The sequence below is a fragment of the Grampus griseus genome (genome assembly GCF_964374135.1).
Source record: "Grampus griseus genome assembly, chromosome: 15".
NCBI classification, from domain to species: domain Eukaryota; kingdom Metazoa; phylum Chordata; class Mammalia; order Artiodactyla; family Delphinidae; genus Grampus; species Grampus griseus.
The window spans coordinates 23,364,098-23,436,186 of record NC_139009.1 but is presented as its reverse complement, the minus strand read 5'-3'; the positions used below and the strand labels follow the sequence as shown (position 1 = coordinate 23,436,186).

Here is a 72,089-nt window from a genome sequence, read left to right as displayed (position 1 = left end):
TGGCACATGGGCTCGGGCAGAGCTGGGGACAGTACTGCTCACCAGCTACTGAGGACAGTGGGGCAGCTGGCCCCCACGTCCTCCACCCCCGACCCTGACATCAAAGCCTGAACTGCAGGACCCTTGCCTTGCATCCCCACCTGCCTTCTGAGAGAGCACCTGGCCGTCTCTTTCCTCATCACCCTGGCATCCTCTTTTTTTTTTTTTTTTTTTTTTGCGGTACGCGGGCCTCTCACCACCGTGGCCTCTCCCGTTGCAGAGCACAGGCTCCGGACGCGCAGGCTCAGTGGCCACGGCTCATGGGCCCAGCCGCTCTGCGGCATGTGGGATCTTCCCGGACCGGGGCACGAACCCGTGTCCCCTGCATCGGCAGGCGGACTCTCAACCACTGCGCCACCAGGGAAGCCCTGGCATCCTCTTAAGAAAGGAAAATCAGGGCTTCCCTGGTGGCGCAATGGTTAAGAATCCACCTGCCAATGCAGGAGACACAGGTTCGAGCCCTGGTTCAGGAACATCCCACATGCTGCGGAGCAACTAAGCCCGTGCGCCACAACTACTGAGCCTGCGCTCTAGACCCGCAAGCCACAACTACTGAGCCCGCGTGCCACAGCTACTGAAGCCCGCGCACCTAGACCCTGTGCTCCATAACAAAAGAAGCCACCACAATGAGAAGCCCGCGCACCGCAACAAAGAGTAGACTCTACTCGCCACAACTAGAGAAAGCCTGCACACAGCAACCAGGACCCAATGTAGCCAAAAATAAATAAATTAAATAAATAAATTAAAAAAAAAAAAAGAAAAAGAAAGGAAAACCAGAAATAGGGAAGGAGACCCTCCTGAGGCTGTTTTCTAACTTCACTCTTTAATGCCCTGATGTTACTATTGAAAAAAGCTAGAGCATTCCAGTCTTTCAGGAGGCTGGGGGCGGGCGGCCCCCGCCCCTAGCCACAGGCTTTTTTTTATTTAGGGGTAGTTGGAGAACCCAACTGAAAGCCCTGACCCACTTCACTTCCTGTTCCTCACTGGAGGAGGTCTCCTCCACACATGTTCCCCAGGGTTATTCTCCTGTTATTGCCTCCACCTCCAGGACCCTAATGTTCCCCAGTTCTTACTAATTTCCTCATTTAAAAAGAAGAATATATAAAGACTAATGAATTACACACCATATATGATGTTGTCTGACATTCTTAATAAGAGAATGAACAGGTCTCTTTACTTGTCTGGCCTCAGTTTGCTCCTCTGTAAAATGGACCTTATATTCCCTGCCCTCAGCTCGTCACACATAAGGGTGCAGTCGGGGCAGACACTCGGCTTCCTTGGCAGAAAGGTACAGTGTTAAATTATTCTCTACTGGATCTGCTTGAAGATGAACAGTAAAAAGAAAGGATAGTGAAACCCACATCAATTATTTCATTTTGTTGCTTAACAGGAAAACATAGCAAAGGTAGCAACCCTTTCTTGTTTTCTGAGAGAGGCCAAGCCAGTTCTCTTAGAAGAGGATGATGCCAAATATAATGGTTGATAACCCATCTCTCCCTCTTCCCAGCACATTTCTCAGAGTATTTGCACTAGTCTTGCACTTGCCAATGCCTTGGCTAGAAGCACACGGTGTGTGAACTGCTGCATTTCCATCAAAGCCCAGGGAGGTTCCACCAGCCTTAATTGGCAGGCAGACGGTGTCCCGCCTTCACAGCCTGCCCTTCTGCACATGGGGACACGGGCAGATGAAAGCTATTTGTTCAACAAGGAACATTAAGAAATACCCTGGTATTGAATGCCAGCAAGTCACCCAGCTCTTTTTTTGTTCTTGGGACCTCCACATGTCCACACAGGCACATACACTTACATGACAGGGGCACCTCTACAGTTGAACAAGTGCTCTGTTTTCTGGGTCTAAGGTAGGGAAATCATGCTGACCTCAATCCAAATAGAAACAGAAACTTATCCAACTCATGTTGTTTTACCACTTTGTGTATGAGTGTTCGTCACAAGCAGCAACAAATACCTCCCAGTGACTACAGGGGAAACAGGTGTGAAGGACTGGTGTGATTCCAGTATCTCTGACATTCTCTTCCTTCCATAGAGCGATGACGGGGGGCAGTGGGGGCCATCACCGTGACAGGAGCCCGCACAGGTATAACCATCTGACGGTAAGTAAGAAGGGGCGAGCTGGAGCAAGGGAGGTCAGAAGGGGACCTGCTGTGATGGCCCAAGAGAGAGGTTGTGTCCACGGGAGGTGCAGATGACAAGGTGAGAGGCCATGCAGAGACGGAGGCTTTAGAACTCGGTAATTGTTTGGATGTGAGAGCATAAGGGAGAAGGAATTGGAAAAGTCTTGGAGTTCTTGAGCTTGGGTGACTGGAAAACTGCCACCATCCGCTGGGAAAACAAAGCCCAGAAGGGACTGATTTGGGGAGAAGAGGATCATGTCAGTTTTAGATGGGTGGGGCGTCCACGTGATGACTGCCTGTTGAGTTGCGGCTGTGGCTATAAGTGTTGTCACACCATCCACACTAGTTGTTTCTCTCACTCTGGGATCCCTGGTGGCTAAGGCTTCTGTTCTGAAGGTCAGGTCTGGCAAGTCTCTGTGCCGTGGGTGCTTTGAAGCTGTTGCAGACTAGGTTCTTCAGAGGCAGCTGTGGAGACAGGGTTTGGGGCCAACACTGATGAAAGGAAGGGGAAGAAGCAGGCTTGGGCCGAGAAGGAAGTCTAATGCAGGCTCAACAAATCTCAGCCAATCCTATGGGGAGCTATGGGGGAAATATTACCTGTAAGAGTGTCCCGCATTGGGACAAAATGCCTGGGCCTTTGTTCTCCTGCATCTGCAGTGTGGGCTGTCCTGGGGAAGGCCTGATCTTGGCAGAGGAGGCCCTCTTCAGCCGAGGCTGACCTTGAAGGAGCTGGGAGCTGGATGCAGTCTGCTGACCCCACTCCCAGCAGCTGGGCAGCAGGTGCTCCCCTGAAGCGGATCCAGGTGGCACATTTCCATTTCTATCACAGACCCCAAAGCTTGCAACTCTGCTTTCTTGCCTCTCTTCCATTTGCCGTGCATCACGGAGGACCACAGCTTGGGGAATCCTCCTGGAACGGACAGATTAGATGCCAGCCCATCTTCTCCCTTTTGCAGGCAACAGAAGTAAGGCCCAGAGAGAGGAGTTGACTTTCCTCAGTTCTGACAGTCAGTGAGCGTGAACTCAGGACCAGCACTGGTCCTCTGGCTCCTCAGCCTGTGCTTTCCCAGGAAAAGAGACTGCTCTGTGCCCAGCAAGTCATGGCGGGCAGACCGTTGCTCCCAGCTCGGGGATGGGCTACAGGTTGTGCCCCGTCTTCACCTTCATTGTCTGCAGATTTGCTGGGAGTGCTCAGGACGCACACCCCAAAATTAAGTGAGGTGGGCACAAGACCTGGAGAGCAGACTAAATTCAGATTCGCAGAGAGGCAGGCGTGAGGAGTGCTTAGAAATCAGACTGTCAGATTACCAGAGCAGTTCCTTGCCTCTGATTTTTATCCTGGGACGAAGCCAGCTCCGCAGGGGTCATTCTGGAATCTTTCACAATTGCTCTCGATGGACTAGGCATTGGCACGGCCGTCAGCCTGCACTGGGCGCATTAGAGGAAACATCCCCATGAAACAACCCGTGGGACTTCCCATAGAGCTAGCGTTGAGGACACTCTTGATGACATTCCACTGTGTCTTCTGGTTCTCCCTCATGAAGCCCCATGGGGAGCCTCAGCACCAGGAATAGCTGTGCTTCTCTGAAGCAGCTGCTTCATTTTTATAGCATAGGTGTAGTGAATGCTGTCCATGCTTTTCTTTTTTGCTTTGTAGGTTAGGAAGTTAGAGCTCGATTTAAGATAACTTAGTCCAAGTGCGTGGGACCTTAAAATATTTGATAAGGTATTGACCACACCAGGCTTAATCCTCTTCTTTTATTTTCCCTTCCTCCCATATTCCCTCTCCTTATTTTTTTTTTAAACTTTGCTCTCTTTCATGTGGTTTCCGTAAACTCCCTCAAATACTTTGTAGGATGATGTAATATGTAAATAACAAAATCAAATGTGACTTTTTGGAGGCCTTCAATTTGTCTTGGGACTTGCTGCTCTGAGTATTTTCTTCTGTGTAACAAGGATGGAGTTGTAATGGCTTCCAGGAGGACCTGAACCTGGCCTTCCCCACCCTGCAGTACAAATCATGGTCGCATCTCGGAACCACTATGGATGAGGTTCAAATGCTAATGGAGTCCTAGAGCAGTCCGACTTCCTAAGTGGTCACCAGAATTCAGGTCTTCCAAGGGTCTGGGGGAGAGTATCATATTTTTCCCACTTTGCCCTGTGTGTGGCCAGGACCAGCTAGTTGAATTGCCTTGCTGGTTGAGATGCAGATGTGATGCAAGTTCATACCCGGAAGTTGTCTGGGTTTTGCAAGGGCACATCACAGTTCTTGGAGGTAATTAAATATCTCCAGGTGGGTCAGTCAATTACAACTGCCTTCACGCTGGAGTTTACACAAGCTGGGACATTTTTTTTCCCTCCTGCAGTCCTAAATGGCCCTTAAGAGGCATTCTTTCCAAGCTGACACATCAAAGCATCTCCTCCTGGTATTTAGAATCTTAAACCGCATTTCCTAGGGGTGAACACATCAGTACAATAGGGATTTGAAAACCAGACGTGTCCACCTTTCTGAGTGACTATCTCTACTGTGGCCAGGGCTTACTGGGCCAAACCTTCACTCCAGGATTCCTGAAGTCCTGTGCTTGGCCCTGATGATTCTGTACAAAAGGAATTATTCATTCTCGGATGTCAAGTGGGCCGATCACCACAAGCAGACAACGCCCAGCCCTACACAGGGTGTGTATTATCCTTTGTCTTTGGGTTATTTCAGATCGCGGGGAAGGGGAAGGAAGATAGCAATGAAAGCTTTTGGAAATGACACTTACAGAGCAGGAATTAACCTCTCTTAGCCTCAAGTTCCTTGTTTGCCAAGGAAGGGGCAGGGATAATAATGCCTACCTTGCAGAGCTGGTATGAAGAGTAAAAGAGCTCAGTGACAGAAGACACCTGGTACAGCACCTGTCACAGAGTCAGACGGGGCTCCTTAAATGGTAACTATTTCGACCGTGTAAAATGCACACGGTCATCTCAACATTGAGGCTTTGCCAGCTCACAGTGTGCTCCATAGACCAGCACCATCAGTATCACCCGGCAGCTTGTTAGAAATGCAATTTCTCAGCCCTGCCCCAACCTGCTGAATCAGAAGCTGCATTTTAAGGAGATCCCCAGGTGACCATATGCACATTACAGTTTGAGAAACATCAAATTAAGGGACGTCTGTTTTACCTTTGAATCCGGTGGATTTGATGGCATTTCTTTTGGCAGCCACAGTCAGTAAATGAGTCTGTCAGTCAAATCTAGGCAATATTTACCTAACACAGCCTGCTTGGGGCCAGGCTGGCTCTGCGGTAGCTCTGGCCAGCCCGTGGCTTGCCCTGCTCACCTGCCTGCCGCGGTCACCTGCTCAGTGGCCAAGGCTCCGGGGAGATGGAGGGCCCCTTGTTTACAGGGCAAGCACAGATAAGGTTTCTCACAGCCCCACCTGAGCTCCTGAGCCAAGGTAAACTTGCTCTCCAGAATCGCTCCCTGACTGGAAAATGTGTCAGTCTATTTATTTCTCACTCCCACTGGAAAAAAGGTGGGGTGGGGGGGAGTGGTTGGTCATGATGTCATTCTTTCCACGGAACTTCTCAAAGGCATCAAATTTCACGGTGACTTCCAGGCACTGCTTGTGTTTCGCTCCACAGTACAGAACAGAACTGGCCAGAAGCACAAGTTTCTCTTCCTTCTCCCAGCTCTCTGCCCCCTTCCTCCTTCTCTTTCTGGGGTTTTCACTCCCTGAGGGTTCTGCAGGCAGCCCTGCAAAAGGAACCTGGGAGCCACGAGGTGTGGAAAGTTTTCTTAGCATTTCTCTCACAGGTGACCTGCATCTGGGGAAACAGTTGCTGGTTGGTGGGGATGGAGGGCAGGTGCTGGCTCTAAGTGGGTAGGGAAGGAACTCTCTGGGGGCAAGGTTAGCACTTTCCAACACATCAGAGAATTAGGAACAAAGGGTGAAATGATTTTTCTAAAACCATACAAAGAGTCAGCAACAATTGGGACCATTGCATTCATCACAATTCTTGTTTACATTTCTCTGGAGAAGAGCTGAGACTTTCTGATTGGAAAGTCTGGCTCCCACAATCTGACCAGAGAGCACTGGAGGAAATCTGGACTCGTGCTAGGAGTGCGAGCCCATCATTCATTCCCTTTGTCAATACATCAAGATGTCCTGTCATTCAACATTGCTTCCATCTCAAGTCTGAGGTACTTACTAAGAAAATGAGAATTAATAGAATAAGAGAAGGGCATTATGCAGACCAATAAAGACAATGTGCCGTGAACTGAGAAATATGATTAATCCAGTCCAATTTAAAAACTTTAAAAAATGTATTTGTAATATTTCAACATGTAGATAAAATCAGAGACTAACACAGTGAACACCTATGGACACACTTCACAGCTATATCAGTCAGGACAGAGTTGGTTGTGCTGTGGTAACAAACATCCCCAAATTTCAGTGGCCAAGAGCAATAAAGGTTCATCTCTCACTCATTCACCTGTACTCCACAGGTTATCTGGAAATATCATGTCTGCTTAGGGCCTGGGGAGGAGAGAAACTTTGTCTCTGGGCTGCCATGTTGGCCAACACTTTTGTGCACTGACACCAGAAATGTAAGTCACTTCCACTTCAGTTCATTGGCCAAAGTCTCCAGGCTACCCCTAACTTCAAAGTGAATGGAAAATGCAATCTTACCATGGGCCTGGAAAGCAGAGAGCCAGAAATATTTGGTGGACAGCATTAATGATGGCCACATCAGCTTTAGAAAATATTAGCATATTGTCTTATTTGCTTCAGGTCTTTTTACTTCAAAGAAAGTAAATATTAGAGACACAGCTGAGTTTCCCTCTGTCCTCTTCCCCACTCCATTCTCCTCTCTCATTTCCCAGAGTGAAGCACTGTTTTGAATTCAACATCCTCGTGCATGTTTTTATATTTTTTATTATATTTATTGCATTTTTATGTATCCATAAACATTGTAAAGTAGTATTATGCTTTTAAACTATATATGTATATGTGTGTGTATACATAATCATAATCTTCTGCAATGTGCATTTCTCCCCTAGCATTACAATTATGAGATTTTCATCTATGCTGACACACACTGTACTGTATTCCATTGTATAACTATAATACAATTTAGTCATCCAGTCTCATGGACTTTTAGGTTGTTTCCATGTGGCAGCATACATCTTAATACATGTCTCCTTGTGCATATATACAAGACTGTACGCCTAGGAGTGGGATTTCTGGACACGACCACCTACAACTTTACTAGTAACAGCCAAATTGCTCTCCAGAATACTTGTATCAATTTACAATCCCACCAGCAGTGAATGAGGCTCCATGACATAACAGATCTTTGCCAGCACTTGGCATTGTCTAACATAAATTTTTGCTGAGCTGGTGGGTGTGTATGGTATAACATTACTGTTTTAATTGGTATTTCTTTGATTAATAGTGAAAGCAAGCATCTCTCTGTATTTTTATTGACCTCCCGGGGTTCCTCTTCTGCAAATCGATAGTTTATATTCTTTGCCCATTTCCCCCCATGTGTTGTTTATCTTTTTCTAATTAATTTTAGAGATTTCTTTACATGTTATAGTCACTGAAAATATCTTCTCCCAGGCTATGGCTTGTTTTTCACTTTGTTATAGTGGCCTTTTGTTGTGTAGAAGTTAATTTTAATGTAGTCAAAATTATCCATTTTTTCTGGTTTCTATTTGTGTGTGTGCATTTCTTAGAGAAATCCTTCTTTATCTTAAAGTCATGAAGAATTTTTCTATAGTTTCCTCTTGTATCTTAAACTTTTGCTTTTTGTTTTTATTGAAGAATTCTTTAATCTACCTGGGGTTGATTTAGGGTAGAAATCTACTTTTGTATTTTCCATATGAAAACAGTTGCTCCTTAGACTCGTTTACTAAATAGATCCACACTGATTTGTGACATCTCTGCCTTATATTCTTTCCAAGTACAGGTGGGCCAGTGGCTGGGCTCTCTATTCTGCTCCATTGGTCTATCCTTTTGCCCAAATGATATTGTCTTCATTACTAAATATTTTGATGATAAGTCTTGATATCTGGTAGGGTAAGCTCTTCTACCTTGTACTTTTTCAAAATTGCTTCTCAGTTATTCTTGGCCCTTTCCTCTTCCAAATCACTTTTGGGATCAGATTGTCTAGTTCCAAACAAAACAAAACACCCTGTTGGACTTTGATTAAAATTCCATAGATGAATTTGACATCTTTATGATTTTGAATGTTCCTATTTATTCATTTCATTTTGTATGACATGTGATTATGATTTCCAAACCCTCCATAAGACTCCTCATTTCCTCCTCTGCTCCCCTCTCCAACCCTTCTCACTTTTACTCAAGCATTGCTTACTTCCTATTTCTTATTGCAGCTTCAGTATTTTTACTTGTATTTCTTTTTTAAAAAATTTATTTACTTATTTTAATTTTTGGCTGCGTTGGGTCTTCGTTGCTGCACACGGGCTTTCTCTAGTTGCAGTGAGTGGGGGCTACTCTTGGTTGCGGTGCATGGGCTTCTCATTGCGGTGGCTTCTCTTGTGGAGTACGGGCTCTAGGCACACAGGCTCAGCAGTTGTGGCTCTCAGGCTCTAGAGCACAGGCTCAGTAGTTGTGGCACACAGGTTTAGTTGCTCCGCGGCATGTGGGACATTCCCGGACCAGGGCTCAAACCTGTGTCCCCTGCATTGGCAGGCGATTCTTAACCACTGCGCCACCATGGAAGCCCTTTACTTCTATTTCTTATCTGCTTCAAAGATCTCCTAATTCTTCCAACTTTTCCCAGTGTGCAAAAGGTAAAACCTAGACACATATCATAACGACAAAGGGTAAAGAAAAGGGTTCCAATAGTCTCCTATGAGCAGATATGACAGCATAATTACATATAGGGGGGTGCACAATAATCTTTTCTGATCTTCAGGAGGTAGTATGGGAAAGAGGCCATTCTGCTGAGTTTGAATCCCAGCTCTATCATTTACCAACTCCAATTTTGGGCAAATTACTTAACCTTACTCTGCCTCAGTTTTCCCTTCTGTAATGTACGGATGAAAATATTAATTATCTCACAGCATTAGTATGAGAAATAAATAAGTTAATGTATGTAAAGTGCCTGGTATATTGTGTGTTATCTATTATTGTCATTACTAAGATAGGATTACCATGGCATACCAGGAATGTGGCTAGTTTGAATGTTCAAACTAGATAATGTCAGAGTAACTCAGTAATCTTAACACCAGACAGAGAACTTACTGGTTAGTGTTGTATCCTCTCATTAGGTAGAAGGGCACCAGCCACATTATTGCAGGTTTAATCATTAGTGGTCCTCAGTGGTGCTAGTTTAGTGTTAACCATGTTGCAAATTTCACAGAATCTTTGAGTTCAGGGTTGGATGGTGCCCAAGAAAATCAAATCTAATTTCTTACCTCATGCTTGAAACCTCTTAAAATAAAGCTATAGAAGAGGAAGACTTTTATGAAAGAAGATCAGAAAAGCAAGAATATTGAAAGGGTATCAGATCTACTTAAAAAATAAAACTGAGGAGATGGTAGAAAATAGTATGAATCAATAAAGTTTCAAAGATTGCTGGGAGTGGCCATTAAGAGAAGCTGAGGGCTTCCCTGGTGGCGCAGTGGTTGAGAGTCTGCCTGCCGATGCAGGGGACACGGGTTCGTGCCCTGGTCCGGGAAGATCCCACATGCCGCGGAGCGGCTGGGCCCGTGAACCACGGCCGCTGAGCCTGCACGTCCGGAGCCTGTGCTCCACAACGAGAGAGGCCACAACAGTGAGAGGCCGGGCGTACCGCAAAAAAAAAAAAAAAGAGAAGCTGAAAGTAAGGGGGGTGGTTCTAAAGAGCTGATAGCCTGGGTCCAAAAGAGAGAATTTCATTCAGAAAAATGTCTGTGCCTTGGACACCAAGGGCATATTCTCAAGAGTCCACATTACTGCCTAAATGGGTTATTTGAAGGTCTTGGAACAACCCCTCCCCTCTTCCTGCCACCAGGCTGCCAAGAGACCTGGTACTTCTACTTTTGTGTTAAGACCTTGGGCGCCCTACTGAAAGAATATATATATATATAATTTATGAGGAGTAAGCCCATATCATCCAAGGAACACTTAGATTGAATTCCTCAGGTTAGGCCTAGCTAAGAGCAGGACATAAGTTATATACATAGCAAAAGAAGTTCTGCTGGGCAGAGGGGAAGGGAAATGCTCTGGGTGTTGGGACCCTCTTACAAGCAGGGAAGGTCAGAATGGAGCCTCAATGAAACCAGAGCAGGGAATGGTGGGGGGATGGAGTGAGGTAATACAGTATAGGGTTGTGAGTGAGGGTGTGGGAGGGGAGGGTGAAGGGTGGATGGAATCACCCACCTGGAGTTGGCTCTAGCTCCCAGAGGTTTCTTTCAAATGATCTGAAGAGCCACAGACCTGTGGGGAGTCTTGACCCCCTCCAAGGAAGCAGGGTTAGATCAAGGCCCACATGTCCCCATGTGGGATCTCCCTTCTGAACGCAGACTCCAGGGTCAGAGAGTTTTACATGCACTGTGGTTTGTCCCTGATGAGAGCAGCACCCTGTTTACAAGCACTTAAATATTTTTTTGCTGCCCCTTACACCCCTGGAAGCTGGAAAGGACAGTAACATTCTCCCCAAGATATGGAAGAGAACACTGAGGGTCAAAGAGGAGGGCAACTTGCCATTGGTTCCACAGCTGGACAGGAAGGAGTCAGACAGGCCTCACATCGGGAGCCCCACAGCTGCCAGAAGGGAGCTTTGAGCCAAATGGAGAGCTGGTCAAAGCTATGGCAGGCACTCACCTCAGGTCATTATCTTAGAACATGACTGGGCTGGGCTGGCTGCCCTAGGTGTTTCCTCCCACAGGGAGGGGTCTGCTAAGGAGCTGCCACCCTGTAGAGGTCATACACCTGGGTGTGGGCACACAGTACTGTCATGAGGCTTGGTTGCTGCCCTGGCTGCAACAGCACCTCCTGCTCTAGCCCTGTGGTCACCGCCACTCCTCCATTCTCTTCATTCATTCATTCAACACACAGTGAGCACTGACACACTAAGAATACAGAGGCAAAATAGGCCCCTATCACGGCCTTTTAGCGTGGGGGAAGGAGGCAGTGGCTAAGCAGACGAGGGCAACGAAATCTTGACTCTCTTTTCAAGAGCGGGAGGATAGTGAAGTGATTAGTATCACAGACTTTGGAGCCAGAATGGGAAAATGAATTAAGGCAGGAGGATATATTTGAAGGTATCGTAATTGAGAATGTTGTAGAAATAAAGAAAATATAAAACTTCTGTTGAAAGGATTCAGTGTTAAACAAGATAGATAAAAAAAGGAACTCACACCTAGAAATATTGTAGTAAAAGTTAAGAACATTAACAACAAGGAAAATTCTCAAAATATTTATAAAGAAAAAGTAGATCAATGAAAAAGGAAAAAGAATCAGAATTATATGAAACCTCAATAACAAAAATGCATACAAGAAAGCAATGAAGTAATATTTTTAGTGTTGGTGGAAAAGGACTTCAAACCTAGAATTTTATATCCAGCCAAAACATCATTTAAATGCAAGTAAAATAAAAGTAGTATCAAGTATATAAGGCTTCAGAGGGCTTACTCCAAACCCCTTTTGAAACATTCTTAGAGCCAATTTTTCAATGCAGGAAATTAGAAAAAAGCTCCAGAATAAACCTAGAAGGAGGAAGAGGAGAAGGATGAGGGAGGAGGAGGAGGAGGAGGAGAAGGAAGAGGAGCAGAAGGAGGGGAGGAAAGGAAAACATAACATAATGTCAGAAATCAGAGAGACAGAGTGCAGAAACAACAAGACATTAAGCTGGTTTCTTGAAAAGGTTGTAAAATATACAAATAGTATATGACAAAGTTAGAAGAAGAAAAAAGATATGTAAACATGCAATTAATATTGAAAGAAGCACCAGCACAAAAAGTTTTAGACTAACAATATTATGAAAAATTGAAATTTGGAGACATTAAAATTGATACAATTCTGGAAAAATATGAAATTCCAAAGTTGCAACAGTAATAAACAGCAAACTGAATTGTCAAGTATTCAATAAAGAATTACAGTGTAATCAAAGACCTCCCCTCTTCCTGAAAAGCCCTAGGCTCAGATGGTTTTACAGATAAGTTCCACCTAATCATAAGGATGAGATAATACCCTGACATATACAAACTGTTCCAGAAAATAGAAATCAGTTTCGCCTTTGTTATAAGACTGGTCTAACCTTCATTACAAAGTCAGATAAGGATGGTAAAAAAAAAGAAACAAAAAACTATAAGGCTATTTCATGTTTGAATATTGATATGAAATTCTACATAAAATATTACCTAACTGTATCCAACAGTGTATTTAAAAAGTTATGACCAAGTAAGGTTTATTTTTAGAATACACGAAAGTTTAATGTGAGAAAAAACTATTAATGTAATTTTTACCATTAATGAACAGAAGAAGAAAAATTTCATGATTATCTCAAGAAATGTTTTAAAAAACATTTGAACTTTTATTGTGAAAACCATTTGTATCAAATAAACACTTTTGAATTTTTTTAAAAAGTCTCCAAAAAAACTAGAATAAATGTTTATTTTCTCAACTTGATGAAGGCTATATATTAAGTGTCTACAACATATATATTACATGGAGAAAGTTTAGATTCATCCCCACAATCAAGGGTGCCTGTTATCACTGCTATGGCTCAGCATAGTACTAGAGACTTAGCTAAAGCAATAAAAATCAGAAAAATAAATAACAGCTATAGGAAGGAAAGAGAGAGAACTCTGACCGACCACACTGACAACTCAACATAATAAAAAAATTATTAGCACTAATAAGAAAGCTCAGCATTTGCTCAATGAAGATATCACAAATATCTTTCTTCTATTGATATATCACCTATAGAAAGTATATTAAAATAGAAAATATATGAAAAACATACAGTTTTTTTCAAAATAGCAAAAACAAAACAAGCCATGATGTATTTGAGTATCATTCTTACAAAAGACGCATAATACCTTTAAAGAGAAAAAAATTAAACAAAAAAATCAAACCTACAGAATGGGAGAAAATATTTGCAAATCATATATCTGATAAGGGGTTAAAATCCAAAAAATATAAAGAGCTCATATAACTCAATAGCAAACAAACAAATGCTCTGATTTTTTTTTAAAGAGACATCTTTCTAGAGAAGACATACAAATGGCCAACAGGTAAAAAGGCACTCAGCATCACTAATCATCAGGGAAATTCAAATCGAAAGCACAATGATATATTACCTCACACCTGTTAGAATGACTGTCCTCCAAAAGGCAAGAGATAACAAATGCTGGCAAGGATGTAAAGAAAAGGGAACCCTTCTGCACTGTGGGTGGGAATGTTAACTGGTGCAGCCACTATGGAAAACAGTATGGAAGTTCCTCAAAAAAATTAAAAATAGAACTACCATATGGTCCAGCAACCCCACTTCTAGATATATATCCAAAGGAAATGGAAACAGGATTTCTAAAAGAAATCTGGACTCCCATGTTCTTTGCAGCATTTTATTCAGGATAGCCAAGATTGAAAACAACCTAAGTGTCTGCCAGTGGATGAATGGGTAAAGAAGATGTGAGATACAGATATAGATATAGACATAATCTCACATCTTCTCTATCCATTCATATGTTTTATATATATATGAATGTTATTCAGCCATGAGAAAGAGGGACATCCTGCCATTTGTGACAACGTGGATGGACCTTGAGGGCATTATGCTAAGTGAAGCAAGTCAGACAGAGAAAGACAAATACTGTATGATATGACTTATATGTGAAATCTAAAAAGCTGAACTCATGGAAATAGACTATAATGGTGATTGCCAGGGGCCGGAGGTGGGGGAAATGGGGAAATATTTGTCAAAGGGTACAGAATTCCAGTTATAAGATGAAATAGTTCTGGGAATCTAATATACAGTATGGTGATTATAGTTAATAATACTGTATTTATACTTGAAAGTTGCCGAGAGTAGAACTTCAATGTTCTCACCACAGAAAAAGAGATGGTAATTATGTGATGTGATGCAGGTGTTAGCTAGCACTATGATGGTAATCATTTCACAATATACAAGTATATCAAATCAACATCATTGTACACCTTAAACTTACACGATTATATGTCAATTATATCTCAGTAAATCTGGGGAGGAGGGCAGAAACTTCAGTGTGCATAGAAATCATATGGGGAATCTTGTTAAAATGCAGATCTAATTCAGTAGAAGTTGGTGTACCTGAAATTCTGCATCTCTAACAAGCTCCCAGCTTCCAGATGGCAATGCTGCTGGTCTAGGGACTACATTTTGAGTAGTAATGCAATAGATCTGTGCTTTCCAATAGGTAGCCATATGAAGCTATTTAAATTTTAATTTAAATTAATTAAAATTAAATTTTAGCTCCTCAGTCACACAAGCCACATTGCAGCTGCTCAAATAGCCACACGTCGCTAGCGGCTACCATACTGGACAGTACAAAAGTATAGAACATTTCCATTATCGTGGAAAGTTCTATTGGACACCACTGCTTCAGCATCCAACTATTAAAGAGTACGTAAAACTTGTAAAAGAATCAAGATCAAAGCAAGAGTTCAGTGATTTACTGTCAGCCTTACAAGGAGCTTACTCGGACTTTAGGTGACGGTGAGGACTGACTAATGTGTTGATTGTGGACATCACTGTCACCAACCTGGATGAAGGACTCCGAAGCATGTACAGTAAATAAACAAATAATACAAAACGAGGAGGGAAACACTTCCAAGATGATAAAAAGTCTAGAATAATATAAAACAAATCAGAAGCCAATAAGAATAAAACAAATTAAGTAGGCACAAGTAGCAGGTAATATACTTAGGGATGCAGGAGTAGGGGATGAGTAAAGCATATAAATATAAATGGGAAATGACTAGAAGTGTAGAAAAAAAGGAATCAAAATTAGGGTCCATGAGTTGTGAACGACAATAACAAAAAAATGCTTGTTAATAGCATCATAAACACATTATTGGTCAGAAATGTATCTGGCTCAAGCCTACAAATGAATGAATGAATCAATCAATCAATCAGTGAAAGAACCAACCAACCAAATCAGAGGGGGTGCCCATTTAGGGGGTAAGAAGAGGTGTTGAGTGGGAACACAAATTGGGGATGATAGGAAAAGGAAATAAAATTAAATCAAACAAAACAAAAGAAGGTCTTCGCTTAGCTTGATGATGATAATGTACATAAGTTGAGAATGATGACCTTATATGTCTATACCGGGAGTTTAAAAAGAGAGAAAGCAGATGGAGAGAGATAGATCTCTCTTGATAGAAACATTAGTACAAGGTGGTGTCTTTAAGGCCATAAGACCAGGTTCTGAATTGGTTGGGGTTTTGTCATTGTTGTTCTTGTTGTTTTTTAACTACTGCTTGACTTTGGACAAATTGTTAAGCTGGCTGAGAGTCTCTTTCTCTTAAAAAATTGGAGTTAAAACTGTATCTGTCCTACCTCCCTCTCAGGACTGTTGGCCTGGTGAACAAAATCACAAATGAGATAGGAAGTTGCGCTCCTGGGAAGAACTGTAAAGTGTTGTTACTGTGACGAGTGCCGGGTTGGGGGTGAGCAGCAACGGGGTCCTTGGTCTCTCGCACTTAGCCTCACCAGCAGCATTTCAGTTCTGAGCTGTCTGGCTGGGAAGGGACTCTGCCCACCATCCCTGGGGCTGAGGGAGCTGGGCCACATCACTGAAACTCAGGCCTCTCAGGTGCTGCCGGGGAGGTTTGGGGCTCTCCTCTGAGGACACAGGACCCCGGAGGACAGGCAGCCCATGTGAAGCATGTCAACTGGAGTGGAGTGTCCTGAGGTCAGAGTGACCCTGATCAGAGAATGGGGGCAGTGGCATCTCCTCCTCTGCCTACCACCTCCACATCCCCAGCTCCACACCCCCTCCCCTGGCCTCCCAGCACAGGTGTCAACCTGGCCTCCTTGTCAACAGCTCACGTGCTAGTGAGAGACACTAGAGCAGCCTTCATTCAAACCCAGCTCCACTAACCTGCCAGCACATTTTATAATTTGCAAAGTACTTTAGCTGATCATCCTACGAGGCAGTTGTTATTACCTTCTTTTCATGGATGCAGACGCAGGCACAAACAGGGAGAGTGACAGAAGATAGACACTGGGGGATTCAGGACCCAAATCTTGGATTGTTTGTATTCGAATCCGTGCATGTTTCAGTGTCTTGTGCTGCTGTGGGCCTCTTGCCTTCTGGGTGCAGGGGACCCAGAAGAGGAGAATGCTTTTCTTTCCATACCCCTGGCTCCCAGATGCATGCCACCTGAAACCACAGCGGTCCACACCGGCGCTTTCCTACTCTTTCTTTGGGTTCCCTCTCGGTGAAAAATTCTTACTCCCAGACCTCCGTGGGCTTTAAAGGATGTAAGCACCTATATAGAATGGCAGGCTTCTGCCCTCTGCTGGCAACTCACGAGATTGCCCTGAGCTAACCCATCCATTCAATTCCACCAAATCCATTTCTTCTTCTTTGAGATCACTTTCTTTCTTGAATAAATACTCTGGGATTTTTCCAGCTCTTACTGTGTCTGAACAGAATACAAATCATAATATCATACAATGAGCATCAGACTAAAAGTTAGGAAACCTCGGCTCGAAACTGCTTGTTTTTTGTGGGATATTGGGCAAATCTTTCAGCTTCTTTGAGCCTCAGTTTCCTTATTTGTAAAATGGGTATAATATCTACCCCTTGGAATGACCGCGAGGATTGAATGATAGGAAATACTTGAGGGTCACAGAGTGGGGTCTGAGGAGAGTCCCAGTTAATATTTGTTCATACTCATGGCTTTGCAGGATTTCCAGGACTCCTCCACTTGCAGGAGACCTCCTAAATTCAGTTCAAATATTTCAAAGAATCATAGAGCTGGAAGGCAGCTAAAGGCAGGTCACAAAGTAGTTTTTAGAGGCTCCCTGTAACGCACATTAAAAGTAGCCAACACCCTATTCATTGTTCAAATAGTCCTGCCCCCAAACCTCACCCCATATCCTCACAAAATGCGGAAGCTGAGCGTCTTGAGAAGCAGCCTATTTCCCCTTTGGCCAACTTGGCCTGGGAGCAAGTTCTCTCTCCCTTGTGGGAGAGCATCTCACTTGACCGAGAAGTGAGGACCAGAAGTAAGGTCAAAGGGAATGCTTGGGGCATACGGTACTTTCTGCCAAAATCCATTTGCTCTGCTCTTCGGTGGATTAGTGTAAGCTGGGGGCTGCCTGGTTCTGCCTTTACTAAAACATCTCATTCTTGAATTTTCCCACGTTGGAGTGACATTTGGAAGAAGAGAGTCCCTACCTTACAATGCAAGTGTTTTTGAGTGGGTCTTTTGGCCATTCATAGCTCCATGTGGAAGCCAGCCCCACTCACTGATGCCTGCAGCACAGGGGTCAGAACTACCATTGGTGAGAGGTTATTTGGGGACAGGTAAGCCTGGATGGGGTGAGGGACCTAGAGCAGTGAGGGGACCAGGGAAGGCCATCTGGGGAGAAGAGCACCCAAACCGGGAGGCTGGGGACATGTTCAGAAAAGGAGGTGGAGAAGGCAACTTGAATTTCTTGACAGTTTTGGCAGAGGAGCTGCTGAGAATCATCTCATACTCTTTGCCACTTGCGGGCAGGTTTTGCATTCCTGCATTAAGAAATCACCCAGTCTGGGGACTTCCCTGGTGGCGCAGTGGTTAAGAATCCACCTGCCAATGCAGGGGACATGGGTTCGAGCCCTGGTCCGGGAAGATCCCACATGCCTCAGAGCAACCAAGCCTGTGCGCCACAACTACTGAGCCTGCGCTCTAGAGCCCGCGAGCCACAACTACTGAGCCGCATGCCACAACTACTGAAGCCAGTGTACCTAAAGCCCGTGCTCCTCAACAAGAGAAGCCACCGCAATGAGAAGCCCACGCACCACAACAAAGAGTAGCCCCTGCTCGCCGCAACTAGAGAAAGCCCACGCGCAGCAACGAACACCCATGCAGCCAAAAAATTAAAAAAAAAAAAAAAAAGAAATCACTCAGTCTGGATGGCTACACACCTCAGCCTCCCAGAGCCCTCCCATTCTCCCCAGAACCCAAATCTGATTGCCAAGCATCTGCCCTGCAGCTCATTGTTCTCCTACTTAATCCATCTTCTATTCCCTTTGGAGGGAAGGGAGAGGGATAGTGATGATGTGGAGGAGATACAGGCAGGTTTGCCCATTCCTTCCTTGCCTTTTATTTGTACATTACAGACACGGTTTCCCTGACTCACTATTTGTGGGGTCTCCAATTAATTCTGAATGCTTCATCTCCCCTGCTAGTCTGTGGGAGCCTTGAATGTAGGAACCAGGACTTCATGTGTCTGAAGCCTCACATAGTGCCTGGCACACGACAGGTGTACAAAAATGTGTGTTGAATTTAAATGAACAGCAAGTCACCTGAACAGTTTAAAGTTGGAAGCTTGACATCATTTAGTCTAGTAGCTCTCAAACTTGGATGTGCATTAGAATCACCCTGGGAGCTTTAAAAAAAAAATTAGAGCCCTAGTCCCTCCTTAGACCACTTAAATCAGAATCTCTGAGAGCAAGATTTTCATAGTTAAATGACCAGAAAAGAGCTCATCACCTGAAGGCATGCTGCAGTGAATCCTTTTATGAAACTGAGGTCACTTTCTAATGCACCCTAATTATCCACTGCATTATGTTTCAGTCATATAATACATTTTCTTAAAGTTGAGCCTATGTGCTCTAAATACATAGAACATGAATTTTTAAATAAGTAACTAGCAAATATAGAAGGAAAAAGGTAATTTTCACTGGGTATTCAGAGACTTGCCCATTGGTGGAGTGGCAAAATGTTCAGCATGATATCATAATGGTTGAGCTGAATTTCATTTGAAAAAATGACAAATAACCCAAAGGATGGAAAGGAGTGAGAGAAGGAAGACCCCCACCCCCAATAAGAGTCTTTGTGTGACCTATTGGGACAGATTCTGGTCCAAAGACACCTTCTTTGGGGACTTCCCTGGCGGTCCAGTGGTTAGGACTCCGCACTTCCACTGCAGGGGGCAAAGGTTTGATCCCTGGTCGGGGAACTAAGATCCCATATGTCTCACGGTGTGGCAAAAAAAAAAAAAACCCAAAAAACAAAGACACCGCTGGAAATGTGTATATATCTGAATATCCTCCGTTTAAACAGAACAGAAGTGATAAGAATCTAGTGTGGGTTTTAATTATATTAAAGTGTCTGCTGAGAGAAGCTTGGCCAGCACTACCTACACAGCCCCAGCTGCATGGAGATGGCAGGGAGGGTTTTATAGATCACAGCACTTCAGGACTGGAGCAGGATAGAGACAGGCAGAACCTCAACGTCTTTCTCTGAGTGTGGTCCGGAACCAGCAGTGTGGACCTCCCTCATCCAGGAGCTCGTTAGACCTACTGAATCTGAATCTGCACCATAACAAGATCCCTGGATGGTGTACAAATACACGGAAGGTTAAAAACATTGCCTTTAAAGGTGCCCCACTCAGCCCCCTTCTGATGATTGCCACTGGCTTTACATGGAGAGGGCTAGATCTTTTCTTTCTCACCCCAGTAGCCAGTGTGTAATAAACTCTTACAATATTTTAACAGCCTTTCTGAGCCCTCATGACATTTTCTCTTTATAGGGAAAAGAAAAAAAAATGAAAAAGAAATGAAACAGTTGTCATTACTGATTTGAGGCCCAGAGGGAGAGAGGAAGAGATCAAAAGTCAACATCTGTGATTCTGCAAATAGAAAATGAAATGTTTCCCAGGCGGGCTGGGAAGCAGCCATCGAGTGCTCGGCTGGTCCTTCGTGGTCCTGTCGGAGGTGGCTGAGTTCAGCCCAGAGCCTTTAAAGGGCTGAGGTGGGAGCGCTTAGCCAAACCCCCAGGAAAACTTGAGGTGGGTCTGCAAAGGCCTAGGCACCAAGAGCGCAGGCCACTAACAGTCCTCTGCTCACTGGAGACCCTCACAAGGAGCAGGATAAAATATCACCTGGACGTTGGACACTTCGTACAGGTAATGCTCCAGTTACCTCCTCCCCACCCCCACCCCCAGCTCTGAGCCTTGTCCTTCCTCTGTCTGGGGACCAGGTCTATCTGGGGAGCATGAAAGTGATGTAGAGTCCGGAGCCTTCTTTCTGCTCTGAGAGAAAAGCCAGAGTGTTGCAAAGTAATCAAGCTACCAGCGTTCTGCGCTGCGGTCGAACATGATGGGGGCTGGTGGGGTGGTCAGGGAGTGAGGGGATTCGTTCCAGAGACTTAAGTCTCCCAGAAATTCCTGTGATCCATCCATACCTGGATGGGCTTCCCCATCAGGGCTCCCAGAAGAGGTGGGACAGAAGCAAAAGTAGTGAATGTTACAACTGGCTTTAGTGAGCTCCTCCTGTGGGCCAAGCATGACACCAGGTCCTTTTCAAGCATCATCCCTGTTACTCTGAACAGGAACCCTACAAAGCAAGCAGTCCCCCATTTTACAGAAGAGGAAAGCTCAAGCTCAGAAGGCATGAGTACCATCCCTATGTTCAAAGAATTAATACACAGCAGAGCTTGGATGAGTACCCAAGCTCAGTGGTCTTCTCCCTACTGTACCTGCCTCTGTACCCAGGGCTTGAGAAGCACCCAGTTCTGGCCCTAGCCCTTAATTAATTGGCCCCATAACCTTAAGCAAGGCCTTTTGTTTCTCTTGGCCTTGGTGTGCTCATTTGTAGCAATGGGGATTAATAGGCCTCCCTTGTGTTTTAAAGTGCCTGGCACTCAGCAAATCCCCAGTGAGTACTAGTTTTCTTCCTTCTTCCTTTTAAAATGAAGGGATGGCCTTGGCACTAAGATGTAAGTCGTGGAGGTTTAAGACTGTGTGGCTGACCACCCGCAGGGAGGGCTACTATCTCAGATGGAAGGGCTCCTCCGGCGGGGTTCCTGTGTGAACCAGCATCTTTGCTCTCCTTCATTGCCACACCCGGCTCAATGCTCTGATCACTCTTGTCCTCTGTGTAGCCTTGGGACCTCCAACCAGACAGGCTCACCTTGACCCAGATGCAGTTTTCTTTTCCCTACTCTGAATTCTGGCCAAGAGCAAACCTCAGATACACTGACCTCAGGACCATCGATTCTTGGGCCTTCTGCCGGCACTCCCAGCCTGCAGGGCTCCAGTGAGGGAGGGTGCTGGGGGGGCAGGGCTAGAATGGTTCCTCTGCTCCGCATCCCCTCTCCACCCTGTGTCCCCTCTCCACCCTGCATCTCCTCTCCACGGTGGGGAGAACACATGTCAGTCCAGTGATTCAGTGCTGAGGGGCCCCGAGCCAGAGTCCCCTGGCACCCTGAACAGGGTGCTCATTGCTGCCTGGGCTCACGCCTTAATCACTCAAGAATCAGAGCTGGGTATCACTGAACCACTCTTCATTCCTGACTGAGTACTAGGCAAACGGTCAAAATTGGATGCATTCCTGGCTTGAGGGTTGAGAGTAGGAAGAAACACCTTCTTTGTATATTTTTTCTATATGTTTGGGTTATGGTTTCTTTGGGGGGTAAAGCATTAAATGTTGGTGCTCTTTAACCAGTAATTCCATCGTCCTGAGGACATATTCTGGGATAGGAACTAAGGTGTATATAGATGTTCATGACATGGCCACTAAAGATACAGAAAATAGCATAAATGTTCAACAATAGGGAAATTGTTGAACAATTATGCTACAGCTTTATGATGGACAATGATATCCATTAAAAGTGATGTTTTCAGGGGACTTCCCTGGCGGTCCAGTGGTTAAGACTTCACCTTCCGATGCAGGGAGTGCAGGTTCGATCCCTGGTCGGGGAGCTAAAATCCCACATGCCTCGTGGCCAAAAAACCAAAACATAAAGCTGAAGCAATATTGTGACAAATTCAATAAAAGTTTAAAAATGGTCCACATCAAAAAAAAAAAATCTTAAAAAAAAAAATAAAAGTGATGTTTTCCAAGAACTTTAATCACTGGGCAAATACAAGAATCATGTTAAGAGAAAAAAGTGGGATTCAGAACTGTATACACAAATTAATTATAATTGTGAAACTATATGTAATACAGATGTGTGTGTGTATATAATATATAATAGAATAATATGTAAAAGACAAAACCCTAAATGTTAACAGTAGATGTGGATTATTTAATTATGGGTTTATTTATTTATTTCCTTGTTTAATCCTTTCTATATTTTCAGGTTTTCTTGTCAAATTTTAAAAATATATTTTAGGAGAGGGAAATCTGTTTGTATAAAGGGCACTCCTTAAACCCCATCCAACCAGTACCCGCCACGCAGGCTGATGCTGGGCTCCTGGCTCACCTCGTTGGTGTGTGGCAGCTGTGAGTCCACTGTCCCTCTTGCTCCAGCCCAGTCTTCTCCATCTGCTTCTCCAAATCCTGGGCCAGCTGTGTGTATGGCTCTGTGGGTCACCAACTAACCCTGCAAGTCACCTGCGTCACTGAAAGGAAGCAAGACAAATACAAGTTGCAGTTTCTCCCTGAGGGGCCCAGTTCATTTTTGTGGGTTCCAGTTTGTCCTTTTCTCCCCTACTTCACATCTATCTTTCCTTCCCAACTGCTGGCCCAGGGGACTTCAGGCCCAACACTGGATGCAGAAACAATGACTTTATGTAGACTGCTTAACCAGATCCGCAACTGTGTGATGCCTAATTCTCCCCCAAATGTCTTTACTTGGTATCACTCATCGTGGCTCTGCCTCTCTGATCAAACTCCAGTGGATAAAGTGAGGGGTGCAGGGACACAAAGATAAACCCCAGAGCTGGGCTTTGATCCCAAGACTCTCCAAAGCCCACCTTCTTCCATGACAGTATACAAATGCAGATTCCAGGGCCCACCCCAGATCTACTGAGTCAGACTCTCTCATGTGTGAGGTTGGGAATCTGAATTTTAAATACTCTGTCCAAGTGTTTCCTCTGCACTCTCAAGTTTGAGAAGTCCGAGGGAGTAGAGTTGGTCTTCCTTTCCCCACCCTATGTGTTCAAATCTCTACTATATCTCTGACATCGATGCCCTTTGGAGGAGGTGATTTTCTCTTGCTTTTTTCCCATCACCTGTGCTCCTCCCCCTGGAATGGGCTGACATCTGAAGGCTGGACTCCCAGGCCAGCTGCCTGCCTTCAAGCTATCGTCCCCCTTGGTCTCTGGCCAAGTGGCTGCCAGTTGGCTGCCAGGGGCAAAGGGCAGCTGACTCTCAGGCTGGGGCAAAAGGTCAAGGGTGCACCCTGCTTGAGTAGACAGTTACCAGCCCATCAGGGAAGATCACACAGGGCACCCACATTGGGGCAGCAGTGGCCTCTGCTGGAAACACAGCCAGGAAAGGCCACCTCTAGGCTGACCCAGGTTTTGCACTATGATGGCCTCAGCCCACTGGGAGCAGCTGGATGGACATGAGATGGATCTGAAAGCCTGAAGCCACACCAGGTCACATGCCTGAAGAGATCCCTTTGCAGGAGAGTCCGAAAGGCCTGCTGTGCCTTTGTTCCAAGGAACTGAGTGTTTTACAGACTTTCACAATCCAGTTCAATGCACATTTGTCAGGTGTTTGCGATGTGCTGAGCACAGGGGTGGGAACTGAGGCACAGACAAGGGGAAGGGTAGGTCTCGTTCTGCACGTTACTCACACTCCTGCTGGGGGTCGAGACCCACACGTGTGGAATCACGGACTGGAAGGCAGAGCTGGAAGGGGCCTCCAAGAGCTCGCCAACCCTCCCTCCCCCATTATAAAGAGGAAACTGAGGTCCAAAGAGGTCAAGGGTACAAGGACTAGAGCCAGAGTTGATGGCAGAGGCTGCACTGGGTGCCACAAGCAGAGAAAGGAAAGCGACACCAACGAGGGCTGGGAATGGCGGGGCGGGGGCGCCCACCGAGATGGCATCTAAGTTGAGTTCTGAAAGAACGGGAGGAAACAGGTGAAGGACAGTGGGGAGGAGGAATCCAGGAGGCAGGAAAAGAATGAAACAAGACCTGGGACCTTGGTGCCCACTGAAGTACTGGAAGAGAGACCCCCGAGGAAGGGTCAGCTGCATAATTTGGGGACCCCATGCAAAATAAAAGTTCAGGGTCCCTGCTGGGTTAGGAAAGTCATTCTCCCCTCCCACAGCAGAAGGGCTATCACCTCAAGCCACAGAGGCCAGGTGACCTCAAGGGATTGCAATCCTCACACCCAGATGCACTTGTACCTCCATCAGGGGTCGGCAGGAGGTTCTAGCCAGGCCACCTATGCCAGCCCTGAAGGAGGACGGCTGCTGGCAACCCCACCCTGAGATGTGGCGGGGTGGGAGCAGGGCATGTGCCTGACCATGACCTTCCCCATACCTGTAATCAGGTCCATGGGTCTGTCCCTCCAGTGAGACCTGGTCACCCCCTGGGCAGAGAATGGCAGTGGATGCAGGAGAGGGGTGGGGAGGGGCAGGCAGGCAGGGCCTGGAGCCCCAGGGGGCAGGGAAGAGGGTCCCCGGGAGGCGGCAAGGGGAGGGACCATGAATGAGACCAGGCTCCACTGTCCCATCAGACTTCACTCAAAAACACAAATTCAAAGACAGAATTATTAAGAATTTCAAGACAGCAACTGCAGAGCATTAAACCAATAGTGGAGGGACCCTTTAGGAGTGCGGGGCCTTGTGTGACTGCACTGGCCACATGTCTATAAAGCTGGCCCTGCCCAGGGGACCTCGCCTGCAGCCCTCGCGTCCATCCTAGGGAGCTCCGTCCGCAGCACAACTAGTCACTAACAGCAGTCAACACCCAGTGAAGAGAGAACAGAAGAAATGAAACCAAGAGCCAGCGCAGAAGCTCAGAGGAGGCAAAGTTGAGGGAATGCAGTACAGACAGAGAGAGAGGAAGGGAGAGAGAGAAAGACTGTATGTGACAGCCACCAGGGGAAAAAAGTGTATCTTAAAATTTTTTATTGAGTATCTTCCACTTGGGCTAAATGATGTCCTATTTTTTTTTTTTTTTTTAACAAAAAGCCCTATTTTGATTTTCCATCCCAGCAGACTGTCATTTGACATTCAAAACTACATCAGTACCATAAAAACAAACCTTTGGATGCTTGTTAGTAAACAGTTTGGGGGAGCTGTAAAAATATTTTCAGTTGGTGAACACTTTTTGCAATTTTAGTCTAAATAAGACTATCCACAAGAATATAACATTTGTGATGTTCTCCAAGTTTTAAATGTCAAGTTAAAAAATAGAAGTACTTTTTTGTTTTAAGCTGCCTATATTTACAAAGCACTGTTTTCACTGCGTTGTTTACAAATGCCTTGTTATTTGATTCCTACGTCAGCCCTGTGAGCTAAGGGTCAGTGCCTGCTGTACAGACACTTATCTTAGAAAGTGCACCCGAGGCCTGGCTTTAGGTCCGAGCTCTGAGACCTAACCTCTCTGCCCTCGGTGTCCTCATCTGTGAAATGGGAACAGCTTAATCTCTCATATGCTATCATCAGGTGTCATGCTAAATGAGTGTGTGTTGGAGCCCTGGTGTAATGGCTGGTACAGGGCAGACATTCAAGTGGTAGGTTTTCATTAAGTCCCTTAAATTCTCCCTTAAATCCTATGCAGGGGGTATGATCATCTCTGTTTGTTAGTGCAAGGAGAAGAAGGGACCTGGTGAGCAGAACTTCAGGAACTGCCCCTGGGCCGGCTGACTCAAAGCCTGGGTTGTCTCCACTACCCCACACCCTCAGTAACCCCCGGCAGGTGCTAATGTCCCCACTTCAAACGTGGGAACTGAGCTTCAGAGAGTTAAGTGATAGGCTCAGGGGCCCACAGCTCATAAAAGGAGAGAGGTCACCTTTAGACACTAAATCAGAGACAAAGAAATGCATGTGAAGCAGAAATAGAGAACAGACTGGAGATTGCCAAGGAGGAGGGGGGTGGGGGAGGGATGGATTGGGAGTTTGGGATTAGCAAATGCAAACTATTATATACAGAATGGATTAAAAAACAATGTCCTACTGTATAGCACAGGGAACTATATTCAGTATCCTGTGATAAACCATAATGGGAAAGAACATGAAAAAGAATGCATACATATATATATCAATACATAAATGTATATGTGTAACTGACTTTGCTGTACAGTAGAAATTAACATAGAATTGTAAATCAACTATACTTCAATAAAATAAATTTTAAAGAAAGAAAATAGCAAGACAAAAAAAAAAAAAGAAAGAAATAAAGAAATGCATGTGAAGTGCTTAGCACAGCTCCAAAATGATAAGGAGGAGGGAAAGGAGGGGGGAGGCAACCCCCTCTCTGCCACAGCTGCCTGCCTCCTCCTGGTTTCACCACCTTCAAGACACAGGCTATTGTCGGGGGGGATGGAAGGCACTGTGACATTTCCCCTCCCTCAACTCTGGGTCATACTTTGTCATCCAGTCCCACAGCCACAGCCCTGGAATTACTGACCCCTTAGCCCCCAGCATGATGTCCTGCCACCATCCAGGCACTTTCATTTCAGGGTGACATTGACACACAGATCTGCTAAAAATAAGATCACGCTCCTATTTCAACGGGAGCATTGCAGTGGTGTATGAGCCTGCTAAGGAGCGCCCCCTCCTGGCCCCTGGTCAAACAAGGAGGGAAAGCTCTTTGTTTGCAAGCTAACTAGTGCTGAAGGCAGCCAGCATGTTTCTTTTCCTACACCTGGCCTCACTGTAATCCCACCCACTGGTCACTGCTACCAGGAAACGGTGGTGACCAGAGGCAGGAGATCTGTGAGAGGCATTTTTCAATCTATCAAGAGATGAGCACTGGTGTCTCTTTTTTTTTTTCTTAAATAGACAATACGTTTTAGAGCAGTTTTAGGTTCACTATACGTTTTAGAGCAGTTTTAGAAAAATTGAGTGGAAAGTACAGTGGGTTCCTGTATACCCTATGGCTCCCCACATACACAAAATTCCCCCATATCAACGTACCCCACCAGTGTGATATATTTGTTACAATCAACGAACCTGCACTGACACCTCACGTTCACCCAGAGTCCATAGTTTACATTAGGGTTCACTCTTGGTGTTGTACACTCTGTGTTTTTTTGTTTGTTTGTTTTTTGGGGGGTCTTTTTGGCTGCACCATGCAGCATGCAGGATCTTAGTTCCCCGACCAGGGATCGAACCCGCACTCCCTGCAGTAGAAGCACAGAGTCTTAATCACTGGACCACCAGGGAAGTCCCAGTGTTGTACACTCTGTGGGTTCGGAAAAACTGTATAGACATGTAACCATCATTATGATATCACACAGAGTATTTTCACTGCCCTAAAATCCTCTGTGCTCTGACTATTCATCCCTCCCCTCTAACCCCTGGCAACCACTGATCTTTTCACTGTCTTCATCATTTTGCCTTTTCCAGAATCTCATACAGTATGTAGGCTTTCCAGATTGACTTCTTTCACTCTGTAATAGGTATTTAAACTTCCTTTATGGCTTTTCCCTCTACTTATAAGGATACCAGTCACTTTGGACTTAGGGACCACCCTAATCCTGTATGACCTCATCAGATGTAACTTGATTACATCTGAAGACTCTATTTCCAAATAAGGTCATGTTCGCAGGTTTCAGAGGTTAAGACTTGAACATATCTTTTGGGGGGACAGAATTCAACCTATAGCACAATGTTTTCCCCATGATACCAGCTGCCTCATCTGAAACATGACTAAAATGTCAAATGCTTCATTCAGGCATTATTTGTTCTCAGTTCTGCTTGAAGACTTCACACTATGGCAGAAAGAAATAAGAGTGGTCCTTGAGCTGTGGGTTGGCATCCCAGCTCTGCTGTACATTACAAGTGACGATTCTCATCTACTTGCCTCGGTTTCCACATATGTAATTATAAGGAAGTCAGACTGGATAGGTAGTAAGGTCCCTTTAGATCTTGATTTGACTATAATGACAAAAATCTTATATAGCACCTATGTCCAAATTATAGCTATTTTAACCCAATGCAATGAATATTTACTCAGTGCCTCTATGTATCCATCTCTAATTATATTGCATTTTCCACAACTAGATGTGTTGCCTAGGGCAGTGACCATGACTAGCGCCTAGTGTGGGCTCCGGAAATGCTTGTTAAATAAACAAGAACACAGGAGACAGAGATTAGAGTGTCAGATTATGTTGACACCAAGTGCTGCAAGTGTTTATGCCTTGTTTCCCCAAAGGGAGTGTAAGCTTCTAGTGGACAGAGCCTTCCTCTGTTATTTACAATGCCCAGGGCAGGGCTAGAGGCAGTAGAGATGCACCACATAGTTTAACACCCTCCCCCTTATTCATTTTTACATAAACACATAAATGTGATCACATCAGACTCGTTGGCTCTTTTTTGTTATGGTTCCCTTTTGTTTGGTTCCAACTCTCCTCTCTCCCCCACCCTCTTCAGCACCTACCACAAACCCAAATCCTGCCAGGGGTAACTGATATTTACAATCTTGTATGTTTCTTTCCATATTTTTCTCCATATATGTAGACTCATATAGAGGCAGATATTCATGTACATAAGTACTCATGTCATAAATGGGGAGGTTGTTTGTCATGGTTTTATATTATAGGATCATATCTTAGATGCTTTAAAAGCTAAAATATTTTGCTTTTCTCATTTAATAATAATACCTGGTGGAACTCTATCCAAGTCCATTGGTATAACTCTAATTTGAAATTTTAAGTGAATGCACATTATTTCATGGTACAGGTGTACTGTAATTCATTCAGCAGATGGCAGATGGGCCATATTTGATTTGTTGATCACTTGTTCTTGAGGAAGAGAGTTGCCGAGAATTCTCTGCTCTTACTGACAAATTATGTTATCCTCATTTCCCACCCTCCTCCCTCTGCCCCAGAGGTGTCCACACGGGCCTGCCGGTACTTGGAGTTCCGACTTCTCCCATCGAATCGGAATCCACACGGTTCTCAATATTTCATCTTAATGGGATCCAACGCTTTTAAAAATGGAATCCAGACTTCCTGGGCTGTTTCCAAAGGAGATGACTTTTTACTTAATGCCATCAACCTTGCTAATCCTGTCTGAAACCTAATCAACACATCAGACACGGGAAGAAAATGCTGTTTCTTAAGTGAAACAGAACAAATTTTCCACAATGAGATGTGTCTCCTCTTGACCAGGAGCCCTGAAATGCGGGAGGGGCAATTTCCAGGAGCCCTAAATGGGCTGAGAGGCAGGTGAAGGAGGTGGTCCTTGCAGGGAGAGGCAGCAGAGCCTGACCCGGGAGCTGGCCCTCCAAGCTGAAGCACTCTGCCTGGTGGGCGGGGGGAGTCCTTCCCAGCATCTCCAGTCTTCAGTTGCATCAAGAGAGCAACAATTGGGGCTTCCCTGGTGGTGCAATGTTTAAGAATCTGCCTGCCAATGCAGGGGGCACGGGTTCAAGCCCTGGTCCGGGAAGATCCCACACGCCGCGGAGCAACTAAGCCCGTGCGCCACAACTGCTGAGCCGCGCTCTAGAGCCTGCAAGCCACAACTACTGAGCCCACGTGCCACAACTACTGAAGCCTGCGTGCCTAGAGCCCATGCTCTGCAACAAGAGAAGCCACTGCAATGAGAAGCCCGTGCGCAGCAACGAAGACCCAACGCAGCCTAAAATAAATAAATAAAAGAGAGCAACAACTAAGTTGATTGTTGAAAACTTTTTTAAAGTTGTAAAACATAGCCATGTACATAAGAGCATATGAAACAAAAATGTTATGAAGACTTTCATGAATAAATGACCATCTGTGCGACCACCTCCAGGTCAAGAAACAATATTACCTGCACTTCAGAATATTACCCCCTCCTGTCCTTTCTGGTAACAATTCTTCACTCCTTCCTAAAGGCAGCAGTGTCCCAACTCTCGTGAAAATCACCTCCTTGCTTTTGTTAAAAAAAAAGTGACATTTTGCTCAATACTTTTTTTCCTTTTCTTATTGAGTTATAACATACATACAGTAAAATATAAAAATCTTAGTGAATTTTTGCTTATGAATATACCTGTGTTATCACTACTCAACTTAATATAAACATATCATCCAGTTGGTTGAAGGCCTCAAGTGCAAAGACTGAGGTTTCCAGAAGAAATTATCCCCAAAACTGCAATATAGAAACCCTGCCTGAGTTTCCAGCCTGCTGCCCTGCTGAATTCAGACTCAAGATTGAAGCATGAGCTCTTACCCACGCTGACAGCCTGCTGGCCTGCCCTATGGACTTTGGACTTGCCAGCCCCACAATCATGTGAGCCAAAATTTCTCTCTCTCTGGCTCTCTCTCTCTATATATATATGCATATACGTGTGTGTGTGTGTGTGTGTGTGTGTGTGTGTGTATCTCCTAACTAAAACATTCACTTCATCTTTCAAGCTTTAATTTTCTCATCTATAAAACAGGAAATAATGGAATCAATCTTTTTTTTTTTTTTTTTTTAATGCGGTACGCGGGCCTCTCACTGTTGTGGCCTCTCCCGCTGCGGAGCACAGGCACCGGACGCGCAGGCTCAGCGGCCATGGCTCACGGGCCCAGCCGCTCAGCGGCATGTGGGATCCTCCCGGACCGGGGCACGAACCCGTATCCCCTGCATCGACAGGCGGACTCCCAACCACTGCGCCACCAGGGAAGCCCATGGAATCAATCTTGTAAAGTTGTTGTGAAGATCAGATATAACACATATAAAATTTCTAACACAGATATTTAATGGGTATTTAATAAATGGCTATTTATAAAAACAAAAACAAACACCTAATTTGTGTCAAGTAGATCCAGAAAGTGATATCTGCCCATGTTAAAGAAAAAGTTAGTAGAACCAAAGAGTACAAAATAAGTAATAGTCTCTCTCTCAGCCCAAAGAAAACTACTGTTAATGGTGGCTTGTATTTCTTCCAGAAGTTTTCTATGCAAAAGCATACACAAATAGAATCAAGCTATATCTATAGATCTGAGCCTTAGTTTTAGTTCAAAATGTGTAACAAACATCTACAAAACTGTCTCCACACGGTCTAGATTCTGAGCAATGTCCTGATCAAAGAAATAGCCACGACAACCAAAAGGTAATTAAAAACGAACTCAAGTTCATATTCATATTTTTTGAACCACATGAAGGATCTGTCTTAGAAAACCCTGTTTTTTTTTTCTCTCTCCTATTCTCTTGGCTCACACCCCTGAACTATCCTGCATTTCATTCTTCAAAATTCCATGAAAAACTTGTCCCTCAGCGTTGAGTCCCGGTTCCTCTTCCCTTCCTCATGGTCCTTCCCTCCTCTCACATAGGAAAAGCTCACAGAAACTTCCCTGGCAAGACAAGACCCCTCAGCTTCAGAAAGAGGAAGAAACTGAGTCTTCTTTAGAGGTGGGAGGGGAAAGGCTGGAGACAGGACAACAACAACATGACAGTGATGTGCCAGGTGCCAGGCACTGTAGGTTACCTGTATTTAATTCTCACGCAAACCCTACGAGATGGGTGCTGCTCTCATTCACATTTTACAGCTGAGGAAACCAAAGCTCATACAAGCTAAGTAGCTAGGTTAAGGCAGTTGTAATTTAAATAGCTAGCGTGTTGCAGAGGCCAGGGTCAAACCCACGACATTAGAGAGATTCCTACTCACATGCTAATAGGTTTTGTCCAGTTCCCCTTCCCCTCTGCTGATTTCTTTTGTGGACCTTCCCAAGGGGATGTCCAATGTCTAATAATGCCTCCTATTAACGCCCCCTGTTTACAGGCTAGAACCTCCCTTTCTTACATCATAATCTTCTTAGGACCATATTGAATTCCTCTCTGGGGATTCTTTGGGCACTGCTGGCTAGAGCTGAATGAGTCCATTTTACCTCCTTCTCACATACGAGGCTGGGGTTGGAATGGCACCATGGCAGTAAAAATCTTTTTTTTTTTTAACATCTTTATTGGAGTATTGTAATTGCTTTACAATGGTGTGTTAGTTTCTGCTTTATAACAGAGTGAATCAGCTATACATGTACATATATCCCCACATCTCCTCCCTCTTGTGTCTCCCTCCCACCCTCCCTATCCCATCCCTCTAGGCGGTCACAAAGCACCGAGCTGATCTCCCTGTGCTATGCGGCTGCTTCCCACTAGCTATTTTACATTTGGTAGTGTGTATATGTCAATGCTACTCTCTCACTTCATCCCAGCTTACCCTTCCCCCTCCCCGTGTCCTCAAGTCCATTCTATACATCGGCATGTTTATTCCCGTCCTGCCCCTAGGTTTTTCAGAAACTTTTTTTTTTTTTTTAGATTCCATATATATATGTCAGCATACGGTATTTGTTTTTCTCTTTCTGACTTACTTCACTCTGTATGACAGACTCTAGGTCCATCCACCTCACTGCAAATAACTCAATTTCATTTCTTTTTATGGCTGAGTAATATTCTATTGTATATATGTGCCACATCTTCTTTATCCATTCATCTGTCGATGGATGCTTAGGTTGCTTCCATGTCTTGGCTATTGTAAATAGAGCTACAGTGAATATTGTGGTACATGATTCTTTTTGAATTATGGTTTTCTCAGGGTATATGCCCAGTAGTGAGATTGGACAGCAAAAGTCTTAATGATACCTTCCAATTCCTAGTCCCCTCAAGCTTCAACACCTTAGTTATGGTAAGGAAGAGGAACTGTGGGGAGCAAGCAGCCTTTCAATCCCTATTTGTCATAATCTATGTAACTACGAGGCCTATGTGGGTTTTTAAATAGGTCCACAAATTCTTTGAAACTCCTCTCTCCAAAAGAGGGAATCTAAACCTCCCCTTAAGTACAGGTTAGACTTAGTGACTCAATTCTAACAACAACAACAAAATCTAACAACAACAACAACAAATGTGACAGAAGTGATACTATGTGATTTCCAAGGTTAGGGCATAAAGAGGATACAGCATCTGCCTGGCTCTCTTGGAACGCTTGTTCTTGGACCCAGACACCATATCCTGAGGAAGCCCAAAGTACATGACGAGGCTACATGTTGGTTTTCTGGCCAACAGCCCAGCTAGGCCTTCAGCCTGTGGTCAGCCTCAACAGTCAACTGTGTGAGTGGATGAGCCTTCCCCCTTCCCATCATTCCAGCCCCAGCCTTCGCTCCTTCCAGCTAAAGCCCCAGAGTTGGTGGAGCAGAGACAAGCCCTCCTCACAGTGCTTGGCCTGAATATCTGAGCCCTGGTACCCACAAGAGATAATAAATCATTATTGTCTTAAGCTACTAAGTATTGGGCCACATTGTTACACAGTGACAGACAACTAATGCAAAGCCATTTCCAATCTCATGATGAAATATCTGAAGGTGAATGATGGGAGTACATTGTTCTCACTCCTTATCTTGCCACGTGGAAAGCAAATTAGAGACTTATACTCAGTACTTGAGAGCCCTGGGCAGGGGAACCTGCTTATCCACACCCGCTGAGACCTGGAACATCAGGGATCTGTCCTCAAAGGGTGGAGCCACGCCAGCCTGGACATCAGACCTGAGCGCCACTTTTCAGTCCTGCTTCTTGCTGGCTGCTGGAGTGTCTTTTCTTTCTTCCTCAGCTCACGGGCACTCACATTCAGTGGTACCTCAGAGTAACATTGAGGGCCAATACCCTGTGGTTTACTCGTTTTTGGCTGCATATCATTGGCCCAGGAACTCAGGGAGGGCGTGCATGAACCCTTGTGCCTTGCTCTTTGGGTCCCAGACAGAAAGCACACTGCAATCATTTGGGGAGATGTCAATGTTCCCCAAGTCCCAGCTGTAAGGTTATGAATTTGATGTACCCATCCCAGTTGCTATCTACCCTGCCGTATGCTTATTTCAGAGAAGTGAAGGTGACCCGTCCGCCCAGAAATGCTCTCTTGCCAACACTGCTCTGGGTGGGGCCTTGGAAACGCTCACTTGGGTGGGTGGTGGCATCTCCCTGCTCTGGTGTCTGTTTATCCTCGTCCTCTTTCTGTAGCACGTTCCAACACCTTCTTAAACATTTCCTCTTCCCCCCAGCATAGGGCTCCCTGTGCATCTTCCCAGTGGAAAGCAGTTCAACCCTGTGCTTCCCAGATATTTGGTCCCCAAGGCAGTGGCTGGTGGGCAAGCAGGTTGCTGGCCCTGAACTAGCCTGACCAGCCAATTCCGATTCCGCAAGGGAGTCTCAGAGATTTCCTCCATTTAGTGACTCACACAATCGTTCTCCACTTGGAACAGCCAGTTCTGAACCATGCTGTCTCCCAGAAATTGTAATTCCAGTCTCATCCTCATCTTTACAACGTCCCTTTTGCTTTCCAGTGGTGTTCCAGGAAACTTGTTCATGCCGGGTTCTTCTCTCTCTCCCCCTTTCAGGAGGCCAGGATACAAATGCAATTTCGGCTCACATCCAGGGATCTGATTTTAATTTAAGATGCAGCTGGCCTGCTCCTTAATTCCAAAATTCTTAACAGCAATCTCCACCCGCAAGTTGTAACACTCACAAAGCCACCCACATGGTACAGTTTTAGAGCTGTGTAACCATTAATGAAATACAGTGTATTGTTCTACTTCATTTAATTTAATGGCTGCATCATGTACCATGGATGTACCATAATTTGATTAACTAATCCCCTATTGAAGAACATTAAGGTAATTATTATTGTTATTAAACGAGCAGCTGAACCTTGGAAACACACTCTTAAATGCTTTCCCTCTGAGGAAAATGAAGAAACTGACTGTTTCTTATCAAGCTATCAAGCCCTTGGAGATTATTATACCCCAGCCTGAGATTCACTGGCAGCCTTAGAGGTTGTTACCGATAGGAGTGGGCCACTCGGTGTTGGAGCCAGAAAAGGTTGACAACCAGCACAGCCTTTGAAGACTAAATATTCAAATCAAGGACAAACCTCTGAAAGATCCACTGATGAAAAAGTAACCAAACTTCCTTGTATTTTCTTCTGATTATAATCCTCAGGACCTTCTTTTACCCAGCCACAGAATACGTCTTCTTGAATATGCTTATGGGTGATGTCTCTTCCTCTTAGATGTTCAGAAAGGCCTGCTTGCTGTATAGGAGAGAAGCCAAGAGACTCAGAGTGTCTGCACAGCCACAGCCCCCCTCAGATGACGGGAGGCTCCTCACCAGCAATGTGCCCTGTTTTGTGTCTTGTGAAAGTGCTTCGTAGCCAATGGCAGCCACATTTAGGCAGACAAGAGAGAAGGCCTGTGAGAGCTCTCCATCCGTGAGAAACACTACACTGGACTGTGGCAAAGAGACCTAATCAGAGCCCAGGCTTGATGGGGAGACCACAGGTAGATGGTGTAGAAGCAGGAAGTCTGTCAGCAAGGACTGATGCGCCAGACACTCCTCTAAATGCTTTACATGTTCTGACTCTTTCAATGTCATACTAGCCCTATGAGGTAGGCGCTATGATCGCCATTCTGCAGATGAAGATGAAACTGTGCAACTCAGATTGGGAACTGAACCCATGCGCCGGGACTCGAACCCAGCCAAAACCCAGATTGGGACTTGAACCCATGGTCTTTACACAGGCCTCTCACTGCTGTGGCCTCTCCCGTTGCAGAGCACAGGCTCCGGACGCGCAGGCTCAGCGGCCATGGCTCACGGGCCCAGCCGCTCCGCGGCATGTGGGATCCTCCCAGACCGGGGCACGAACCCGTGTCCCCTGCATCGGCAAGCGGACTCCCAACCACTGTGCCACCAGGAACCCATGGTCTTTTAATTTAGACCAGACACATAGTCTCAGGACTTAATGAAGCTCGGGTTCTTGATTGTTTGTCACAGAAAGAATTCAGTGAAAAACAAAGTGATAGGTAAGAAGTGGATTTATTTAGAGAGAAACACACTCCACAGACAGACTGTGGGCCATCTCAGAAGGTGAGAGTGGCACCAGGGTATGGGGTTGTCAGTTTTTATAGGGGTGGGTAATTTCATAGGCTAATGAGTGGGAGGAGTATTCTAGCTATTTTGCAAAGGGACGGGACTTCCAGGAATTGGGCCACTGCCTAATTTTTGACCTTTATGGTCAGTCATGGCACCTGTGGGTGTGTCATTTAGCTTGCTGATGTGTTACAGTGAGTGTATACTTCTAGTAGAAGTCAACCTTCTGCCATCTTGGGCCTAATCAGCTTATGTCATGTCCTCAGGCTATGTCATTCTTTTAAAAGTTGTGCCCTGCCCCCTTCCCTCCTGTTTCAAAGAGAATGAAGCTCAGAAATGTTACACAACCAGCTCAACGGAAGCCCCCAGTGACACTGAGATCTGGGCCCCGCAGCCTGACTCATGCTCCTACCATGTCACTCACTGTTTTTCATTGTAGTTGAAGTAGAAGCGGCCACAGTGAGGGGCCATAAAGAGTAGATAAAACAGAGAGAGAGGTTTTTAAAAAAATATTATTTTATAAATTTATTTATTTATTTTTGGCTGCATTGGGTCTTCGTTGTTGCCCACGGGCTTTCTCTACTTGGGGCAAGCGGGGGCTACTCTTCGTTGCAGTGCACAGGATTCTCATTGTGGTGGCTTCTCTTGTTGTGGAGCACGGGCTCTAGGCGTGCAGGCTTCAGTAGTTGTGGCCTGTGGGCTCTAGAGCGCAGGCTCAGTAGTTGTGGTGCACTGGCTTAGCTGCTCTGTGTCATGTGGGATCTTCGCAGACCAGGGCTCGAACCCGTGTCCCCCGCATTGGCAGGCGGATTCTTAACCACTGCGCCACCAGGAAAGTCCGAGAGAGTTTCTTGACTGTCAGGGGAACTAGAGTCGGGAACTAAGGGGAAAACAAGGTGATCAGGTCACCAGGACAGCCATTGGTCCTGAAGGACAAGGAACCCTTGTTCCTGAGCTCCAAGGGTGGGTGGGGCACGCTTTGCCGTTTCTCAATCTCCTTCTCAGATCACATTAGGCCTCAAGAAACTGGAGCCAGTCTTTGTTCCCTAGGGCTTGAAAGAGCCTATCTAACTTGCTTTATTATGTTAATTGTGCAGATAACCATTATAAGCTAAACGGTCAGAGAGAAGGAAAAAAAGAAAGATTAAGGTAAATAAACCAGGAGCTGGAGTGCCCAGCTGAGCAGCAGATCAAAAGACAAAGGAATTGCCGGTCTTGGGACCTTAAAATCAGACAAAGCTCCCTCTGTAATTACAGGAGTCTGTGCATCAACACTACTGCCAATTTACTCTCCACTGTTTCACAGGTTCAATAGTTTTTCATGTCCTTTATTTATTTCATTGTCACATCCACCCTATGAGGCATGCCAGATAGGTACTACTACAGATGAAGAAGCTGAGGCCCAGGGATGGTGGGAATTGCCCAGGGTCATGCAATTTGATTGCTGCAGAGCCAGAACTGGAACCCATGGTTTCCCAGTGGGCGTGGAACCAGGTCACAGCAGTTCTTGAGAAGTGAGTGCATGCATCCCTTCCCAACTCCACGTTCAGCAGCAACGCTTTGGTAGCTTGATGGAGTATTTACACCATGGAAACAGGAAGCACTAGAAATCCGGGCTCCCTGACTCTCCCTGCCACCTACCAACACACCACTGAGTTATCCCACTAATGTTTCAAGTTATTGCTGTAGAAATTGTTATGGCCCTTAAGATTTCAGCTGATGCAAAATAACTGAGGTAGGAAAGGGCTGTATTCCCAAACCCTTCAATCCCCCCTTTGTGGCAGCAGAAATCATAAGAACTAGCATTTATTTTAGGGCTTGCTGAGTGCTTTGTGCTCTGTGCTTTATGCATTATCTAATTTATTCCTCATTACAACCCTTTTCTATAGATGAAGACATTTGAGAACTTATGTAAATTGTTCAAGGTCACACAGTTAGAAAGTGGTGAAACTGGGATTCAAATCTAGGTTTGTCTGAACTTCTTAATCATGGTGCCACTGTCTTAGTTCCTATTATTTCATAAGTAGAACAGACTTTTCTTCTCAGTTCTACAGCACCCCTCCTTCTCCCATGCTGTAAACATATAATTGAATTATAACTAAAATCAATCAAGACAACTAATTTCTAACACATAATGAATATTTTAAGGACCATCTCAAACCTCAATAAAACTCCATAACCTATTAGACCATTCTAGCAATTTATAACAATGGCCTATAGAGAATGTCAGAATTGATATTCTGCTCTCATATTATTTCAACCAACAGAGATATTTTACATGATAATTGGCTCTTAGAAACCACAATCCAATTTAATTTATTTATGAATACCTTGTATTTATATTTCATGGATATTGTTTTAATTATTAAATCACTACATCTTGGAAAGAAATGTAATTTTGTTATAGAGCAAGTGTTCTTCATGTTGACATCTGTAATGCCATTTTAAAAGTGTATGAGGGTAGGGCTTCCCTGGTGGCGCAGTGGTTGGGAGTCCGCCTGCCGATGCAGGGGACACGGGTTTGTGCCCCGGTCCGGGAAGATCCCACATGCCGCGGAGCGGCTGGGCCCGTGAGCCATGGCCGCTGAGCCTGCGCGTCCGGAGCCTGTGCTCCGCAATGGGAGAGGCCACAAGAGTGAGAGGCCCATGTACCGCAAAAACAAAAACAAAACAAAACAAAACAAAACAAAAAAGTGTATGAGGATAAAAAGATTGCCTAGGTTTCAAAAACAAAATCTGGCAGATTTAGCTGGAAAACATTTTGTCGGAAAATAAATACTACACATTCAGAACTATTTAGAGTTCTAAAGTAATTATCTTGATGATTAAGGGGAAAAACCCACTTGCTAATGCACTTTAACCTGTAGTGTCCAGAATTAATATCCTAATTCAGAGAGATGGGCTGACTTGAATTAGACAACCAAGTCAGGAGGGCAGCACCACTGAATCAACAGAGCATGGATTTGGGGTTGGCAGCAGGGATCTGGCTTCAAATCCCAGCTCTGCCATTTTCCATCTGTATGAACTTGGGTGAGGTTCTGAACCCACTCTGAACATTGGTTTCCCTAGGATCAACAATACCTACCAAACAACAGAGTTATGGTGAGGATAGAACTGGTTATATAATTTGCAGGGTACAGTGCAAAACGAAAATTCTTTGCTCAGAAGACATTAAGAATCTCAAGATGACAGCAACAGCAGAGCAGTAAGCCAAGTGCAGGGGCCCTCCTAAGAGTGGGCCCCTGTGAACTACATGGGTCATGTACCCATGCAGCTGGCCGAGGGTAGGATTATATTAAATGCTGCATGTAAACTGCATCCCACTTGGGAGGTGCCTGAAGAATGTCAGCTATTTGTGTTTTGGCTCAGTTCGTCACTTTATTTTTATACAGCGTGGAAAAGAAATCTAATAGTCCCTCTTTTTTTTTTTTTGAAGATAGGTGCCAGTCAAGCTTCACAGAATAGGCTGATAGATATCTAGCCCTGAAAGGGCTCAAAGCATAGCAGTTCAGGGTGCAGGGGGCACAGAACTCAGGAGAGCTGTGCCGACTCCCAGCCCACTCCACCGCCCTGCCCCACCTTTCCGTCAATTTTTGGAAGAGGAATAGAGATCGCAGGATTCTGTTTCTTAGCAGAGGTCTTGAAACCATAAAGCCAATCTCATAGGCTTTATACTACATTGAATTAAACTCCTAACTCTAATTTCACCAAATAGGGTTACTGGGAGACCGGGAAGTAAAGCTTGATAACTGAGTTCCACTGTCCAGAAGGAGTCAGGAGAGAACAGAAAATCAATTTCCTGACTGCGCAGAAGCTCATGAAGCTATTAAGATACGTTGGGACTAGTTTGTTTCTTTGTAAGGAGGCAGACATTTCTGACAGACTGTTCACATAGAGGGGGCCCATATGGTTTTCTAAACATTTTTCTTTGGGGGTCCTCTTCATCGTGGGCTGATGGAGCCTCCGCTGATTGCCTTTGCTCTTACCTACTGCAGGTAAGAGCACCCTGACGAGACTAGGGATTGGAAAGGTGAGTGTCCCTGGGGTGGAGGCATTCATCAACCTCACGTGGATAATCTTGGGGGCTCCTTTTTGGGTCATTTTCCTAAAAACATGTGTCCAGCTTCTCCTCAAAGCCTACCACTCTGATTCTCACAGCTCCCCACTTTCTTCCATAGGACAGAAGGAAGCACCCCAATGTCTCCATGGCTTCAGAACACTCTCCATTTTGCATGCTGCTGTGCATTTCTACCTGAATAACAACCTAGAATTGTATTGAGCTTCAGTTTCTATATGCCTCGTCCAGCTGGTCGATGCAGGTCTCTACTTCATTCTGTGTGCCTTGAAAGTGGAGATAAAGACAAGGGTTGTTTTATAAAGTACTTTACATTTGGTACCCGGGGAGGGTATCTGTTGCTCACTTACTTTAGGATCTTCCACAGCACTCAGCACAATACCTTACATGTAGCAGGTGCTCAGTCATTATTTGTTGAATGAATATATTCCTATAGCACCATTTGTTTTTATCTATTTAGTTTTATCATGCCACCAAGACCATAACACCCTTGAAGCATTCATTTATAAAAATATTCACATTAGGGCTTCCCTGGTGGCACAGTAGTTAAGAACCTGCCTGCCAACGCAGGGGACATGGGTTCGAGCCCTGGTCCGGGAAGATCCCACATGCCGCGGAGCAACTAAACCTGTGCACCACAACTACTGAGCCTGCGCTCTAGACCCCGCGAGCCACAACTACTGAAGCCCGCGTGCCTAGAGCCCGTGCTCTGCAACAAGAGAAGCCACCTCAATGAGAAGCCTGTGCACAAAAACGAAGAGTAGCCCCTGCTCACCGCAATTAGAGAAAGCCCGCACGCAGCAATGAAGACCCAATGCAGCCAAAAATAAATAAATTGAAAAAATATATATTCACATGAAAAGATGCTCAACATCGCTAATTATTAGAGAAATGCAAATCAAAACTACAATGAGGGACTTCCTTGGTGGCGCAGTGGTTAAGAATCCGCCTGCCAATGCAGGGGACACGGGTTCGAGCCCTGATCCAAGAAGATCCCACATGCCGCGGAGCAACTAAGCCCGTGTGCCACAACTACTGAGCCTGTGCTCTAGAGCCCACAAGCCACAACTACTGAGCCCAAGTGCCACAACTACTGAAGCCCGCATGCCTAGAACCCGTGTTCCGCAACAAGAGAAGCCACTGCAATGAGAAACCCTCGCACTGCAACGAAGAGTAGCCTTCACTCGCCGCAACTAGAGAAAGCCTGTGCACAGCAATGAAGACCCAACACAGCCAAAAATAAATATATATATATATATATTTATTTAAAAAAAAAACTACAATGAGTTATCACCTCACACTGGTCAGAATGGCCATCAACAAAAAGTCTATAAACAGGGCTTCCCTGGTGGCACAGTGGTTGAGATGCCGATGAAGGGGACGTGGGTTTGTGCCCCGGTCCAGGAGGATCCCACATGCCGCGGAGCGGCTGGGCCCGTGAGCCATGGCCACTGAGCCTGCACGTCCGGAGCCTGTGCTCTGCGACAGGAGACGCCGCAGCGGTGAGAGACCCGTGTACCGCAAAAAAAAAGGGGGAAAAAAAAGTCTATAAACAATAAACGCTGGAGAGTGTGTGGAGAAAAGGGAACCCTTCTACACTGTTGGTGGGAATGTAAACTGGTACAGCCACTATGGAGAACAGTATGGAGGTTCCTTAAAAAAGTGAAAATAGAACTACCATATGATCCAGCAATCCCACTCCTGGGCATATATCCAGAGAAGACCATAATTCGAAAAGAGACATGCACCCCTATGCTCACTGTAGCACTATTTACAATGGCCAAGACATGGAAGCAACCTAAATGTCCACTGACAGAAGATGTGGTACATATATACAATGGAATATTACTCAGCCATAAAAAAGGAATGAAATAGTACCATTTGCAGCAACATGGATGGGCCTAGAGATTATCATACTAAGTGAAGTCAGAGGAAGACAAATATCATATGATATTGCTTATATATGGAATCTAAAAAGTGTTACAAATGAACTTACTTACAAAACAGAAACACACTCACAGACTTAGAAAACAAACTTATGGTTATCAAAGGGGAAAGGTGTGGGGGAGGGATAAATTAGGAGGTTGGGATTAACATATACACACTACTATATATAAAATAGAGAACTAATAAGGACCTACTATATAGCACAGGGAATTCTTCTCAATACTCTGTAATAACCTACAGAGGAAAATAATCTGAAAAAGAATAGGTATACAATATGTATATGTGTAACTGAATCACTTTGCTGTACACTTGAAATTAACACATTGTAAATCAACTATACTTAAATATAAAATAATTTTTTTGATTTATTGAGTGCCTGCTGTGCAACAGGAAAATTCTGAAAACGAAAGGAATGAACATGATTAACTCTATCAAATATTACAACATATGCTCTTGTACAATAACAATGTGGCATATCTAGAGAGGGAAAGCAACTCACTGGGCGAGAGCGGGTTCAGTCATCTAACCACAGATCTTCGCAGGGACTGGAGTTTCTCTCACTGCTGGGACTGAGATCTGGCGAGGGTGAGGGTCCCAGTGCAACATCCAGGATGGAGAAGATCAGCTTTGGGATGGTTTGTGACAATAACTACGGAACCACACTTCTTGTCAACTGGGGGCTTCCCCAAACAAGTTGGAACCTGGTGTCTTCTTAGTCCATTTGGGCTCCTATAACAAGAATACCACAGAGTGGGTAGCTTAAACAATAAAATTTTATTTCTCACACTTCTGGAAGCTGGAAAGTCCAAGATCAAGGGGCCGGCAGGTCTGGGGTCTGGCAAGAGCCTGCTTCTGGCTCATAGATGGCTGTCTTCTTGCTGTGTCCTCACAAGGTGGAAGGGGCAAAGGAGCTCTCTGGGATCTCTTTTATAAGGCACTAATCCCATTCACGTGGACTCCACCCTCATGACCTATGCTCATCCCAAAGGCCTTACCTCCTAATACCATCATATTGGGAATTAGGTTTCATATACGAATTTTGGAGGGGTACAAATATGCAACCTATAGCACCTGTCAAGTGCAAGTTTGTTCTCAGAAGCACCAGGGCTTGGTGTGATAAACACAGCCTTCAGATCAAGCAGGATGATCTCCTCCATTACTTGCTAGCTGAGCTTCCTAGGGCAAGTTGTTTCACCTCTCTGAGCTGTAGCTATTTCACCTGCAGAATGAAGGCACCTAAACCTATTAGACACCTAATAAGGAATAGCTATCACAGTGTCTTGACAATGGGGCTGATACAAGGATAGGCTCAAAATGTGTATCTGGCTAAAGGTTAAAGTACTATCTCTACCTTTTCTAATCAGAGCTGCATAAGGCTAATTGATAGCATAATTCTGGAGCCTAAGAAATGAGTGCCTCTTATAGAACTGAATTGTCAAGGGACGAGCTAAGGCAATAATTAATCCCTCTACAGCAGTGCTTCTCAACACAATCAAACCCAATGCCTCTCTTTTATAACCATTTTAATGCTTTGTATTAGTCAAGGTTCTCCAGAGAAACAGAATCAATAGGATATATGTAGATATACAAGAGGAGATTTGTTATGGGAATTGGATCATGTGATTATGGAGGCTGAGATATGCCATCTGCAAGCTGGAGAGCCAGGGCAGCTGGTGGTATCATTCAGTCCAAGTCTAAAGGCCTGAGAACCAGGAGCTCTGATGTCTGAGGACAGAAGATGGATGTCCCAGCTCAAGGAGAGAAAGGGAATTGCCCTTCCTTCGCCTTTTTTGTTCTATTCAGGCCCGCAAAGGATTGGATGATGCCCACCCACACCGGCGAAGGATCTTCTTTACTCAGTCTACTACTGGTCTACTGATTCAATGCTAATCTCTTCCAGAAACACCCTCACGGACACAACCAGAAACCAGCTATCTAGGCATCCCTTAGCCCTGTCAAGTTGACACGTAAAACTAACCATCATGTGCCCCTTTACAGTGTTGAAGCTCATAATTATTAACACCTATCTATGTGCATAATTTCAAAGAAAAATAACACCCTGCAATAAAAAGGAGAAATAAAAGCAATGTATAATATTACTTATATGTATGTAGCTCAATGTGTAAATGCTTAAGCACACTACATCAGAAGAAAAAAGGTGCCTTCCTGACATTTTCACAAGCCCCCTGGAGCCCACGTGGTTCTGCCTCCTACCCAGTTCTAAGGGCAGGGGGAGTAGGTATCAGGCATCAGTCAACTCCTGGTACATTAATCTTCACCCTCTCACCCCCAGCCCCTACCTTGACCCCATCACCAACAAGGAATGAGGCAAAGCATCCAGGATATGTTCTAGCCCTTTCTACCCTCCCCCACAAAGCTCTGCCTCTCCAGGGCGAGGAAGATGTAGCAGAAGAACCAGGAAGGCCTTTGATACCCCGAGTCTCAGCCTCAGAGGAGATGAGGGCCATCAGGGCTCTCTGTTCTTTCTGAAGGATGAGGAGAGCAAGGAGGGGTGCTTAGCTGTCCGACCCATCTCTCACCTCCCAGCAGGAACTAGGGTGCTGCACTCTGACCCCAGCTGTCTTCAGCTTGCGGGCCCTCTCTCAGGCTGGCTGGCTGGCTAGCTGGTCCCTGGTTTCCAACTCTTCTACGGCTGGGGCAGACCCAGCTGACAGGCCTGCACTCCTTGAGGCTGGGCCTGGGTCTGCAAATATGTGATGAGGGGTCCCAAAACCTTGGGCACAAGAAGGACAGTGTCAACTGCCCTCCTGCAGCAGGACTTTCTCATAGGCTGACCATGAGGTGTGCTCACTGGCAGGGTGGGGGGCTCCGGTGCACCAGCACAGCAGAGGGAGCAAGGCCTGTCACTTTGGCCCTTTCTTCTCAGGGGCGAATGAGTCATTTGGACAAGACATACAAACCCTCCCCCAGTGGTGCCTCATGGCCACAGCACCCGTGATCAGGGTCTTTGCTCAAGCCCAAGAATGGGAGCTTCTCTGGCCACTGGGGAGTTGTATTCAAGCCTGCCCAGAACTTGCTTTAAAGCTGTGAAGCGGGAGAAGCAGGGTTCTGAGCCGTTCTCTGGGCTTCCTAGCTACACGGGCAAGGGATCTACTCTGAGCCGATTCTTGGGCCTGGTTGTTCCCCAGGGACTGCCATCATCTCTGTCCACGGGGAGCAGGGGCCTGAAGTGGCTGGCCTATTTCCTGGGAGGTCTGGCATTTCCTCTTGCCAGACCCAGGTGCGCCCACTGCTTGAGGGAAAAAAAATGCCAGCTAAGAAAATGGTCCAATGGCGCTCCCTGCTGGCCATATGCTAGACTGCGTGGCTTTGCAGACGGACATGCCAACCTGTTGTTTCTCACTTGGGAGAGGAGACTGACTTATTTTTAAAAGCACTATATTAGGCAACTATTGCTGCAGAAAAAATGAGTGGCTTAAAAAAACAATACTGTTTGTATGGGTCAGGAATTTGGTGTGGCTGGGCAGTTCTGGCTCCAGGTCTCCCATCACGTGGCCATGAGACATCAGCCAGGCCTGCAGCCATCTCAGGGACTCACTTCAGAGGTGGTGCATTAAAATGGCTGGCAAGTTTGTGCTGGCTGTTCGCAAGGGGCCTCAGGGCCTTTCCATGGGGGCCTCTCCACAGCTGCTTGCCCGATCTCATGGCATTGGAGACTGACATCCCCTGGAGCAAGTGATTCAAGACGGTGAAGTGGAAGCTCAGATGGTTTTTACCACTTGGCCCTGGAAGTCACACACTGTCACTTGCACGATATTCACACAAACTAGCTGTTCAGTGTGGGAGTAAACTACACGAGGATATGAATTCCAGAAGGTGAGGATCCCTGGTGCCATCTTGGAGGCTGGCTACAGCAAGCACCTACCATGTGCTAGGTAGTGTGTGAATAATATATAACATCAAACAGAGCATACAATTTGCAATTACTGCATGTTGACTATGTGTCCAGGTGCTCAGTACTTTCCCTGAGTTATCTCGTTTATCTTCACAACCCTACCAGTTTGGTCCTGTTATCACCCATGGAAGAGGTTAGGAAATTGGGACTTAGGGAGGTTAGATAGTGAGGTCACATGGCTGATAAGTGGTTGAGTCAACATTCAAGACTTTGTTCTGTGTTCACTATGCTGAATGCCTTTCTAGGCATTTAGAGCTAACAACCAAGGAGGTGGGCACAGATGAGGAAACTGAAGCTCAGAGAGGTCAAATAACATAGTCAAGTTTACAGAACCAGTCAACGGCAGAGCCAGGATTTGAACAGAGGTGACACCAGAGCCCATGCTCTGTCCACCCCACTGCATTGCTCCAGAAGAGAGGAGAAAGATACAGAAAGAATACAAAGAACTTTGAGGTAGCCAGCCCATCCAGTGCCTTTGTATCTATCAGAAGACACACCCTCTGGGAGGCTGTAGTTCTGCAGGCGCTGGGCTTAGCAAGCTCAGTCCTTACTTTCCTCCTGGGCTAGGTGCTCCTGCCCAGGGCAAAATCTGAGTGTGGTATCCCTCGGGTAGGAAGCTAACAGGTAGACAAATGGGAGAGAAGTGGTCATAAGCTTAAGAGGGTGGTGGCGGGGGAAAAGGAAAGGGGATGGGAGGAATAATAAACAAAAAAGGAGAAGGGAGAGAGAAAATTTTATGAGGAGGGGAAGAACAGGGAAAAACGATAAAATACAGACCAGGTGCATGGGGCCTGATTAGTCCTCCCAGGTGAATGCTTGGGACCTTCTCGACGTGTGGCGGGGAAAGCAGAAGACCAAGTGTGTGAAGTCCTTCGACTCCAGTTCACACATTCCTCCCCACCTCCATCACTAGTCTGGGGAATGGGGAGAAGGAAAGACACTGGCCAGAGGACAACCTGGTTTCAGGTAAAATGGGGTACAGCAGGGTGGGCAGCCTCCTGGGGACCCAGGGAAACCCAATGCAGAGGATAACCACTAGAGTATCAGAGAGCTGATGGATGGATCGATTAACTAGAAGATAAAACTGGAGAGTATAATTGATGGCTTCATCATTGCTTTTCTTTGCAGTTTGATCTCCAGAGCTAATTGTTTAACTGGCAGGTTCAGCTTTATTAGTGGCTGCTGATGATCTAATGTCTGCTTGCTTTTGCATTTGAGTTTGTCAAGTTTTACTTTCACAGCAGGTTATCGAGTCAGAAGCCACCTGGAGGGGCTGATAATTTGAAGTATAAAGAGTTATGAGACTCAGAGGCAGAAAAACCTGGATTTGAGTCCTAGTTTCACAGCAGCTGGAGATGACAAGCCACCACCCCCGCCCCAGTAGCCACGAGTGCTCCCACAATCAAGCTTCACTTGGGCTGCCTCTCTGGAAAGTTCAGCAGCCTCCCAGAGGCCAGTCTCTAGAAGGAGGGTGAAGCAGAAAACTCACTTTTTTCCTGCCTCCTCTACTCCAATAAGATCTCACAGTTGCCAACTGGCCTAAAAAACATATCTGTTTGTTTCACTCTTCCACTCATAATCTTGCAATGATTTCCATCTACCTATGGCATAAAATTCAAATTCCTGAATTTTTGCTTATGCTGTTACTTTTTATTGAAAATCTTCTACCTCTCTCTGCCTGGTACTCTCCTATTCAAACTTCAACTTGATTATCCACCCATTCATCCATCCATCCATCCATCCATCCTGCATCCCGAAACTCTACTTCAGTGCTTCCTAAGCTTGTCTGCACATTGGAATCACCTGGGGAGAGTTGAAAAAAATGCTGATATCCTATCTCATCTTCAGAGACTGTGATTTAATTGGCCTGGAGTGTGGCCTGGGCTTCAGAAGTTTAAAAAGATCCTCAGGTGATTCTAATGTGTAGCTAAGTTTTGGGACCACTGCCCCACCACTCTGTACCATATACTGTAATAGCCCCTGAGGACTTAGAGATAAAAGTTGGTTTAGACTAGAAATTTAGTGTAGAAGGATAAATAGATTGGTAAATATATAATTACCCAACAATGTACACAAGTGCTATGAAAGAGGTAAGCCAGGTATTCTCGGGAAGGTACAGGAGGAGCACATAACCCACAGTGGTGGGACTGAGGGATGGTGGTCAGGGCTGCCAAGTCTTCCAGGACAAGAAGGGGGTAGGCATCCCAGTCGGATGGAAACCTGAACACAGCACAGCAAGCTGGAGAAAGCATGTCACTTTTGGGGGTGGACAAGAACTTAAGGTGACTGAAGCTTTGCGGGCAGTGAGCTTGTGGAGGCTGATGGGGCCTTACAGGGAGCACGAACTGGAGAGCTAATGAAGGCAGTGTCAGTGGCAGGGCAGGTAGGGCACTTGGTGAACTTCTCCAGGGAAGTCTCCCTCACATCTTCTCCACCTGCACACTCCAGCCCACGACAGAGCCCTAACCTTCCTTATGCCTCTGGCCCGTAGCTCTGTGCCTGGCAGAGAATAACTGCCCACACCTCATGTCACATGGTGAGGTAGAGAAAACATAGGCTTCGGTGTCAGACCAACTTGATTCAAGACCCAGCTCCAGCGGTATGATATTGGGTGAGTCAGCCATGTTCTCTGATCTTGGTTTTCTCCACTATAAAATGGAGAAAATGCCAAGCTCATGAGATGACACTGAGGATCAGAAGAAATTCAACAGTGTTTTTCACAGTATGGTCCTTGGACCATCAGCCTCAGCACTGCCTGGGAACTTGTTAGAAATGCAAATTCTTGGGCCCCATCCCAGACCTGCTGACTCAGAAACCCTGTGCAAGATGCCAGCACTCTGTGTTTTCACACACCCTGCAGTTAGTTCTAATACATGCTGAAGTTTGAGAAACACTGATGTAACTGCCTCATCCCTGTGCTTGCTTTTCTGGAAACCTACATTACTCCTAAAAAGTAGAACAATCGAACCAGCCACAGAGCTCCGGCCTCTGCTCTGGCCCCCCCTTTCCTTCTTATTGGTCACTGCAGATGTGAGGCTCAGGAGGTCAGGCTTTGAAGTCAGTATGTTTGAGAGGGAGTTCCATGCCAGCTGTGTGTGTGTGTGTGTGTGTGTGTGTGTGTGTGTGTGTGCGTGTGTGTGTGTGTGTGTGCCTATGCAGATTTTTGACCTCTAGTAAAGCTGTGTGACCTTGACCTCTAAGTATGTGTTTCCTCATCTGGAAACGGAATTGCTAATACCTATGGGCCAGTCACAGGTCTAAGTACTTTCCACATATTGATGCATTTTATCCTCACCACAGCCCTATGGAGTTAGTACAATTATTATCCCCATTTTAGAGACAAGGAAGTCAAGGCACAGAAAGGTTAAGAAACTTGCTCGAGGGCACACAGTTCTTAAGTGTTACAGCTGAGATTCAGGCACAGGCCCTCTGGCCACGGAGTCCATGCTCTTAGGCAGTCTGCCTCCAAAGTCTCCTCTGAAATATGAATAACGCATCCGACCTCTAGCATACTCTGTGGTTGTGTTGAAATGCCTCACCTAAAACAGTCTTCTCTCTGCTACTTACAGAGAACATGCCTTAGTCACTTCACCTCTCCTGGTCTTAGTTTCCAAATGTTTAAAATGAGAGGTTGGACTAGGTGAGGGATGTAAGCAGGAGCCCCTAAGGTGTAAAGAATAAGCTGTTTTGTTTATTTGACTTAAACCAAGCGTCTGTCTTTAATTGGTATATGCTCCCCCTCTTCACTCTATAACCACCCCTTTCAGTAGTCTTACACCAGGCCCACTTTCCTTATTTTAATGAACTGTCTGGCATCCAAAGGCATCTGAGTTTGAGATCACTAATCCGACAATGCCTAAATCTACAAGTTTACAATTCTTTCACCTTCGCCTTTCTTCTCCCCCAATCCAACTTAAAGAACACTTTACCTGGGCCGTTTCTTGTGCAAAGGCTCTGAGCCTTGGCCCCTGCCTTTCACTGTTACGGAAGTCCTCTACTTGGCATGTCTGTTGGAGGTGAGCTGGTGTTCCTTCTTTTCTCCATGTGCCCTGAAAATGCTGATTTACATTTGCTTCTGGAAGGGAGACAGAGGAAGCTCATTTTAGAATGTAAGGTTAATCCAATTTCAGAGTCCATTGCACATGGAAAGATGATTTCTGTTATTTCCATTTAAACTGGTAGGTTTCCTCTTTTCAAACTTAGAACTTAATTGCTGGAAAAACAAAGGCCTTTTATTCTGCTTTATGAGCTTGTGTACCCCTATGTTGAATGTCTTCATTTCCTGTAGCAGGAATACAGTCAGTATTGATACAGTGGCTTTGAGGATTTGCACTGGGCTTTGCAAACATCCTTCGTAAGGCTGCTGGGAAGTAGGTGCCAGGTGTTGCTGACTAATGACTAGCATATTGCCTGACACACGTAATAGGCACTCAGATATTGCTGAATATGGATAAATGAACGAGCAAATACTTTCTAGCAACTGGAGCCTAAGCTAATTAAATAACTCATTGAACCTCACTCAATTTATAGAAATGTTTTGTTTTTAGAATACTGTAGGGCTTATAGTTTTCACACATGTTCTCTAGAAATTAGTTTCCATATTTTTTTAAAGTTGAGGAAATGAGGCTTCAAGAGGTTAACTAACTTCAAAGTCACACTGTGATGTTCCTGTGACCTCAGGCTGTCATTGTCAAAAGACAATATCAAAAAATAGTTGTTGAAAAAAATTTTGAAGTTGTGCAAGCTAAAGCTTTAGATACTAAAACAAACATGGCGGAAAAAAATCACTTACCATAAAAATCTGGAAATAGTACTATTACTTGTATAGTAATTCATAGTTTCTAGGGCATTTTCTCATGGACGATTTCATCTGACCCCCTGCAATTCTACTCCAGTGGGGTGAAATCGCCTCTCGCTTCAGGTTAGCTGACCATTAACAACAGTAACAGACTGCCCCAGATATTAACTCTTTTCCAAGGCAGGCCAGACTGGCACTTAAGAACTGAATATCCTGCATACTCCTGCCACCTACTGGTGCTTTTCTGGTAGCATGGGTTTCAGCTAATTTTATATTAACAAACGTTTTTTCTTCAGTGGGACCACTCGACTCTTTTACTCCTTATCACTCAAGTCCTTAAAAAGACCCCGCTGCCCCCATCTTTGAAACTCAATTTCTAAGGAGGCCACTCTGAAACAGGACCTAAGACTTTCTTAGGAAAGGGGTGGAAATACTTCTGACTCCTTTTGGCATACTGGCAGGTTTCAGAAATGTCTATGAGCACCTTCCAGTTGGCTTAGAGGCTGGAGGAAGGGAGGTGGCTTAGCCAGGGACAGAGAATACTCACGGATTTCACGCTTTCGTAGTATTGCCTCCACTTTGCCCAGTATTTTCTGGGAGGGCTACAGGTAGAGAGCGGGTCAGCTGAGAAGGTAGTGTGCCAGATGCTGACAGCTTACTCCATGGCACCCCAACAGTTAGTGGAAGAGGAATGAAATTCTGGGGGACAACTGAAGCCAACGTCCTGACTCAGGGGCACACCAGTGAAGTTTCTCAAACTGCACCAATCCCTGAAAACCTCTGGTCAATACCTTTTTTCAAAGCTGGGCTTTGCTCTGGATACAAGTTTTTAAAATTATTACACAAAATCTGTCTATGTACTTTACTAGAAATCCAGGGCTGAGAGATGACTTGTTCATCTTTAGGGCAAATTACCAGAGTAGGATTAAAATGAGATGATCTGGTATATAAATAGTTTCTCATAATTTTAGGGTTCTTTAAAAATTGAACTAACACTATTATAGCAGTAGTGTGAAATAGGCTGAGGCAAACACGGGAGAAAGAAAATTGGATGTGAAAAGTAACTAGTGGAATTTTAGTGGAAATTCTTGCAGGATTCTTTTCAAAAAGTAAATTTGTCTGACTGGGGAGAAAACTTGTATGCTTTTTTCTTTATCACTGAGGTTGTATTTAATGAACTTTTAACCTTCCCTTCCTTCTGCTCCATGTTAGGACAAAAATAGAAGCTCTGACAATTTCTGAAAGCAAAGTAAAATGTCTATTGTAGCAGATGATGAAAGCTTTCTTATGGTCAAAGGTCAAGACAGTAACATTTGATAAACAGCAGATTTCATGCCCTAATTCCCTTAAAGATTTAGCAGTACATATCAAGACCAGGAAGGATTTATAAAACTTTGAAAGCATTCTGGTCATTCTTTAATTTAGAGCAAAATTAAGTTGTGAAGTGTTGTTCAGGATTATTGAAAAAAAACAGTAGTTATTTCAAACATTTGCATGATACTTAACAGGTTTTTAGGCCATATATTTCACTATATTCTAACCAGAATCATTTAAGATAGGGCTTGTTTTCATAATTCATACTTGAGAAAACTAAGGTTCAGAGGTTAAGTCACATACTTCCCAGTCATGCAGCTGATAAATCACAGCATTGAAGACAGGTCTTTATAAAGTCTAGTGATCTTTCTAGAAACTCTTCCCGAAACTTCTCCTCTCTTTAAACATCAGTTTATCTGACTATTGTACTTAACTGTTTAAAAGAGCCACTGTTTTTAAAAAGCAGGTGGAAATTAATCTGCTTTTTCTTAGTCATACTTCTAAGCCTGTGGGCCTCCTGTGATAAACACCTGCGTTTACCAGGTGGTAGCACACCAAAACTATACATTATTTTGTTTGAACAACCCTTTGAATAGTGATTCTCACATCTTAGCAATAGGTTATCTTTGCAGTTTTGTAAAAAATCTGATTTCTTGGCTCCACCTCAGGGACCAATCCAGTATAGTGGGAGGGAATGGAGACATAATTCACTGTTAACAAGCCTCCCAAAATGGTCAAATTGCAGATGATTTTAAAGAACATAAATATGGGCCTTCCCTGGTGGCACAGTGGTTATTAAGAATCCGCCTGCCAATGCTGGGGACACGGGTTCGAGCCCTGGTCCAGGAAGATCCCACACGCCGCAGAGCAACTAAACCCGTGCGCCACAACTACTGAGCCTGCGCTCGAGAGCCTGCGAGTCACAATACTGAACCCATGTGCCAGAACTACTGAAGCCTGCATGCCTAGAGCCCGTGCTCCACAACAGAAGCCACCGCAATGAGAAGCCCGTGCACCACGATGAAGAGCAGCCCCCGCTCGTCCCAACTAGAGAAAGCCCGCGTGCAGCAACGAAGACGCAACGCAGCCAAAAATAAATTAATTAATTAAAATAAATAAGTAAAGCAATGCCCAGGATCACAAAACCCTTAATGGTGCTTTGAAATGTATATTTTTTTGCCTTAATGTAGAAAAGTTTCAATTTGGGAAGCACCAATATTTTAAAATAAAGAAGTCATACAATTCATATCCAATTTAGGATGAGTATCCATGCTAATTTCTCCTCTTAGTTGTGCTTTATTTCTATAACAGATATCTTCTTATCATTGCAATGTGCTACCTTAAAAGGAGTTTTTCAGTTTAATCTTGCTCTATTCCCAATTCACACCTTTCCTAGATTAAGTTTTGGTTTTATATGGCTCCTCGTGGGAAACCAGTGTTAAAAAGTGACATGCAATTAATTAGTGGATCTGTTTGAACTGTGAGGTATTTTTAACTGTTGTAAAAATGAAATCCATAAACCTGTCTCTGAATATTGTACAGTTGGTAGTTTCCAAATCCTGCCTGATCAAAAATTACCTGTGGGGCTTCCCTGGTGGCGCAGAGGTTGAGGGTCCGCCTGCCGATGCAGGGGTCACGGGTTCAAGCCCCGGTCCGGGAAGATCCCACATGCCGCGGAGCGGCTAGGCCCGTGAGCCATGGCTGCTGAGCCTGCGCGTCTGGAGCCTGTACTCCGCAACGGGAGAGGCCACAACAGTGAGAGGCCCGCGTACCGCAAAAAAAAAAAAAAAAAAAAAAATTACCTGTGGACTGATTTAGGCCTGGGCTAGGGCCCAGACTCTACATTTTAACACCCCATATATGACTTTTATGAATAGGTATTGAAAACTGAAAATAGAAAACAGTTATGGTATTGCTATTTTTCTCCTCCAATCCCAAAGTAGCCACTCACAATTGTAACTTAAATCATTACATAATTACTAACAGATATTTAACTCAGAATATTCACTTTAGGACAGTCTCTGTACACATTTCAGTAAGCCACTCATTATACAGTATATTCACCTGTATTTGGTTAACTTTTCCTTCCCACAGCAAAATCATTCCCACTAGTGGTTTCCCATCTCAAGTGCACAGTGTGTTTGCTTTTCTGTAAACAATTCAATCTGACTGGATCCTCCATATTGCTATTTGTTTTTGTTTTTTTGCAAATGAAGTTTTTAAAAGGAAGGGTGTAGAGGAACTTGCTGCTATGGTAGCTGGTGCAGCCACCTAAAAGCTAACCTAGTGCTATGACATTTTATTTGTTCATATATACTGAATTATAGGTGTCAGTGTCTGAGGCAAAAGTCATCTCAGAGAAGTTAATATTTGTAAATTCAGTATCTCCATGTGGAAATTAGGTAGAGTTACCTAAACCAGAATGTCACTTTATCACTGCCAACTGAAAAAGCTATAGCTACTCAAAGGTAAGATGTGTGTGTTCATAGATAAAAACTAAGATGATTACTAGACAAGGATAGTGGAAAATAAGTAGCAGTTTTGCACCAATGCAAGACAAAATATACTTTATTGTGACAGCAAATGCACATAGTGCTATAGGTAAGGCATGCTACTAGGAATCTGCATATAATCAAAGGCTGGTATGGAAATGAATGGGAATCAGTGTTGTGTCTTAATGCATGAAGATTTAGTCCATGGTGAAGGAAAGAGAAGAATTTGTGTCCACATATCTCAAATGCAATATTATACACCTACAAATCAGAGGCCTATGCCTCTAACCAAGAGCCCAAAGGCAAATAAGAGAAACTTAATCCTAACTGTACTCAGAAATCACATCTAGTATCAATAACAGAAAGATTTTGCTAACTAATTTGAGGCAAATTTCATCTCTAGACAAAGACCTAGAAATTGAGCAAACATCCATTCATTCATTTAGCCAATTTTAACGCCATTTATTCCACCAGAAATACTCGAATATCTAGAAATAGTTTGGATAGAGAAACATTTACATTTTAATACTTCATAATGTTGTAAATTTTGGGCTAAAATAACCCCCTGAGTCAAATTTGATCCCTTTCTATTTGAAGGGGCCAAGTAGAATTTCAATTTCAACAGCTAAACTTCTGAGGGAAGATCTGAGAAAATAATGCTAGAAGATCTAGTCCTTTGATGTAACTATCAGGCTCCACAGACTTGTCAAAATCAATGCAAAACTGAGGAGGATAGGTTGAAACACTTTGCAAAGCAGTAGTTTTAGATAGGCTGCTTCACTTCCCTCCTTTTAAAACAGATGCAGATGAAATGCTTTCTGCATGAATGCACACTGACATTCTGTTCAACTGTTTTCTAAATGCAATACTGTGGATTTAAACAGTATGCTTTAATTTAAACAAAGTAGAATCTTATACACAATTTAGCTTAAGAGATGAAAAGAAACACTACTATGAAAATTACTTAACAAATACTCTGCTCTTTTAAAAGGTGATTTTAAAAGCAACACAGGACCAAAAACATCCAACTATTACTTTATTTATATTACTATGCTTAAGTTACATGGAAAAGACAACCAAGCAGTTCTGCCCCATATCAGGAAAAGTTTCCAATCAACACCAATTATGTGGTGACAAGTAACTAGGAATGGTGACATCTTTGGGTCAAGACTGACAAGGAAGAATGGGCTCTGATGCTACGGTTCATCTCCAACAAGAATATGGCACAATGGCCAGCACAAGCCATACTAACACTGAACCTTTAGCGCTGGTCACAAATTCGGATCTCTTCTCTGAAGCTAGCAAATCAAGTGAAATAACTGGGTTTAAAAAAAAGTTTTAAAATGAAGCCCAAATAAATTTAAGAACCATGCTCTTGACACATTTTCCTTTCAAAATTTACATAAAACACTTTTTCACTCTAATGGTCCAGATATTTTTCCTCACATAGCCCACCATGTAGCTGCAGATAGACTATTCTGCCTCAAGATGTAAACATAGGGGGGGAAAAAATTAACGGCATCCACATAATATTCTCTCTACACACTGCTGTTGGATGGAAAATAGAAAATTTAAAAAAAAAAAAAAAGAAAGAAGGAAAGAAAGGTTCCATCATAGATTCTCACAACCTCTTGTTCCACAGTTCATGAATCCGACTCTGATGCTAAGGTGACAGTGTATGTAAGTAGATTTTTGTTTTCAGTGAAGAAGACCTGGGAAAAAGATGGATTTATCTCTTTTTCTTCAAGAGTTATCAGATGGTACATGCTCCTCAAAGCCCTCACTTTCTCGAACTAGCGCACGTTCTAGGATCACACGGCCTTCCTTATAACGCTGGCTGTCTTCAGTGGCAAACTCATAGATCCATCCCAGTTTGCTATTGCAGTTTTTGCAGCTCACATCTCGAACCATGTGGCGGCCAGTGAGCATGACCCGGTCTTGAACTTCACTGTACTGCAGGTTAACTACCTAAGAAACATGTGAAAACAAAATTGCAAAGCCATGTAAGTTACCTGCCAAAAATGGTACACAATATTTTTGTTGGTGCAAGAACAGCAACTTCAGAAAAACGAATAGCAGTTGTTACTTTAGTCAAACCTACAATACATTTCCCAAGAGCTATTTTTACAAACTGCTGGGACAGGTAAGCATCTGTACTCAACTGGACATCTAATGTAATCATGCAATATTGTATTAGTCTAAGTCACACTATTATACACGTTAGTTACACTTCTGTGTTATAGTGAAGAGTCCTTAACTTGGAGTCATAAAACGTAGGTCTGGGTCCAACTGTTATAATTCACCACTCAATGATGAGTACAACTATGGCTACCAATGCAAAAGAACCTAGTACGCAACAGGTACCCCATAAAAAGAAATTTGGCAGATTTGTTTCTGAAATTACATTTTATCTATAAAGAGACTGGGGTAGATTGCAATACATAGTTTTCAAGTGGGTTCAGAGAATCTGTGAAGAATTTCCAATGATTCTTAACACCCAATAATCTTCCACACTTTACTTTTCTGTAAAGAACCAGATAGTAAATATTTTTGGCTTTGACGGCTATATGGTTTTTGTCATAGCTATTTAGCTCTGCTGCTGTAGCACAAAAGCAACCATAGATAACACATAGAAGAATAAATATGGTTGTGCTTCATTAAACTGTACTTACAAAAACAGGCAGCTGGCCTGCCATGGTGTGCCAACCCCTGCTCTATACCGAAATAAAGAGCAAGGGGTATATACGCTATCAATCCTTTGAGAGAAAAAACTTATTTCTAAGTGGAACAGGGGAGTGTCCACTGGAGAGGTTTAAGTTGAACTTCTAAGAACAGGACCTTGGACTAGTTCTGTTCCTTAGCGTAAAGTATTTGGAAATTCAAGTTTGCTGGTACACATTAGATTCCAGGAGGCAGAATCACATCAACCAATTTCAAAGCCAGCCAGAAATTAGAGAAGGAGGCAGACTATACACTAATGTGTAAGTCAGGAAGCGCTCTTCCTGTTAGCAAACCTCTTAGCCAAATCATAATCAGAAGGATGACTGGTAGGCATAAGTTAAAGCAAGGGAAGTTGGTTAGATGATCCTTATTCACTTGCACTGTCAAACTATGACAGCTTAATGCAGCTACCTCTCTATAAGGATAAATCCGTGATATGGGGGTATCTTGGCCCCTTCAATAGTCTGTGAAGTAACTACCAAATTCTTACACTGAATGTCTTCTGAAGCAACGGAGACCACCCTTCTTATTATAATACAATCTTTAAACTCTCAACAATCAGTTCTATACAGCACAGCTCTCATTCTGACTCTTCCTGGCATCTCCATGCTCTGAGGGGTATTCTGGTACTGCTATCAAATATATCCACTGAACCCACTTAGGAAATGAAACTGGTTTTCCCCACCAACCTTGTTAAAAAGAAATGCTCTGCCAGTGGCGCCTGTGAATCGAGTGGAGATGAGTTCTGAGCGGTTGGTCAGGATCGTATCGCAGTTTGCACAGGAAAACAGACGGGTACCACCAATATGATCAAGGAAAATCCTGCCCATTTTTATAGCTGAAGTTCTAAAAACCTAGGAGCAAATGGAAAAGGACAAGAAACACATTATGATTTTTTGAAAAAATTTGTTAGTACCTACTTGGTGGTGTCATAGAGAACCATTTATATACACATATGTGATCTCTTTATAGTACTTAATACGTGAAATAGCTGACTCTGAACAAAAGGATCCGAAGTTCACACACTGAGGAAACAAATAGGCATACCCAAACTAAGAACATTTTAGAAGCAGTAAGTCAAGGAAGTAAACATGCTTAGGAAGGTCAAAGAATGGTATCACTTCTCTTTTGATGGGTATGAAAAAAACAGGAAGACAGTGGAATATCAAACTGAATGATGAGAAGCACAAGCAGAGAGGTGAGAAAAGAGGTTTAGCACAGGGTTAAGTATACATTCTGAGTATGTGTAATTTGAGAAAAGACTTGTGGGATGAGAGTGGGATGATCAGATAAGAGTAGAAAAAGGGGCGATCAGAAAACAAGAGGGTAGTCTGGTTCGAGAGCATGGGGGGCCTGGCTCTCTGGTCATCAGGTGCGTCAACAACCACGAAGGGGTGATGGCACTAACAGTAGTTAAGTTTGAGTCTGTGGAGCACTGTACTAGGATGCTTTACTTATTTCAAAATCATCACGACAACTCTGTGAAGTTATCGCCCCCATTTCAAAGATTACCCAAGGTTACTAACTGGTCAAAGGTTACACAGTTTCAAGTACAGAAAATCATGACGGGAATACGGCTCACCCAAGTCAAAGCCAAAATTTTTCCATTACTCTAACACAAGAAGAGGACACACAAGATGGTCTAGGCTGGCATAAGGCTAGTAAAACAAGAACAGAGAAGAAGGGAAAGATGAGCCGTCGTTATATAGCTTACTATTTTTAAGAAATCCTTCCAATTCAACAAATCACAGAAGTTCTGAAACATTGCAAAAAATCTCTGAATCCAACTTCTGAAACAAGGATAATCACACTCCAATATTTTAAAACTTAGGAGAGTTAATATATGCAACTCCTTAAATTCACTGCAATTAATCGCCTAAAACAGTATTTTTAAGATCTAGACATAGTCAAGAATACACTATAGCTTTTCATTTTAAAAAGCATTTATTCCTGCGTGTAGTGATCAGCTCCTATGTTTTAAATATTTAACATTATATGTCTTTAAAATGGCACGCAGAGCTAACACAGCTACCACTATGGAAAAGAAAAATCTAGAAGCCATGTGTAATCCACTGTCATCTTAAACTTGGGGAAATTCCATTACAAATTAAAAATTCCATTCCTTCTAACATCTGTCAACTTCCTCAGCCATTAGGCAGTTCTAATGTCATCAGAAATGTCATTATCACAAAGATAACTATGACTCCCATTACACATTATGATATGGGAGTTTAATAAAGAATGAAAAACAAATAGTGACTATAATTACAATGTATAGCTTGTAAAAGGAAAGCCAGTGCACTAACAAAAGTGTCAATGAGTAAACCCTGGGTAAAAACACAAGACTTATGAAATGACATTTAGCTTTCTGATTGTATTTCTGCAAAGCGACAACAGAAGGTAAGACTTGCTGTCTATTGTTTCAGTCTCTAGGATAGCATTACTTTTCCCAGATGCCTAAGAACACATTATTTGTTATGCAAAGGTCAAAGGCTGCAAATCTGAGGCCTGCTGGCTGAATTCATTTGGTGGCAGAGGCATACAGCAGTGAACAAAACAACCCTTCCCTCACAAAACACTAGTGGACATGTTTAATCTGGAGCACAGTTTTTTACTTTTAATAAAAAACCGCTGAGAATCACTTAAAATTTGAGAGATTTCATTAAGAGCCTGTATTGGGCCTTTAAAAAAAACAAAAAACAATGGGGAGAGCTGGCAACACAGGGCATATATTCTCATAGGGCAACAACTGGCTAGAGGTGAGTGGTGGCTGCGACTCCCCAAGCTAGGCCATTTCATTTGCTTTGTGTCCATTCTGTGCCACAAAATTACTTCACCTGTTAAGACATTTGAGTTTATGACTCTTGATATAAATTAAGCATTCAACAACCCTGTGAGTAGTTGATTTTGGTCATCTTTCTTAATACCGGTCATTTAGAGAAAGGAATCAACAGCAGGGTTTTATAGTCTCACCTCTGAAGACATAGTCCTCAGAATCTATATTTCTCTGAAAACTAGTATTTGTGCAGTAATTTAGCCTCCAGCTTGGGCTTCTGGGAACTGTTACTTTCAAGCCAATTTTCCTTCAAACTTTTAAATACAATATTCATCTTGTAAGTTATTTCAACCATAATGCAAGAATAACTATATATTTTTGAATTGACTGTGACAGATACAATACTATTGAGGAAAATGTTCAGAACTTCAAAATGAACTCTCCTGATACCTTCTACCTACATCTCTATCTTTGGTTCAGTATTACAACATAGCTGTGGCCATCTGCTTGCTACTGGATACATGCAAACTATTTCTAAATGGGGTAAATAGATTTAACATGCCTTCTCTTCCCTGCTTCAAATTCAGACTATTTTTAACTTTTACCCAGCTATTTTTTACTGGATTCAGTTACATGATTCATTACCAAGACTAAAAATATCTGTACAGAATCACTATTCCCAGTTGCAGTTGCCATTTGGAGAGTTCTATATATGTATATAAAACTGTAAAATGTAGTTCTAATTTGCCAAAAGAGAGAAGCCTGAATGCCATGGAATCCAGCAGAAGCAAGCAAAACACCACTTGCTGTTGAAGGTCTCTGGGACATAGAAAAACCTTCGGAGGCCATTGGGTCCCAGGTGTTAGGCTTTAGCTTCGCTGGGCTAGGAGTGCAACCTAGTGCTCACTTCCCCTGTGCACATTCGGGAGGACTGACGTCAAGCAGACTGCCACTTCATTACAGAAGGGGGAAGGTTATTAAAAAGCTAACACATAACACCTGAATCAGGTTTCTCTGGACCTGGACAATATATTGAACTCTGTCTTAGACTTAATAATATGGGACACTGCATTTGGTACTTTACATATCACATTTAATCTTGACAATTTCTAAAGTAGATATTATCCTAATTTTGTAGAAGAAGAAATAAAGACTGTGACTTTATGAAACCATCCAAACTGGGATGTGAACTAAATTCTGCTCCAGTTCTTTTCACCCCACTTACTCTCTAGTGACCAGAAGAGACAGCCGGATTCAGTCCTTCTCCCTCAGATTTATCATGCACCCCTCCTGTCTCCATGCTGAACCTGCTATATTCCCTAACTTTGTTGATGGCAACTCCAATCACTCTCCTAAACTAGAAACGCTGGCAACTTCTTTAAGAAACTGCAAAATTGACAATACCTCCGCGATCGCTTTTCGAGGTCTTTCCTCCCCCTCCCTCATCAATGTCTTAGTTCAAATTCTCATCACTTCTAGATAAACCTCTTGTGGTCAGGGAGTGTGCATTAGTAAATGCAATATACATTCACAGGTGCCACTACATTTATGCTAAATTAGATAGTGCTACAAAAGGTACTTCAGCCTTACTTACAAAAGACATGGACTTCAGCCACCCCTTTCTAAGAGCTTATACAGACCACTCCTCTACAAACTTTGAAACTTTTTATCTGACAGGATAGAATATAGCTGATTCTTTAAAAACAATTTTCTTAAAGGAATAATTTACATAACATAAAATTTGGCCATTGTAAGTGTACAAATGAATGACTTTTAGTAAATTTACAAAGTTGTGCTACCATCACCACAAACCCTTTAGCTTTAGAATATTTCCATCACCTCCCCCAAATCCCCACAAACCCTTCTTCAGTCAATCTCCAGCCACAGGCAACCAATGATCTACCTTCTGACTGTTTTTACATCTAAATTATTTCCCAGATATGCTAATCACCTTGCTTGGATTTAGAAGAGTACCAAATATCTTCAGTCACATATCTCTAAAATATCTTAAGAATGAATTGCTTTCACAGATGACTAATGTTCTCTGTATTGATTCTGGGGGCACTTACTGTGTCCCTAAGTAATAAAATGTGTGTTATGGTATCAGTGTTGAAGTTCAAGTTTATAACCAAAATTAGCCCCAAACTCATCATTAATTAAAGCTTTAAGAGGCTCTCTTCCTTTTTAGCATTTCAAGCAAAAAAGAATCTAATAATCTTAATTTTTATAAGTGCCATTCCCCAAATAATTTAATAAATAAGGTCTCTTGGGTACTAGATTTTCTTTGCTGTAGGTTATTGAAACCTTAAAAGGTGGAAGTAAGAAAATTATCAAATTTGAGTGTTTAACTGGAAGCCTAACATCAGTTCATTTGAAATTACTGGAAACAGTAAGGTGTCAGGTTGAAAATATAAGTGAAATTCACACATGATATGTTGATATTTTAGTAATTGATTTCAATTTCCTCCCTCTTCAATAAATAGAATTTAGCTACCTAGAATTTTCAATTTCTATTTTAATAGGAGACTCCAGTGAAGCAATACATTAAGACCTTTACCTTTTTACAGTTTTTTAAATTTATAGGATTTATAGAATCTAAGAGAAAAAATAGTTTTTCTCTTTCAGAAATCCATGAAAGACAGTCTCCAGGAATGTATTATTTTAAAAATTAAGACATTATGGACTATATAATTTCCAGGTCAATAAAACAATTTTCTAAAAAAAGGTTTTTTGATTTAGTTTTTTAGAGCAGTTTTAGGTCCACAGCAGCAAAATAAGGCAGAGATTTTCCACATGCTCCCTGCCCCAACAAATGCATACCCTCCCTCATTATCAACATCCTTCACCAGAGTGGTACATTTGTGACAACTAATGAACCTATAATGACACATCATAACCACCCAAAGTCCATAGTTTTTTAGGGATCACTCTCAGTGTTGTACATCTTATGGGTTTAAACAAATGTATAATGACATATATCCATCATTATGTTATCACTGTTTTAAAAATTCTCTGGGCTCTATTCATCCCTCCCTCTACCACCAACCCCTGATCTTCTTACTCTCTCCATAGTTCTTCCTCTTCCAGAATGTCATACAGTTGGAATCATACAGTATATAGTCTTTCCAGATTGGCTTCTTTTTCTTACCAATATGTACTTAAGGTTCCTCCAAGTCTTTCCATGGCTTCATGGCTCATTTCTTTTCAGTGTTGAATACTATTCAACTGTCTGGATGTACCAGTGTATTTATCCATTCACCTACTGAAGGACACTATGGTTGCTTCAAAGTTTTGACAATTATGACTAAAGCTGCTATATATAGCCCCATGCAGGTTTTTGTGTGGACATAAGTTTTCCATTGGGTAAACGTCGAAGAGTGTCACTGCTGGATTATATGGTATGTTTAGTTTTTTAAGAAACCACCACACTGTCTTCCAAAGTGGCTGTACCATTTTGCATTCCCACTAGGAATGAATGAGCTCTACAACCTCACCAGCATTTTGTGGCGTCAGTATTCTGGATTTTGGCCATTCTAATAGGTGTGTAGTGGCATCTCACTGTTTTAACTTACATTTCCCTGATGACATATGATGTGGAGCATCTTTTCATGTGCTATTTGCCATCTGTGTATGTTCTTTGGTGAAGCATCTGTTAAGGTCCTTGGCGCAGTTTTTTTTTTTTTTTTTTTTTGCTGTACACAGGCCTCTCACTGTTGTGGCCTCTCCCGTTACGGGGCACAGGCTCCAGACACGCAGGCTCAGCGGCCATGGCTCACGGGCCCAGCCGCTCCGCGGCATGTGGGATCTTCCCGGACCGGGGCACAAACCCGTGTCCCCTGCATCGGCAGGCGGACTCTCAACCACTGCGCCACCAGGGAAGCCCTTGGCCCAGTTTTTAATTGGGTTGTTTTGTTACTGTTGAGTTTTAAGAGTCCTTTGTATATTTTGGGTAACAGTCCTTTATCAGATATGTCTTTTGCAAATATTTCTTTCAGTCTGTGGCTTGTCTTTTCATTCTCTTAACATTGCCTTCCACAGAGCAGACTTTTTCATAGTAATGAAGTCCAGCTTGTCAATTATCTATTTTCATGGGTCATGCCTTTGGTGTTGTATTTAAAAAGTCATTGCCATTCTCAAGGTCATCTAGGTTTTCTCCTATATTATCTTCTAAGAGTTCTATAGTTTTGCATTTTACATTTAGGTCTGTGATCCACTTTTGAGTTAATTTTTGTGAGTGGGGGTGTAAGGTCTGTGTCTACATTCACTTTTTTGCATGTGAATGTCCAGTTGTTCCAGCACATTTAAGGTTATCTTTGCTCCACTGTACTGCCTTTGGTCCTCTGTTAAAGATCAGTTGACCACATTTATGTGGACCTATTTCTGGGCTCTCTATTCTATTCCATTGATCTATTTGTCTGTTCTTTCACCAATACCATACTGTCTTGATTACTGTAGATATATATTAAGTCTTGAAGTTGGGTAGTGTCAGTCTTCTGACTTTATTCTCCTCCTTCAATACTGTGTTGGCTATTCTGGGTCTTTTGCCTCTTTATAGAAACTTTAGAAAAAATTTGTTAATATTCACAAAGTAACTTGTTCGAATTTTGACTGAGACTGCATTGAATCTACAGAACAAGTTGAGAAGAAATGACATCTTGACAACATTGAGTATTCCTATCCATGAACACGGAATCTCTCTCCATTCATTTGGTTCTTGTTGATTTCATTCATCAGAGTTTTGTATTTTTCCTCATATAGATCGTATACACATTGTTAGATTTGTACCTAAGTATTTCTTTGGGGGGGGGGCGGGCGTGCTAATGTAAATGGTACTGCGTTAATTTCAAATTCCACTTTTTCACCACTGGTACTGATTTATACACACCACACACACATACACACTAACAAATATCCTGTTCATTAGTCTGGTTCATTGCTGAATATATTCTTTAAAAGCAGGGGTCAGCAAACGAAGATCTACAGACAAAATTCAGCTCACCACCTATTTTCATATGACCCAAAAGCTAAGAATGCTTTTTACACTTTAAAATGGTTGGGAAAAAAACACTGAAAGAATATTTTGTGACATGAAAATTACATGAAATTCAAATCTCAGTGACCATAAATAAAGTTTTATTGGGACAGAGCCATACCCATTTGTTTATACTTAGCTGCTCTCTCACTACAATGGCAGAATTTGAGTATTTGCTACTTAAACCTTATGGGCTGCAAAGTTCACAATATTCACTATCTGGCCCTTGACAGAAAGTGTGCTGACCCTTGCTGAAAAAATTGTTTGGAGAGCAGAAGAGCTTTTCATTTAAAAAGCAGACAGTCTTTCTCAGAAAAAAAGGAAACTTGATTGGCATTCAGGTTTAAGGATCAACAGGAGTATCCAACAAAATCAATTTAATCCCACTCCCCTCTTCTTCATGGATTTTCTAACTAAAGTCCTTAACTTTCTGTAGTAAATTCAGCATGTTGAAGATCAACAATACAAAGATTATAAAAATAGATAGTATACCCAGCTGCTGCCTCCTTCTCTCTCCACCCCTAGGATTTAAACAATGTAGCTCAAATACTTGAACTCAGGGTTCAAATCTCAGCTCTGCCGCTTAAAAGTTGCATAAACTTTGGGTAAGGTATCCTCACCTCAGTTTCTTCATCTATAAAACGGTGACAGCAGTACCCATCTCTGAGTTGTGAAAATTAAATGGCGATAATACATTTTGAGAACAGTGCCTGGCACACAATAAATGCTAAATAAAGATAAATCTAGTAAAATTAGATTATCTTCTTCAACATTCTCCACCTGAACTTCCCCCTCCAATTACAGATGAAGAAAGCAAGGCTCAGAAAGGATATGAAACAAACAATATTAACTGGCTTCATTTCCTGTTAATCACTGCAAAGCTAAGTGACCAGGTGACAGAAATTACATGCAAGAGGAAAGTTAGAAACCTTGTGAAGCATCTCAAATTCTCAGTATCATAATTCTAGGTCTTAAAATAGGCACTTGCCCTCCCTGTAACTAATAATCCAGTTGGGACTCAACCCTGGCAAGTAGAATTCACAGGAGGAGGAATCACACTTCCCAGCCCTAAAAATACCAGGGAGGCATCTCTAAGAACTCTCTGGTGGGAAAACACCCAATCCACAGATAGACTTTTCCTTTGTAAAAGAATTATTTCCTCAGGGCATTTCCACAGACCACAAAACACACACTCTACCCAACTCTAGCTATCATTGGACAGGTAAGAGGAGTTTTTCCACTGCACTAGGAGGTGGTGGGCAAATACAAGACACAAAAACTCTCTCCTGCAGGGAACTGAGTGTGCAGGAGCCTAGTGCAGAAAGGGTTAAAGGAATCTGCCCTTCCAGGAAAGGCTGTGTTTTGCAATGGTTTGGCTAAAATGGAAACATGCGGGAGCAAGCTTGTATATCTGGTTTTCAGTCTCTTCCCTCTCCAAAAAGGGAAGGAACAAAACTCAAAGGACTTTTAACAGTGCTGGGTTGATTACTATAATTAGCATCTAACTCTACTGTTATCTCATCAACTATTTCATACCAATTTGTGATGAAGTTCTATTGAAAACCTACAAGGGAAAATAATAAATTTAGTTTGATCCACAAAACCAATTTTCCAATTTTTTTTTTTTTTACAAAATGTTCACCAAGCCAAGGTTTCGGTGACACAAGAAAGCTATGCTTTCCTCTTGTTCTCTTGCAATACCTGACCAGTTTACTTTGCTGTTTCAAATGATGTTCTGGTTGTGGAATCAGGTCTTCATTTTTTTTTTTTTTTTTTTTTGCAGTAAGCGGGCCTCTCACTGTTGCGGAGCACAGGCTCTGGACGCGCAGGCTCAGCAGCCATGACTCACGGGCCCAGCCGCTCTGCAGCATGTGGGATCTTCCCGGACCGGGGCACGAACCTGTGTCCCCTGCATCGGCAGGTGGACTCTCAACCACTGCGCGCCACCAGGGAAGCCCTCAGATCTTCATTTGACAGTAACTTTTATATTTTTGTTCTTGCCTGCTAATAATGCCTTTGTTGTTGTTAAATGTTTTCCAAGTTCACTGTTTCTATAATTCTTATTGTTCAGTTATCTCCAGAAAATAAGACTAGTCATGTAACTCAGTGAGTCAGCTAAACAATCTGAGTTGGTAATCGCCCCAAAACAGCTTTTGGCAAGACAAATTCAAGATCTCATTTGCTGTGATGCAATACCATGAGTCAAAAAAGCCTCTAATTGGATGGACTGGAGTACAATTTAACTCTCTGGTTTCCTGATTCAGGTGTCAAGTAGCAAGTTTCATGTCACACCTAAGGTTCAGTTCCTACACCACCAAGACATTACTACACAGGATTATCAGAGAAACTGATATTGGTTTATATAGCCATTTAGGCACTATGAAACCTAAAGTGATAATCTGGGCAGGATTATACTTGGTAGGACTATCTTCACATCTTAATATTTAGGATTAGCCTCATGTCTCATGGACTGTTTTTTTGGAGGGTAGTAGCTAATTTAATCTCATTTTTAGACTTAATTTTGGCCTTATTTCCCTTCCTTTTTAATTTTCTAAACCTTTTTTTCTTTCCTGCCACTTAAATAGAGCAAAAGAAAAGGCAACTAAGTCTAGGGAAAGGTCCTCAATGATCCAGCCAGATTATTTTAGAAGCAGCAACATGTATTTTACATGTTAAAATCCAATTTAGTGTCCCTGTATAGAGTTAAATAACTTACTTAAGCACATTTCATCAACACCCTCTCCTATAGATAAGATGGTTGCCAGAAATAAACTTAAAAAAGAAACAAAAAAAGCCAAACAGTAAGCCTGTATTGGGCACTGAGCTGGGTGAGAATGTGATAAAGGCAGACATTGGTTCTTTCCAAGGAGCGTGACATTTTACCTGGTATTCCAGTACAAAGCCAGAAAGATAATGGCATATGTGGAAAATACTTTGTGTGCCAAATTCCACAAGCTCTACCTTCTCACTATCTATAAAGGCTCTGGGCCTCTTTTTTTCCTCCTAGGCCTCTGTTTGCCCAATAGCATCCCAAAGCCTCTTCATTTTCTAGGTCTAATTAATATCAATCCACTCTAGGATGCTTCACTCTTCTCACTGCCCCATTTTTGAACTTCTACAACATCATTTCATAACTTACTAATATTTAACTGCGTACTGTTACCCAATTTCATTTGCCTATGCCTTTTTACTAAAAACTGTGCGTTTCTAGAGAAAAGATCATAAATTATTTGCAATTTCCTTCTTACTTAACATAGCGCGAGTATGCAATAAACTTTTAGGGAAAGATTCCACCAAGACGCTTCACATCTGGCACAAATATGTACCCTGGACACACTTCATGCATTTTGGTTCGTCTTTTGTTGGAACACAGCTGCAACACTGCATATGCAACTGTGCAAGATTAGCTAATACCCTATTGCCCCCAGTTACTTCAGCAGCAAGTCTAATTTCCCCAAAACACAAGGTTAGCCTGAGGTTACTTCAGGTTTTCCATCTGTCAAGGAGATCTGAAATAAAAATCCTCAGATTACCAACAGGGCTCTGTAAACAGAAAAAATTTAAAAATAAATGAGCTGTACACCTTCCCAGACTCTCCGCGCAAGGGGAGATTAATCGGTGTCGGGATTAAACAGATCTTTGTAGTATTCCAATTTTCCAACTCCCGCTGTCCGGAATACTCATTGTCCTACCTACGAGTGCAGAATAAAGGGGTGACCAGGGTGCGCATACGCCCCACCGACAAGGAAAGCAAGGATGCTGTTCGCGTGGGGCAGCAGGCGGCCGCGCGACACCCCGCGCCGGTGAGCACCGCCGCAGCCACCCACGCCCCGCGGCCCAGGCTAGCCCCAGCTGATTGCGGGCACGTGACGCCGCGGGCCAATCGGGAGGGGCCGGGGCCCGAGCGCGGCGCGGCCGGGCCTCCTCCGGCACAACAAACACGGGCCGGAAACAGCTGAGCGGGCGGCCCCGCGGCCCCGGCCGCCCGACGGCCGCCCAGCAGTTGCGCCACGCCCTCCGTCAAGCGTACCCCTCCCTCGGCCCGGGGATCTCCTGGGGTGCAAGAAGGCAGGGTGGCGGGCATCCAGCCTTTGGGGGGCAGCAAACAAAAGCCAACGCCGACCCCCGCTCATGGCCAGTGCCAACCGAAAGGGGATGTGGCCCCTTTGAAGGACAGGCCACGCCGTGGCGTTATTAACGCCGCACATCTCGGAGTCGAGTTCGGACTTCACCTCGGGGCCGTGGGCGCAGGCCCCGGCGGAGACCGCGGCGGCGCGGAGTCCGGGGCGCGCCCCCGACACTGCGGCGGGGACGCGGCCCGTGGGGGCGGGGCAGCGCAGGCGACGGGGTCGCTGGCCAAACTGCCCGCGGAGGGGCGCCGGAAGCCCCGGCCGCGACGTGTAGGGCCTTAGAGGCTGCGCCGTGGCGGGAGGGCGCGGGCGCCGAGATGGAGGTCGCGTCCGTTGCGGTTGCGCCGGTTGCCCCGGTTGCGCGGCGGGGGCGGGCTGACGGCGGCCGCCGCGCCTGGGCCTCACAAAGAGGAAACAGGCCAGCTCGTCAGCCCGCAGCCCCGGCACCGGAGCCCGCCCAGAGGGGCGGGGGTCGGCCGCGCTGGGACCCCGGAGGGAGCGCGGGGAGGAAAAGGCACTTCCTGCCTGGGCCTCCCGCCCCGGGCCGATCCCGAGTGTTTCGAAGCCGCTGACCCGGAGGGGCGCCTCAGCCCCCCTCAGGCCCCGAATCCAGCCCCCGACCGCCGCACTCACCCCGAGCGGCTGTAAGATCCACGGCCGCCAGCGGCTCTTCGGTCCTCAGCTGAAACGAAGCCCCCTCAGCCAGCGGAGTCTCCAGGTTTAGTCAGGCCCTGGCCTTGGCCCCGCCTCTCCCTGGTTGGGCCTCAGCGTCAATCACCCGGCGTAGCCCCGCCCCTCGAACAGTCGGCTCTCCCGGTTGGCCCAGAACGCCCATCATTTCTAGACCCCGCCCTCTCCCCGGCACCCTGCCCTTTCCGCTGGGCCCCGCCCCTTCTCTGGCTCACCCTCCCCCACGCCCGCTCCCCTTTGCGTCGCGGCCCGCCCCTCCCAGAAGCCGCAGACCCAGGGCAATCTCCCTGCAGCTCGCCCCGCCCCTGACCCAACGCCCGGGACTCGGACAGCCAATCAAAGAGGCTAACTCTGCCCCCTCTCCAGACGCAGCCAATGTGGAGAGACCTGAGATCCACCCCCTTCCCAGCTGAGAGCACACAACACAGCGTCCACGTGAGTCAGCTTCTTAAAGGAGACTGCCCGGCCTTTCTAATTGCTGCAGCTGAGAGACATTGCGCGTTATCAGCGTCACCAGGTGGTGGCTAGGGCCTAGTTTCCTGAGGCCCAGTGATGAAAACAACAGGCAGTTTTTCTAGGTAAAGCAGGTGCCTGGATAGTTTAAATGCACCGTGTAATTAATTTCTTTGAGATTGTTTACTCTTGCCCCTCCTTACAGTAGGCCACCTTTTATTTACAAACCCCAAACCCTTTGAGTCTGGGCATATAGGAACAACTGGAGAAAGCATTTTTCAGGTGTGGCCGAACTTTATTTACAACTGCCTGAGTTCTTTCTTGGTAGTGGAAGTGTTTATCAAAAAGATGGGAAAATTCAGAGTCTTCTACATGAAGATTTTTTTGCCTCAGAGAGTCTGAGATTTGTTTGTTGAAAAGGGTAGCTATTCCCTTAATCCTCATCAACGCTTAAAATGGAAGATTTTGCGTCTCATTAAATTAGAATTTCCCAGGTAATTACATTAATGGTCTTTGGATTAATGGATAAAGTAGAAATGTTTGACGATAAAGTAGAAATGTTTGACGATGCCTCTTTCTCAGGTAAAAAATAAAGACTAACATTTGAGACTAACCTGCAAGGTGCTTAAAGCTGTCTTTAGTGGGATAGAGGTTTCGGAGCAAATCGTAGCATTTGACTCCTCACCAACCCCAAACTCACCAGTATTTTCATTCAGGGCAGATAAAAACCTGGATTATCTTTTGATAAGCGAGTTTTCCAAGAGATGAGGAAATTTAAAACTTTTTAAAAGTTTTTTTTCTCATTATTCATTTGTTTTTACTTAGTTTTAATTACAAAATCAATACATGTTCATTGTAGGAAGGTCATACAGTCTCATTTCATAACAGAGACTGTCCTCTGCTTACAGCTTCATGTGTTTTTTCCTATTCTTCCTGAAAGGAACGTGCATCTCTTATTCCTCAATTTGCTTTTTTCACTCAATATGTTATGGCCATCCTTCCATGTCAAATATATCTTTTATCTACAAATTTACCTTTGTCTCCATAGTTTTTTATAATAGGACTTCATCTTTTATTAAGCATTACTTTTTCTACTAACAGACATGAGGTTGCCTTCAATCTTTTGCTATTAAAAATATATTTTTTAGAAACTTGTATTCGTTGATAAAATATTGGTCAAATATTTCTGAATATAATCGTTTGAAAAGGGCATACAATGCCTAAACCCCAAGGAATGAGTTTTTCTCAAAGTGAACACTTTAAGTACCAGCAAAAAACAATGGGAAAGATATTTATTCATTTAACAAATACATATAAAGCACTTACTGTTCCAAGTGCTTTAAAATTATTAACTCACTTTTCATAATAACCCAGTGAGGTAAGTACTGCTATCATTCCCATTTTACAGCTAAATAAACAGAGGCATATTGATTAACTAACTTGTCCAAGATCACCCAATAGAGGTATTGAATACAACATTTGTAAACTTGTAAAAGAATGATTAAACCCATATTTTAGAAAGATAAATCTAGGTGTTGGTGTTGTGCAGAGTTAGGATCCACATATGAGGAAAGGTGGGCAGATAGGAATGGAATGGAAGGGGTAGGTTTAACATTAACAAGAATGGCTATACAGAACTGACTGATTGTATG

The 72,089-nt window shown here is 43.9% G+C and overlaps 1 protein-coding gene and 1 long non-coding RNA gene across 2 annotated transcripts; both read right to left on the bottom strand.

Moving 5' to 3' along the window:
• Positions 1-22,578: 22,578 nt before the first annotated feature.
• LOC309834194 lies at positions 22,579-53,864 on the bottom strand. The gene is made up of 4 exons (XR_014297848.1): positions 53,722-53,864; positions 49,961-50,106; positions 42,615-42,844; positions 22,579-22,714 (listed from the first exon to the last, which is right to left on the bottom strand). It is a non-coding gene; the product is annotated as an uncharacterized lncRNA (long non-coding RNA).
• Positions 53,865-54,693: 829 nt separating this feature from the next.
• YPEL5 (yippee like 5) lies at positions 54,694-70,056 on the bottom strand. The gene is made up of 3 exons (XM_082672828.1): positions 69,928-70,056; positions 58,046-58,210; positions 54,694-56,603 (listed from the first exon to the last, which is right to left on the bottom strand). The coding sequence occupies exons 2-3, from the start codon at positions 58,184-58,186 to the stop codon at positions 56,379-56,381; spliced, it is 366 nt and encodes a 121-aa protein (XP_082528954.1). The 5' UTR covers positions 58,187-58,210; positions 69,928-70,056; the 3' UTR covers positions 54,694-56,378.
• Positions 70,057-72,089: the final 2,033 nt, after the last annotated feature.

Excerpts from the sequence above, each read along its gene's own strand:
- YPEL5 (XM_082672828.1), bottom strand. The coding sequence starts at position 58,186 with ATGGGCAGGATTTTCCTTGATCATATTGGTGGTACCCGTCTGTTTTCC. Across the intron at positions 56,604-58,045 it reads GAGCATTTCTTTTTAACAAG|GTAGTTAACCTGCAGTACAG; the intron begins GTTGGTGGGGAA and ends CATGTTTCTTAG.